A 72089-nucleotide genomic window follows, 5' to 3' on the forward strand; every position below is an offset into this window, starting at 1 on the left:
AATTGGGCCGCATAATCACATACCGCCTATAATGCATTAGTACTGATAAAACATAAAATCCCTGTTTATATCGAGCAAAGAATTCGGATCATTCAAGAAATATTTTTCAATGTATTTTCATGGTACGAAAGTACCAATACCCGAGCAATTAATATCTTACATGGCACACATTTTGGGACGGCATACCTCGGTTATTACAAGTAGTGGATGCAAAGATCTCCATAGTTAGGAGGACGGCATAATCAAAACCTTTTATCTCATGCACTTGCATCCATTTTCATGTGCAGCATGTGCATCACTGAAGTGTACCCTATAAAGGAAAGTGGGTCTTCACTTTATCAAGCCAATGGTTTAATGATCCAACCCATTGATTTGATGGCTTACCATCAATGCTCCATTCAATGCCTATAATGGAAGATCTTGTCATCTAGTTCTTGGTCTCTCCTTGTTTGAATGTGGCTCATGGCATCATGCAATGTTTTTATAGCATGGTTGCTAGCAACTATCATCCTGGGTCAAAAATAAAATTGCTTACTGCACCTTTCACCTTTCAATACACGTGGCACCCTGACAATGGGGCCCACCTTGATGTATGTGACTGCCCATCTGTGTTGAAAAGTTAATTTAGAGAAGCAATCCAAATCTCAATGGACCATAGTAATTGACTATTAAAAACTTCTCGTGGATCAAGATGGTGTTTGTATGGTCTCTCTGTATAGGTCTTTGTGACTTGGATGGCAAATAAGCATTATGGCAGACTCCATGAAGTTTTTAATTGTGGGGATTCAATTACAATTGTTTCTTATGGTGTGGTCCACCTAAGATTTGGCATGCTTCATTTTTTCGGATTATGCCTTAAAATGAACTATGAAAATGATTAGACCGTGTGGATTTAAGGCACATACATCACGGTGAACCCCACAATCAGGGTCCCACCACCCACCTGAGCATATCCCGGGGTCTCACCTAATCCACTCCCTCCTGTAACACATTTAATTATTTAAATGGTTATTTGAATATAATTCCTAAATACTCTCCCTCTCTCTTTCTAATAAGTTTCTAATAAGGATTCTGCCCACAATATTGATCAATACGGTTGATTTTGATGGGCCATCATGTGAATAGGCCAATTCAGGACAATGATAGTCATCCTCTTAGTAAAAACCAATCAGCCCGTTGGGCGGTCAACAACTTGGAATTGGGCTTTTTTTCTGGAATTGAATTCCTAAGTAGAGGCCAAAATCTTTTGTGTTTGGCAGCCTGGAAATTTTGGAATTTGGAATTGGATTCCCGAGCCTTCTTTTCAAATCCTCGAGGGAAGTTCACCTGCAAATGTCAGCTTACCATTTTGCCTTGCAAATTATAGCTTACAAAATTCAAGGTTGCCATGTTTATCATGAGATATGCACTACTCAGCCAATGAATCATGGTGGGTGATGTCAAGTATCTTCAATCTGATTGAGATCAAGGGTTTATTGATGCCTTCGATAGACTACTCGATACCATCGAAAAAATCTGAAAAAATGTCAGTTGACAGTTTTTGAGTTACTATTTGATGCCATTGAAGGTAGCTTCGATGTCATCAACCAGTCTTTAATGGTTGTCGATGCCATCGTAAGTTCCATCGACAGCACCCGCAGAACTGCATAATGTTGCGCAGCACGCCAACAACACAGTGAACCAAGATCCAATCTCCAGTCTCACCCACAAACGATAAACAAGAAGAAATATAAAACTAAAAATAAAATTAAAGCATACCAAGCAAACCACAAGACAACATATATGTGGAAAAACCCCAACAAGGGTAAAAAAAATCACGGTGGAAAACTTTCACTATGAAGAAAACGAAGATTACAAGCAATATACTAACCTTTTCCTTTTAGATGAATAGAGAAAACCCTTTGCCCACACCTTAGAGTACTTTTCAGGACCTTAGAAAAGCCTTAAGAACCCTTATTTATAGTTTAAGCAACTTTCCTTTCGCACCCTTACGAAATCGCCTCAAAATTCCGCAATCTACAGCAAATCTGTAAAACGAATTTGCGTAACCTCAACTGGTCGAGCAATAGCTTCGACCGGTCGAGAACCACGAACCCAGAAAATCAGAGCACACTGAACTTTGAGTCGAGCCAGCCCACTCGACTGGTCGAGTGGTGATGCCCAGATGTGGCTCCACATCTCAACAATCTCTCACTTGGAGACACATCGTCATAATTTATCGTCTTCTACATTCGGAGTGCACCACATCCCTGTCTTCAAGCCTAAAGACCAATGAAAGTTGAACATAACTTCAGCTTCTCCAGTGTGACCACCTTAGTCAGCATATCTGCAGGATTTTCACTCGTATGAATCTTCTCCAAAGTAATCGATTCATCTTCCAGTAACGAACATATGAAGTGATATCTGATGTCAATATGTTTGGTCCTTAAATGAAAGGCTGAATTCTTAGTCAAGTGTATTACACTCTGACTATCACTGTACAGCTTGCAATCTGCTTTCTTTTTACCCAACTCTTACATGAAACCTTGCATCCACACCATCTCCTTACACGCTTCTGTAGCTACAACATATTCTGCTTCTGTTGTACTGATAGATACTATCTTCTATAAGTGAAAGACTCAACTGACTGCAGCACTACCCAGAGTAAAGACATAGCCTGTAGTGCTTCTTATGTTGTCGATATTTCCTACCAAATCTGAATCTACGTAGCCTTATAGCTGGATTTCTGATCCTCCATAGCACAACCCTACATCCTTAGTACCTACCAGGTATCTGAGGATCCACTTCACAGCTTCTCAATGTTCATTCTCAGGGTTATTCATGAACCTACTAACAACTCCCACTGCTTAAGCAATATCTGACATCGTGCTCACCATAATATACATGAGACTCCCAATAGCTGACGCGTATGAGACTTTAGCCATGTAGTCTCATTCCTCCTACGTCTTCGTACCTTGCTCCTTAAAAAGCTTGAAGTGATTAGCTAATGAAGTGCTAACCGGCTTAGCACTTCCCATACTGAATCTATCAAGTACCTTTGCTATGTACTCTGCTTGTGACAAAACTAGTTTCTTGTTTTCACTGTCACACTTTATCCTTATGCCTAGAATTTATTTTGCAGCTCCTAAATCTTTCATGGTAAATTTTCTATACAGTTGTCTTTTGAGATCTGAGATGTCCTTCATGCTTGATCCGGCCACAAGCATATCATCAACGTACAGAAGAAGGATAATGTACGACGTATCAAACTTCTTCAAATAGCAACAATAGTTTGCATGACATCTCCTAAAACCGTTTCCCAATATGAAACTGTCGAACTTCTTGTACCACTGTCTCGAGGCTTGCTTCAGGCCATAAAGACTTTTCTTCAGTCTACACATCTTGTTCTCCTTTCTTAGTGCCACGTATTCTGTCAGCTGATGCATATATATCTCTTTTTCAAGGTTCCCATGAAGAAAGAATGTCTTAACATCTAGCTGCTCTAAATGTAAGTCCTCTGTAACCACTATACTCAAGACCATGCGAATCGTAGAAATTTTCACCACTTGTGAAAATATTTCAGTGAAGTCAATACCTGCCTTTTGTTGGAACCCTTTCATAACCAGTCTAGCCTTGTACCATTTCAAACCATCGTGCTCTTCCTTCAATCTATAAACCCACTTGTTATGAAAAACTTTCTTACCCTTAAGTAGAGTGACTAGCTCACATGTACGATTAGACTCAAGAGAGTCAATCTCATCATCCATGGCCTGCTTCCACTTAACCCGTGTATCTGACTGTAATGCCTCTTTAAAACACTATAGTTCACCATTATCTGTTAGCAGTAGATAATGTAAAGAGGGTGAGTATCAGACTGCGGGTCTCCTCTCTAGAGTAGACCTCCTCACAACTGGTGTCTGCAATTCTGTCTCATAATGTTCCTTTGCATGATCATTCACACTGTAACACCCGTGTCTGGTAACTTTTCCAACTCTACGAATTCTTTCTCCTCAGCCTTATTTTGCTGCATATTATCCTTATGCGTCACTTTTTCATTGAAGACTACGTCTTTGCTTCTGATGATTTTTCGGTTCTCTGCATTCTAAAAACAGTAGCCAAAATCATTATGCCCGTAGCCTATAAACGTGCACTTCCTGGACTTCGTATCTAGCTTATTTTTGTGTTCTACATTAATGTGAACATATGAAGTGCAACCGAACACTCTAAGATGTGCAAGGTTCACTTTTTTCTCAGTCCATGTTTCTTCTGGTAGATCACTATTTAATGGTGCTAAGGGACTTCTTTTGATGAAATATGTATTAGTATTCTCAGCATTTGCCCAAAACGTCATACACAATCCTACATGTAACCTCATGCTCCTGGCGCACTAAAGAATAGTCCTGTTAATGCGCTCAGCTACACCGTTATGCTGTGGTGTCCCTGGAATCGTTTTCTGATGTTTGATTCCATTTGCTGCACAATAATCCTTAAACCTCTTATCACAGTATTCTCCTCCATTATCTGATTTAAGACATTTTACTGTTTTACCTGTCTCGTTTTCTATCATTACTTTCCACTTCTTAGATACATCAAATACATCAGATTTATGCTTTAAGAAATAGACCCACAATTTTCTACTAGCATCATCAATAAAAGAAACAAAATAACGTGAGCCACCAAGAGATGATACCTGTGTCGGTCCCCACATGTCAGTGTATACAAGCTCCAACAGATGCGTCTTTGGAGCGCGTCCTATTTTCTTGAAGCTCACCCTCTCCTGCTTATCATACACGCAGTTCTCGCAGAATTCCAAGTCAATAGACTTTAGCCCTGATAGCTTCCCTTTTGACAATAGAACTTTCATCCATTTCTCACTCATATGTGTCAACCTCTGATATCATAACTACACATTTACTCCAATTGATGCGACTGCGAGTGAACTATACGATCCTGAAGTCACGTACAAAGTACTTTCCTTCTTGCCTCAAGATATCACCAAGGCATTTTTTGTGATCTTCCAGGAATCGCTAGTGAATGTCATCACATATCCGGTATAAGCCAGCTGCCCCACTGAGATCAAGTTCCATTTCAAACTCGGTGCATGTCTGACATCCTTCAATTTCAAAGTCGTTCCGTCTTTTTGACTTATATGAACGTCTCCCTTTCCAACAATATTGCACGGCTCATCATCACCCAGGTATACTCTCTCGAAGTCACCTGACACATAATCACGTAGAACTTCCTTACACGAAGTGACATGAAACGAAGCACCCGAGTCTATGACCCAAGACTCATTCTTCGCATCAAGAGATAAGATTAACACTTCTGTGTCACTCTCCTCGGATAGATTCATTGAATCATTCCCGCCTTGAGAGTTTCTTTCATGTTTCTTAAGTGTCATGCAATCGCGTTTCATGCACCCCTTCTTCCCGCAATGCCAACACCCGTCTTTGTCTTTTGGTCCCTTGGACTTCTTCCTCGACTTAGAATGTCCGTGTTTATTGCTTCATTTGTTCAACGATCTTCCTCTTCCTTCAACATTTAGAGTATTCTCTGAATCTCCTGAAACTCTTGATGCCTTTCTTTTAGATTTTCTGTTGAGAATGAGACCTGCTACATTATCGAATTTCAGCTTTGTCAACTATGAAGAATTGCTCATGGCAATCACTAAACTATCCCAACTGTTTAGCAAACTGGACAAGATCAATAACACCCTGACCTCATCCTCAAAAATAATGCCAACGGATTTCAATTGGCTCGTGACTGTATTGAACTCGTTTAGATGTTCAGCCATGCTCCTACCATCTGACATCTTAATGTTGAATAGTTGTTTCATACGATGAACCTTTTTGGGTGCTGAGGGTATCTCATACATCGTAAATATGGCTTCCATTAATTCTTTTGTGTTTTTCACCTTAGATATATTGAAGGCAATGCTCTTAAACAAAGAGAGTCAGATCATTCCTAAAGCCTTCCGATCCAATAAAGACCATTCATCATCTGTCATCTTCTCTGGTTTCTTCTCTTTTCCTCCTAGAGGAATATAAAGGTCCTTCTGATACAGATAATCCTCCTCTGCATCTTCTAGAAGACAAAGTTTGAATCATTAAACTTCTCAATTCTAGTTTTCCCTTCTTCTGTCATCGCTCCCAATTGAACTAAACCAATATCTTTGATAGCAATTGTTGCGCAGCATGCCAACAACGTAATGAACTGAGATCTAATCTCCGGTCTCACTCACTCACAAATGATAAACAAGAAGAAATATAAACTAAAAATAGAATCAAAGCATACCAAGCAAACCACAAGACAACATATACATGGAAAAGCCCTAACAAGGGTAAAAAACCATGGTGCAAAACTTTCACTATAAAGAAAACGAAGATTATAAGTAATATACAAACCTTTTCCCTTTAGATGAATAGAGAAAACCCTTTACCCACACATTAGAATACTTCTCATGACTCTGGAAAAGCCCTAGGGACCCCTATTTATAGTTTAGGCAACTTCTCTTTTACACCATTGTGAAACCGCCTCAAAATTCCGCAATCCGCAGTAAATCCGCAAAACGAATTTGCATAACCTCGACTGGTCGAGTAGTCTCCTCGACTGGTCGAGTGGACCCTCGACTATTCGAGCAATAGCCTCGACCGGTTGAGAACCACGGACCGAGAAAATCATAACACATTGGAGTTTGAGTCGAGCCAGCCCTCGACCAGTCGAGTGGGCCCCTCGACCGGTCGAGTGGCACTGCCCAAATGTGGCTCCACATCTCAACACATAAGTGCACAATTTGTTTTTAATTCTGATTGCGGTAGTATATATATCAGGCGTAATTGAGATTATGATATTCGAATTAAATGTTAAGATGTTCTTAAGGTGCTCTAGAGCATAGCTAAGGTTTTGAGAAAGAAATTTAGAGTGGTTTGAAATAGAAAGTACATTCATCTCCTATAATATTGTTTCATAGTAAATTACTTGTATCATTGCGCCTCTTTTTTTTTTTTTTTCACAGGTTTTTTCATATAAAATTTATGTGTTCTCTGTGTATTTTGTTTATGTTCAATTTCATCATGTTTGATTGAATTCAAGTTTGCTTTCATGCTATCCTCAGGACTGAAGCCCACATGCACTAATTTTGCATGGTTATGTAAGATTTTGATATGTCATCGTTCAGCCGCATTCATGATGTAACTTAGTCCAAGCCACACATGTAGAATTGAATGGGTGGTGAATCATTTTATATAGTTCATTTCTTATAAAATTTTGAGCTGGTGAAATCATTAGGTGGACCACTTCTAATGCACCAAAAAACTAGACTGTCAACAGGCACGGTTTGGCTAGTGGTCGGTGCTTTGTAGGCCCCACCATGCTATATGTGTTTTAATCTAGGCCGTTGATATATTTTTTTCAGATTATTTGACGGCTTGATCTAAAAACTAGTCAGATCTAAATCTCAGGCGGACCACGTTACTGGAAACAGTAATTACTGAATATCCACCATTAAAAATCTCATTGGGCCCACTGCCATGTTTATTTGACATCTAACTTGATCGTTAGGTCATGCAGACATGGATGAATGGAAAAACAAATATCAGCTTGATCCAAAACTTTTGTCGCCACCAAGCAGTTTTTAATGGTTGGTGTTCAATACACGGCTTCCTGTGATGTGCTCCGCTTGAGATTTGGATCTATTACGTTCATACCGTAAAATGATATGGAAAAATGAATGGTCGGCAAGGATGAAACACATACATCATGGTAGGGCTCACAGAGCACTGGCCACTAGCCAATCGGTATCCCTACCACCGGCACACGTGCCAAGGGGCATGTGAGATTGGGCTGACAGCGCATCATTAGACCTAGCCGGATTACTCAACACAGCCAGCCAGCCAGCCAGCCTGCTAGCTGGTGTCAAAGCTATATGGGCCACCATGATGTATGTGTTTCATCCACACCATCCATCTATTTTTATAGCTCATTTTAAGCAAAGGACCTAAAATACGGAGATCCAAAGCTCAAGTGGACCACACCACATGAAACAATGGGGAGTGGATGCTTACCGTTGAATTTTTTTTCGGGTCCACTGCAATGTTTATTTGCCATCTAACTTATTGGTAAAGTCAAATGACCTTGGACGAAGGGAAAACGAAAATATCAGCTTGATCCAAAACTTTTGTAGCCTCAAGAAGTTTTCAATGGCTGGCGATCAAAATCCTCTGTTTCATGTGGTGTGGTCCACTTGGTGTTTGGATCTACATCTGTTTTTTTAAATATGAGCAACAATGAAGTGGAAAAGTGGATGGACGGCTTAGATGAAACAGATACATCTTCGTGGAGCGCAGGGAGATTTGACACTAGCTCGCTGCTGATGGCAGGGTCGCCTGACAAACCGGGTCGGAAAAGTAAGCAATGGACTGAGTCGTGTGGATTTTGATGGAAACGGATTGGCTACTCCCCCTGCCACCAACCAATGGCTGGTGGACGGTGCTCCGTGGGCCCACCATGATTGAATGTTGACCAATGAAATTTGTATTGAGGCCATAAAAATTTTGGATCAAGCTGATCTTTGGTTTTTTCCCTTCATCTAGGTGTATATGACTTAATCAACTGATTGGATATCAAATAAACAGCACGGTGGACCTTAGGAAGATTTTAATGGTAGATATCTAATCACTATTTTTTTCTTGTGGTGTGATACACATGAGATTTATATCCCTCTAATTTTTGGTTTAAAGCCCTAAAATGATACGTAAAAATGGATGAATGGCATGGATGAAACACATACATTAAGGTGGGGCTCACAGAGTACCGACCATCAGCCACCGGGCTAATGGCAGGGTGCTAGCCAATCCCTCTTCTAAGGATCATTTTAAGGTAAGATAACAAAAGATCCAACGCTCAAGTTTACTCCACCAAATAATAATCTTAGTTGCATTAAATGCATAAATCATTAAAGGCCGGTTGCATTAAACGTAAGGGTCGTCTGTGGCGTCGTCCACTTTAACGTTGGGTCTGACTTATTTTCGTTATTATACCTTAAAATGATCTGAGAGGAGAGATGAACGGCGTGGATAAACCGATACATCACAGTGGGCCCGCCCACGGAACTGCCCGTTCGCGCCACAGACGGGCGAGGGAAGGACGCAATCCGCGTCCAGACACGTGATGCTTCGTACGGACGCGGATTTCCGGCCAAAGCCTTCCGCAGAAGTTCCTGCCAAATGCTGGGTGGGGCCACCTAGATATTTATTAGAAATCTACTCCGTGCATCCGTTTTAATAGCTCATTTTAAATCTTGAAATAGAAAATTATATGGGTGAAAAACTCCAATGGGACACACGAGAGGAAACAGTGGGAATTGTTGAAACAATCTCGTAGCCATAAAAGTTGAGTCAGGCTAAAGTTTTTATATTTTCACTTCATCCCAGTGTTAATGACCTTATAAACATCAAGGTGGATCCCATGAAAGTTTCAACGATAGTAATTTCTTTTCCCAATTTTCACTCTCGTGACCTTGTAACTTTAGGAATTTCTTTCCCCGGCCATTTTCCTTATATCTCTTAAAATGAGCTCGCAAAACGGATGGACGGAATAGATTTCTCAAAAACATCACGGTGGACCCCACCCAGCATCCTTGCGCTGGAACTTTCCGGTAAAGCCTTTTAGCAGGAACTCTGCGTACGCTTCCTATAGTCCACGTGGCATGTACGCTAATCCAAACCGTCCAAACAGTGGGTGGTGCTCTGTGGGCCCCACCATGATGTATGTGTTCCATCCATGCCTTCCATTTATTTTTATAAATTATTTTATGTTATGAGAAAAAAAAATGAGGTATATCAAAATCTCAAGTGGACCACATTATAGGAAACAATGTTGAATGAACATTGACCATTAAAAACATTTTGGAGGCCATAAAAGTTTTTGATCAAGCTGATATTTATTGTTTCCGGTTTTGCTCATCCCACACGTGTATAACCCAGTTCCTTGTGTCCCCATTACAGACATGGCACATGTGAGGAACATCCGATCCATCCATCACACCAAGCCCAATGGCTGTCGCTGCCTAAAAGTAATCCTCTTCAACGGATGGACGGAGTGGATTTCTCAAAAACATCACGGTGGACCCCACCAGCATCCTTGCGCAGGAACTTTCCGGTAAAGCCTTTTAGCAGGAACTCCGCGTCCGCTTCCTACAGTCCACGTGGCATGTGCGCTAATCCAAACCGTCCAAACAGTGGGACCCACCCAGCATCTTTGCGCAGAAACTTTCCGCGAAAGCCTTTTAGCAGGAACTCCGCGTCCGCTTCCTACAGTCCACGTGGCATGAACGCTAATCCAAACCGTCCAAACAGTGAGACCCACACTAGATGGATTTTAACTCTGCAGTAAAGGTGCGAGAAAAAAGACTTCTGTCAAGAGGGCCCACCGTGAATTCTACACGGTCTAAAAGTCAGCCTTCCATTCAGTTCGGTGGGCCTCTAAGGAGCGGACTGTAAACGATGCTCTACATTCCACTGCTCCATATCCTTACTTTCCACCATTTAATGTTGATTATTAACTGCTTTTCTTTTCCACCGTCGAATTAAAGGCCACTGTTTCAGTGCATAGGATCATCCTATCTATACCTATCTTAAGTTAATTTCCATCCCTAACGGGTCCCATTAGATGGGCTGTTCTGATTAAAAGATAACCCTGCCACGTGTAACGCAGCAAATGTGGTCCTACCATACTTGCTTCTTCTGGCCCTACCGTATCATCGCCCACGGCCCACGAGAAAATTACCACTTAGACCCCACCTTTTATCCAGCGTCTTTTATGAGAATTCCAAAACTTATCTTCTCAACTTAGACCTTTCACGTACGGATAAAGCATTGGAGGACGAAAATACACCTGCTTACGCAAACCATGGCTACGGATTATATGTCCACGGAAACGAAAAAATCACTTTGAAAAGCAGGGGGTATTTCAAATGCAGGGTCCGTAGGTGAAAGTCTAATTTGGAAAGATAAGTTTTGAATTCTTCATAAAAGACGCTGGATAAAAGGTAGGGTCTACAACGGTAATCTTCTCCATGGCCCGCTGGACTCGGAAACGGACCCGCCACCCCCGCCTGGCCAATGGCTGATGGTCGGTGATCTGTGGGACCCACCATGATGTATGTATTTCATCCATGCCGTCCATATATTGTTTCAGATCATTTTATGACATGAGGATAGAAATGAGGCATATCCCAATCTGATGTGGACCACATTACAGGAAAAAAGTGTTGAATGAGTGTCACCATTAAAAACCTTTTGGGGGCTATATCTGATGTGGACCACATTACAGGAAAAAAGTGTTGAATGAGTGTCACCATTAAAAACCTTTTGGGGGCTATAAAAGTTTTGGATCAAGCGGATTTTTGTTATTTCCTATCATCTAGGCCTATATGACCTAATCAACAGATTAGATGTCAAATAAACAGTACAGTGGGCCTTAGGAGGATTTTAATGGTGAATATCCAATCAATGTTGTTTTCCTGTGGTGTGGTCACCCTGAGATCTGTATCCGTCTTATTTTTAAGTTGAAGCTTAAAATGATCTGTAAAAATGGATGAACGGAATGGATGAAACACATACATCATGGTAGAGCCTACAGAGCATCGACTATCAGCCACGAGGACGGTGGCAGGGGGAGTAGCCAATCCATTCCCGCTGGACTCGGTCATAAGCAGGGACGGGGCAGTGCCACACCTGTCGGCACACGTGTGGGCTATGCAAACCAAAGAAATCTAGTGAGTATGCTCATTAAGTGGGCCTTACATGTGTCCAAAAATTGCCAGCTGTCCACATTCAACACACCACATGGACCGCTGGTTGGTAGGTCAGTCGACAACCAAAAGGCGAAATCCGGCCCACTAATTGGCCAAGTGTGGTCAGAAAAGCTCAGGAAATTTGAGCCACTCAGCACAACAGGCGGGCCAAACACAAGCCAGCAATGCAGGGGGTCCAAATATGGCCTGCTGCCCACATCCAAATATACTCGATCTTTGCAGGGGGCCATACGTGATGTGTTACGTAGGATCCAAACTGTTGATCTTGTTCGCCTCATCATTTTCAGTAGGGTTACGGAAAACCATCTCGATCCAAAATCCAGGCTGACAACACACGGAGAAACATACAATCATCCCAATACCTTGGTGTGGTCCACCTGAGTTTTATAATGGTCTGATTTTTGTTTTATCCTGTCATGCTACTGGGATTCACGTGATTACTGGGTTGGATGGCATATACAAAAAATGATGGATCACACATTCAATATGAAAGTTTGTATTGCTCCCTTTTGATATGGCCCACCTGCATTTTGTTTGTATTGTGTTCTGTACGGTATATAGAAGGGCTTATCAGACTGAATAGATAGTATTCAGATGCCACGGTGGGCTTCTCACGTGCACGTAATGAGCTCACTCTCTTACAAGTGTGGGATGCAAATTTCCCAACGCACGGGAGAACCCATGTAGTCAAAAGCTACGTTGGAGATCAACGCTATAAAAAAGATGGATTTAAAACTCAAGTGGGCCACATCATAAAGACATATCAGGGCGTGGTTTGGGTGGATCCCCTATGGTGCTATAGGGTCTTACATCCATATAGTTCATCCAATTCAAAAGCTCAGTTTAAGGAGTCGGATCCTCTGTTATCTGGTTAACAGGGATTTCCTGTTACCCTAGTGGTTTGGCGTCCTAAAGCTTTTTTTAATTTTTTTAATTTTTTTTTAAGTGAGTGGTGATGTGGACCAATGAGGTTTAGGATATCAGGAAATCTCTGTTGACGAGATAACAGAGGATCCAGACTCCATTTTAATGTACGATCCAAAAAAAGAAGCCCATCCAAATATTAGGTGAATAATGCCACTGGAAACGGTAGTGATTGAATCCTCACCATTAAAAACTTCACGGATGTCATTGAAATGTTTATTTGTCATACATCTTGTTGGTAAGATTACACATATTTAGATGAGAACACACCAATATTAATTTTATTCAAAACTTTGGTGACACTTGATAAGCTTTTAATAGTCAATTGCCACTGTTCCCTGTATCATAGTCCGTTTGAGATTTGAATCTATTTTATCTGTAAGAGCTTGCTTTAAAATAAATTGTTAAAATGGATGGAGACGTGAGTATAGGACAAATACCTCCATGGTAGTGGGAATGATCTCACCCCAATGCATCCAGGATCTGCCTAAGCTGCCTTTGAAGTAGTGGGAATGATCTCACTAGGGGTGCACACAAAACTGGTACAACCGGCAAACGGGACTAGAATTGACTATGCCATACGATTTTAGTTCGGTTTTGAAGTGCACTCTGGTTTTGGTTTTAAAAATTAAAAATCAATTAGTGTGATTCAGTTCTCAATTTGGAGTTTTTTAGAATTGAACTAGATCATGAATCAATTCGTGAACCAAACCTTAAAAATGAACCTGGAGTGGAACCCTTAGGTCAATATCTATATATATATATAAACATAAAAATGAGGTTTCCACCTCCAAATTCAGTTTTAAGGTCGGGTTCACGAATTGATTCATGATCTAGTTCAATTCAAAAAAAACTCTAAACTGAGAACTGAATCACACTAATTGATTTTTTAATTTTTAAAACCAAAACCAGAGATTAGACAATTCACCAAAAGGATCACAACACGATTAGACATGGGCAACAAAATCATTTTAAAAATACGAAATGATTATAAATAAAAACCATGTTAAAATTATTCTCTATAAAATTTTTTAGCAGAAGAGCTTAGACTAGAATATTAAAAAAAAAATTACAATTGAGCTGGATTATAAAAACAAACCATGTAATTAGGCTCGATTATAAAAAACCCATAACCGTATAACTGAACTGGAACTGACTTGATTTTATACGGTTTAGTTCTAATTTAATTGTAGGGTGCAAACAACCCAATTATAGTTCTAGTTTTCCTGTAACTGATGAGAACATTTCGATTCCCATTTTGCCCTAAGATTAGATTGAACCGGACTATGTGCATCCCTTAATGTCACTATTGAAACTTTCTTGAGCTTCCATGTAATGTTTATATGACATCCAACTCCGTTCATTAAATAATTCCTATTTTAATAAGGAAACTATGCTTCTAACTCCAATGAAAACTCCCCTGACCCAAGAAGGTCTCAATGGGAAAACTTCATAGATCAAGTAGTTAGCCGGAGGCCGCCGGAATCCTCGTGAAAAATTTACCTTTTTCATCTGTTTTTACTTATCATATCAACAATGTATGGTGAGCCCCGAAAGTTTTGAATTAGGCTAATATTTTGTATTTTGAATTCAGACAGATAGGAATAGCTTTACGAAGAGTACGAAAGGTCTACCCTGGACCCAGGGACTTTTCAACGGTGTGCATTTTCCTGCCCACCTTTTCCTGTCATGTGGCCTGCTTGAGTTTTGGATCTGCCTCATTTTTGAAACACAGTATAAGATCATCCGGCAAAATGGATGGACCGGGTGGATTTCTAAAAAACATGATGATGGCCCGTAGGCTGTTGACGGCAATCCGCTCCCCTGGCAAAGAGGGCCGTAGAGAGCTCCCGTACGTCGCGAATTAAGCAGCGGGGCACGTGTCCAGAATAAAAAGTTGACACGTGTGCAAGCACGTGTACTCGTGGGCCCATCAGAACTGGAAGAAAAAAAATCCCCAACCAAGGATCTCCTAGATTTCCAACAGTCGACTGTTCTTTTGCGTCTCTGATTGTCACTCTCGCTCCCCTCTCTCTCAAAAACCCTAAAATCCCGCTCTTTCTCAAAAATCTCCCCAAAACCCTAATCCTAACCCTAACGATCTCTCTCTCTCTCGACAGAGAGAGACGATTGCACTTCAAAGGGTACGCTCAAGCCCCATTCCCCACTGAAGAAACCCGAGAAATCCAATCGATCCAGAGAATCTCCTCCAGAATCAAACCGCTAGATGCAAAAATCTCACTGAATCCGGTCGCTTCTAGGCCGAAATCGATGGATTCCGTGTCTTTGACCATTGATACAATCTCTGCAGCCGCAGAATCAGTCGAGGTCGCGCTGCCCAAAGGAACGGACGGATCGAAGTCGCCGTGGAAGAAACCGGGGGCATCGGGCGGGAGGCGGAGAGTGGAATCACCTAAGGTGATGGGAGCGGATTCTTGGCCTGCACTCGATGAAGTTCGGCCCAGGAGTTCAGACAATGCGGCTATGGTGAGAAAAATTTCTTACATTTTTTTGATATACATATTTGTAATTGACAGTTTTAGATCGGCAGCTTAAAATCATGAAAAAGAAAGAAAAAATTAAAATCTTCGTGGAAACAGTGTTGAGAACTAAAAGCATTACTAGATTGCAATTACTATCTCTTTTAGTAATTTTGATTTTAATATTTTGTATGTTTTTCTTGGTTGTAGATGTGATGCAAAGTCTAGGATTTGGTTGTGAATTAAATGCTGATACATTTTTTTTTTTTAAAAAGCTGACAACTTTTTCTCGTTTATTTTTTATTTCTGGTTATTTCTTTGATTTTCTGTTTAAATTTTTTGCAATCACACTTGTAATGAGAGAAGAAATATTGGGTTTTCTTTTTTCGCAAGCATTAACTGTAAATTCGGAATCTTGAAGCCATTATTAGCGTCGATCCTACTCTATGGCCCTTTCTTTCTGCCCCCATTTATTATTGGAATATGTGCAATCTGGGCCTCCCATTGGGTGGGCCTCACTATGGATGTGCCATGGTCCAAAATTTAGCAGATTGGAGAATGCTGCTGGATTTGAGGAATATAATGGACAATTAGAATTCGGTGATTCACATGTAATGTTAAAAGATCAATTCCAGTGGCTAGGTACTGTATTGAATTATTGAATTTTGGTCAAGTAAACATTCATTGTTGGGCCTGCATGAGGAGCTGCCTGCAACTGTAGTGCAGATTCTATGTGTACATGGGAGTGGCAAGTAGGGATGAGATGCAGAGAGTACAATTTTCTTATTAACAGGACGTGAAATAAATTGCCTTACTTCTTGCATTTGTTGTTACTTCTTTGTATGTCTTCTGATAACTGATAGGTTAAAAAACAGTTGATTTGACATGATGTTAGACCTTTTCTTATATGTAATCTGGGCTCAAACCTGAGACCTCAATATTGAACCACACCCTGTCTACCATTAACATGATGCTAATTCCTAACTATAAGAACTTAAACCCCTGCAACATTAATTTTCACTGTTGTGTTAAGAAGGAATAGGACTGTACATGGACATGAACCCTAGAGACTGAATCTTAAGACAGGTTGGACGTGTTGTTAGGGATTTTCTAGCATCCATCACGTGGGTGAACTGCCAAGATGATTTTCATCCCTTGGCCTTTCAAACTGTAGTTCGCCTCTGGAGGAGCTAGGCCAAAATTCAACCTGAATTGGATGCGCCTAAAATCCTCGCCAATGGGTTCTTGTTGACCCTTGTTGGGGATCCAAAAGACAGCCTATTGATCCTAGAATAGGATAATTGAATTTGTGGATTTTTTTGGGCTGTAGTCCAATCATTAATTGGCCTGTCAATTTGATGGTCCAGATTTGGTATGCATTCAACCTTTGAGGAATAATAGCATGCTGCCAGTGTGTAACACCCCATATTTACCCTCTATCCATGCATGTGTTTGTCGGGCCAGACCATTCAACATATTCCCTACCACTTGGATGGGCCACCTTCTGGAAGGGAATCAATAGGGCAACCGTAATTGGCAAATTTATAGGAAATTTTTTATTGACTGTTAATATTGATAAAAAGAATAGGCAACAAGTCAGGTGTTTAAGATCATCAATTCAACGAGATTCTTGATCTATAGACAATCCAAGAGGTGTCCCATGTTCTGAGTGGCTATGTACGAGCATGGCCCCTTGTGTTCATGGAAGTTTATCAAAGTTCGCCATTCAGTGGATGTTAAAAAAAATCTGTAGTTTCTATGTTTGTTTTCGCTTCCCTGGTTTGACTGATCGGATGATGTTAACTGTCGAAATGGTTGCCTAGAAAATCTGTTGATTTTTTTTTTTGAAAGATAACTTGCATTAAAAAAAGAGAAAACAACACAAAAAGAGAAGGAACTGCTGAGATGGCAGACCCTTAAGACAGTAGAAAAGAAAGATCTACATTGGTCCCTTCCCTATGGGACACCCATTCTGCTATGAAACACATGACATAGGAGGAGACTAAGTGGGAGGGTTTCGCGACATTCTGGAAGCATGTCTTGTTCCTTTCTAACCAGAGAGCCCACCAAACCGCCAAAATACCGATCCTCCAGATCCTGGATTTGAGTTTGCCTAATCTGACGCCATGCCAAGCTTTAAGGAACTGTTGATTGAAGGCCAAGGAATATACAAGCAGGGATGAAGTAAACCGGAAAGAAGATTGGAATTATCTGGTTATTGGTCCGTGTGATTTTTGGTTGTATGCCTCAAGAAGTGGTCCATCAATTGGGCAGTTGGGATTGATGGGAACATGCATAGAGGATGGATGGGATTGTGGTCCATTTCATCTCTAAGGTAATGGTTCGTCCAATAGTTATCGACTGATTGGATGTGGGCCATGATTCATTGGCTTGGATTGATGAGCATATTCACCAGTTGCATTGTGTTAGAGAATCTTGTTGACATATTGGTTGATAAAGAATTTAAAGAAAAGAGCGTGACAACCAAAATGGTGAGGTTTAAGTTTTTTACACTTCTAACTGTTTATATCTGCTTCAAACTTACTACAGTATCAGACCTTTCAGTTTGTACTAAGCTACAGTTAATCTTTCAAATGTTTAATGCATCAACACTGTCCAATCATTGTCTTGGTTCAGATTGGACCCCATAGCTGGTCAGCCAAATCAAGCCCATCCAAGTTTCCAAAGTGACTAGATTTGAACCACCATCAAGGGTCCATATTTAGCTGATTGGTGACCCTGATGAAAGAGTTGGATCAATTCAATTGTTGAATTGGATAGTGGGACACAAACAATCAGAGTAGCCATGATACCAACCAGTTGGACTGTGGGGTTCACAAGTTCAACTACGAAATGCTTTTAGGCCACGTGGAGAAAAGGCTTTTTAGCTCATGTCGTTGGGTGTAGGGAGTGTTTCGCAAGTTTTGGACTCTACATGTGTTTCTTTGTTTGGTTTAGGTCTCTCCTCTATAGATTTCATTATTTTGGAAATATTATGTGGACAATAGGATGTTGGTATTGGTCGATTGTTTGTACAAATTTGTCGAGTTGTAGTAGAACTAGTGTTTTAAATAGCTACACTATGTAGCATGTAGCTTATGCTATGTAGTGTAGCTTAGCCTTAACTCTACGTAGCTCATGAAAATAGCTTAAGTCAGATGTGGCCTACACTATATGTTAATTTACATTCGCTAAATGCCACATACCCTACATTATACGTTATGTAGCTTACACAAGTTATTTTTCACTAAAATGAAAATCAATTTACGTTTTCAATGGTTTATTGCATTTAAAAATTAGTTGATTTTTTCGGTGAGTTTTGTAAAATCAACAAAAGTAACAGTACTAAACCAGTTATGTTGCTCCTTTATCTTTATAGATAATTTTGCCCTATTTTTCCTATTATTGTTTATTATGTTTGGTTGCACTAGATATCATGAATTTCATTATTAGCTAGTTTATTTTGGTGCAAAATATCATGAAAATTTATGATATTTGATGCAACGAGCGCAACCTTAATTAAAAATCTAGAAGTATGCTACTTGCTATGTAGCTTGCACATCACACTTCAGAGGGGTAAACACTGCGCTGTATGCTATTTGCTATTTAAAACACGTGAAATCCAAGGACCCGTTTGGCAGATGCCTATAAATGAGTTCATCTCATTTTTTGTTAACAGTGATCATGTATTAGAGATCTTGATCTCTAATACATAATGATCTTTCCAAAAAAAAAAAGGATCTCTAACACATGATGAATTCATCTTGTTTTAGTTAGCAATGATTATTTATTAGAGATCAATATCTCTAATACATAATCATTGTTTACTAAAATGAGATGAACTCATTTTTAGGGGTCTAAGGCCCTGTTTGGTTGACGCCTAGAAATGAGTTCATCTCATTTTAGTTACTGGTGATTATGTATCAGGGATCTTGATCTCCAATACATATTGAAATCTAAGGCGTCTGTGAAATCGTGTCTTCCTGTGTCTGAACATCTATCAGATCTCTCCATCTCTTTCTCTCCCTCTCTCTCTGTCTATTTATCTATCTGCGCGTGAGCATGTTTCTGTTTTCATCCTGAATGTCTGTTTGTATGCATGTTTATTTAATTATATTGATGCTAGTAAAGTATGTGTAAATAATTAAATATTGTAAATAATTCGCTATTAAACTAATGAACACGTTAGTGTCTTGACTTTTCTTGGATCACTATGTTTGACCAATGCTTTCCATTTCGTTATCACATAATGTATCTCACCCTTGGGATTTGGGATACATGTCGGTTATCACACGGGAAATATCGGTTGTATCGTGTAATTTATTGCAGGTGTCGGGAAGCATTGAGAAATTGGTTGAAATTTTTAAGACACCAAATATACACCTAGAAATAAAAAATCACAAAAAATACAAATGCACACAATAGGTTTCATTGTATAGGGTCCTAATGTATGTACTGTCTAACTGAATTGATGCAGCTATATTCAAGTTCAATTCATAAAATGTATAATTGTAAGAAGACATGCATGGAAACACAAGCATTACACTCAAAAGCAAAAGAAGAAGTAGAAAACTAGAAAAATACCTATGGATTTTGAAAAAAAATTATTTTTTAACATTTTTAATTGAAAATTATTTTTTCGAAAAATCTCTAAATTGCCAATAATGTGTATATCACAATAATGTGTATATCAGGTTACATTCATGATTTCGTGTCTGGACACTAAGATTGCAACCAATTTGGGAAAAATCTTGATTTTTCTCAAATTTTCTGCAACTTGGCTCATCTCACCCAAATTTCAAAATTGAAGCCCTAAATCCATAATTTTTCATGAAAATATGAAGAATCATGGATTTCTTATCATATGACGCTATTTGCAACATATAAAAAAAGAATCAAACCTAAAAAAATACACACATTTTAGAATTCAGCCTCAAGAAGTTATTGATCACGATTTTAGAGAAATTTCGAAAATTTTCTTCCAATGAACTAGACTGGACTGGGTGAAATCAACCTACAATGTATTAGGAAGAAGGTTATTTATTTATTAATTATTATTATTATTTTTAAATTATTATTTTTTTAAACAAAAAAAATTGATTTTTCTAATTTTTTTAAAAGGATTTTCCAAACAAAACAATGCTGGTTTCCTTTTATCCCTTTTGACATCGCAATCCATATCGATATCACAAGATACATTAAGAATTTATAAAAGGGGGAGGGTGGACATATCGCATGGTACTATGAAAAATGGATATTAAAGCTTGGTTTCGTATCGTCCAGTTGGGATAACAAGATAGATTGTGGGATATATCGGTGATATCGCACGATACTGAAAATACTGTCCCTGACATATGCTGTCATGTTTCACAAAGAGTCACATGTTTCTTCCCAAGTTAGAGAACAACATGCAGCAACAGTTGGAAAGCATGAAGGCGTCTTGTTATAATACAAGAGGCATTTGATCAATCTGGTAACAAGTTCTTATTTTGAATCATTGAGGCATTTATCTTTTTAAACTTAAGGTTGTCAACTGTAATCTGTAGCATATCCATATATTTGTGTATTGGGCACAAATCTAGCCCCTCCTAGAGTGGAAGCTTTTGCATGGACAGCCATGGCTAACAAAATCTTGACATTGGACAAATTTATGAAAACAATTTCTGTCTGAGCATCTTCCTCATGTGTTGGAGATGAGTAAATCCATTGACCACCTGTTCTCACATTACCCATTTTGCCAGGGAAGCGTGATGTCATTTCTCCTGTTCTGAATTGAGTGGCTCTGAGTTGGTCATTGACTGACCTAATTCTCAGGAGGTCCTGGTCCTGGGGCTGCTTCTTGGCTAATAGAAATACTGTATGGAGGTTGCTTCCTTGCACCATTTTGTGATATGTGGAAAGAGAAAAAAGGAAAGGATTTTCAACAGCAAGTCTTCTTCTTGTGAGTGAATGGCTTCCTTTTTGGTGGTCTGGGCTTTAGTAAGATACGATTTTAATGGCATATGGGCGTTTAGTTTTGTTTGTGCCATTGATGTTTCCTATTCTTTTGTGTAGCCTCCTTGTGCTAGCTCATCGGGTTTGCCGATTGCGACTGATGAGTGGGTCACTCATTTTTCTTCTGCTTTGTTGCCTCCCAGTGTTTCCCCATGTTTTCTGTTTTCTTGATTTTGTCCCCTTTAATAAATTTGCTGCTATCTCTCTATAAAAGGGCCATAATTCTACAGGCAGAAGATATAATTCATCCATGGGTTGTAATTGGTTTGGTCATATTTTACTATTGCTGCACCACTTTTGTCTGTGCAGAAACCATTTTCACATCCTTATTTAGTAGAACCCTTGACATATGACATACACATGAATGAATGAAACTGTCTGCCCTGATATGGTTGACCCTGTGAGACCATAGGAGAGAGTAAGCTCACATTTTGTGCAGCTTGTTGCTATTTTATGCAATAAATTACTTCTTACTAATGCTCTAAAGTTTTCTCAGTTCAGTGGCATTTTACTGATTACATGGGTCAATCATCTTTTTCCAGGGATCAGTTGGGCTGCATAAATCAGATGGATTTGGAAGCAGCAATCGTCCAAACAGACATCATCAGAAACCAGGTGCCAAGCGTAATGTTCCTCCAAATGGTTTCCCTCCCTTTCCTATTCCCTTGCCCTACCACCAACCACCGATGGCACCTGTCTTTCACCCTCTTATACCAGCACCACGTCTCCCGGTTCATGAGTATGCTTATCGGCCTTATCCTAGGCCTTTTCCAAATCCAGAGCCTCATATGGTAAAATCCGGATGTGATACTCACATGCAACCTTTCATACCTCCTGGTCAAGGTGGTGGTCTTGATGCCAATAGAAGCTTCCATCCACTTGCTCCCCCACGAGGTGACCCCAGTGGCAATTTCGCTAGCAGACAATATAACGTCCAAGAACCTGGCACCCATTTTAATCATGCATGGCGTCATGGAGCATTTAATCCCAGAGATGACTTCAATATGCAACAGCCAAGGGCTTTTGTCAGGCCACCTCCTGCATTTTTTGGTCCAGCTCCAGGGTTCATAAATGGTCCAGGTTTCCCTGGTAATATCCCGAATCAGGTTTCATGATATATTTTTATTTCTTTTTCAATATGTTTTTCATGTTAATATCTTGCTTCGCTTTCTATTGATTTCACTACTTTTACGTGTTTATTTTCTTATCCAGTTGAATTTCCCAACTTTTGATGTCCTTGTTTTTATGATCTTCTGGCTTGTATTATTTGTATCTATGAAGGCCCCACTCCTATGTACTGCGTTCCGGTTGTTCCTCCAGAATCTGTTGGGGCTCCTCGTTATAATTCACATCCTACACATCCCATGCATTCTATGCAAACAACGGATGCACCAAGTTTGAGGGCTAACTTGGTAAAACAGATTGAGTATTATTTCAGGTGAGTCCTTGGGTCATGATGTGGTTAATTGATTAGCTTTTATGCAAGATGGAGTTCCATCTGCTTAATGTTTTCTTATACAAGATACATGCTCAGACATGGACGTGCAACAAAGGGGTATTAAAAACGGGTATGTAACGGCCATTACGTACCGGTAATGGTGAGAATCATTATGCATTGTGGGGCTGGCAAAGTTCCTTTTTTTTTTTTTTTTTTTTGAAATTGGCCATAACGGCCGTTACAGCCCGTATCATAATGGTAATTATGGTGGCCATTACGGCCACCATTACCCTTGCTGAATACCACCATCACATAAATGCAGTTGGACTTTATACATTAATGTATCTGTGCTGTTATTTTCATTCAAATTTTTAGACATGTAAGAAAACTATGAACTAAAAAGTTACTCTATTTTTGACAGTGACGAAAATTTGCAGAAGGACCCCTACTTGATTTCCTTACTGGATGAAGAAGGATGGGTTTCTATATCAAAAATTGCTGATTTTAATAGGGTAAGTTTTGGTGTAATGTTGCAACTTGTGTCACAAGATATAGGGTTTTCATTGCATTCTAATGTTATGCATGCATAGGCACTATTCTGATTCTAGTATTGTGCAGTTAAGGTTTTCGATGCATATGCATGCCATAGTCTTTTTGTTGTGTAGATTAAAGTATTCTTTTGTAAAATTCTTCTGGTATTTGTTGAGTGTCATGCTTCAGGTTAAGAAAATGACAACAAACATACCTTTTATCCTGGAATCTTTGCTGGGCTCAAGCACTGTAGAGGTTCAGGTTAGATATCTTCTGCTTTTGAGTGTTTTGTTTATTTTGTTACCCTAACTCAGTTTTTGTCTATCAGTTCAATTGATATTAATTCCATAAGCTGTCGGTTGTTTTTCAAACATTGGTTTGTTTTTAAACTGGTTGTCATGTCTTTTCCCTTTGACTGTTTTGTATTTTGTAGGGTGACAAGATACGAAGACGCAATGACTGGTCAAAGTGGCTTCCAACTTCAGGACATCGTACATGTTCGTCAAAATCTCAGACTTCACAAAGCCAAGGTGATGAGAATGCCACTGTTGTTGTGACTAATGATGATTTAAATGAAGGAAATACAAGCAGGATCTCCAAAGAAAGCATGGAATCCCCATCATATAGTGAAGGCCAGGACGAACACTTACCTTCAGAGGAAGATGCGCCAGGAATGGCTCCCAGGATGACTTCAGAATGTAATATTGTGAATCTGCTGCTTGCCGATGAACCACATGAATCTCATGGAAAGGCTGGAGATTTAAACAGGAGAGTCGATTCTGTATCATGTCCAGAAACCAACACTAATTGCTGTGTTAGCTCTGTCTATTCACAGGGAATCACCAATCCTTCATATACTACTGATCCTACATCAAAAGAAGAGGCAGTGGTATCAGGCTTGACAACTGCCATGAAGAACCTGGGCAGCATATCAAATGATTTTGTAAACGAACCTTCTGGATTTACAGGAGAACTGAGCACCTTCCTGCTTGATGAGGAGCTGGAATTGGAGCCTTCATCATCAAGAAAAGATCTTTCATCTACAAGAAGGTTTGTTTCTGCCTTCTTGTTGTGCTAGAGATTCGTAATGGATTTGCTGCTTGATTAATGTGCTTAAGGTTGTGTTTGGTTGTAACACTCCCCCCCCCCCCATCTTTTTTCCTTTTTCAAACCATTTCTTGCACGTCCATTCTGTGTGCCTTGCGTGTATTTCATTCCTAGAGATGAGTTAATGTGTCGGAATATTTAGATTATTTTTTTGGACTGGAATGGGAACAGGTTGATTGCAATGGGTAAGAGCATGCACGGCATTAGAAAAGTTGGGGCAAATTTGGATGTATGACTGCTTAAGGATGTTTTGATGTTTTCATACCTTTGGGAGTATTCATTACCCCTACTTTGAGGTTATCAATTCTTATGGTTAATTTGCTTTCTATAGGAATTGAAAGTACAGAGTTTGGAAAAAAAAAAGACGTCCTGGTGCATCATGATATGAATTGATGAGAGCAGTTGGTACAATCGCTGGTGAGGGGAGTGTTGAATTGATGGGCCTCACCATGGGTGAGGGAGTCCCCTGAAATTTCCAATACTGGAAGATGGGATTGGTGGGTACAATCCATGGTTAGTTGATCCAAATGGTTGAATTGATGGGCCTCATGATGGTTAGATTCCCCTAAAGTCTCACATATTGGAGGATCCTAAATTCCTAATCTTACAATATCTGCCTTATTTCTGGCCATTGCTGAATCTCTTTTATACCATTGCGACCTAATCAGGGTTAAGATCTTTGAATTTGGATGTAATCTGGGAACCACTATTCACAATGGACCCATATGATCAACGGTTTCAATCACCTAATCATGAAACCAACCTGCATGGACCGCGCTTTAGGAAACTGTTCACGATCCAATGCATTAGGCCTTATAATTTATGAATAATTTGCTTATTTTAGGTAGGAAAAAGCAATTGGGATGTATTTCATTCCTAGAGATGAGTTAATGTGTCGGAATATTTAGATTATTTTTTTGGACTGGAATGGGAACAGGTTGATTGCAATGGGTAAGAGCATGCACGGCATTAGAAAAGTTGGGGCAAATTTGGATGTATGACAGCTTAAGGATGTTTTGATGTTTTCATACCTTTGGGAGAATTCATTACCCCTACTTTGGGGTTACCAATTCTTATAGTTAATTTGCTTTCTATAGGAATTGAAAGTACAGAGTTTGGGAAAAAAAAAAGACGTCCTGGTGCATCACGATATGAGTTGATGAGAGCAGTGGTACAATCACTGGTGAGGGGAGTGTTGAATTGATGGGCCTCACCATGGGTGAGGGAGTCCCCTGAAATTTCCAATACTGGAAGATGGGATTGGTGGGTACAATCCATGGTTAGTTGATCCAGACGATTGAATTGATGGGCCTCATGATGGTTAGACTCCCCTAAAGTCTCACATATTGGAGGATCCTAAATTCCTAATCTTACAATATCTGCCTTATTTCTGGCCATTGCTGAATCTCTTTTATACCATTGCGACCTAATCAGGGTTAAGATCTTTGAATTTGGATGTAATCTGGGAACCACTATTCACAATGGACCCATATGAACAACGGTTTCAATCACCTAATCATGAAACTAACCTGCATGGACCGCACTTTAGGAAACTGTTCACGATCCAATGCATTAGGCCTTATAATTTATGAATAATTTGCTTATTTTAGGTAGGAAAAAGCGATTGACTTGGCCATTATCATCTTTTTGGCCTATATTAGAGAAGGACTAGTGCAGGGGCATTTTCACACTGGGCTCGAGTGGGATGGCCAGTGGGATGCATGGGTATACTCGAGGTGGCCTACCCATGTGAGGTGAGGCCTATATGTGTGAGGCGAAACCCATGTGATGCGGGGCCCACGATGGGAGTTCGGCCGGGTCCTAACCCACGGGATGTGGGGCTTGGGCTATGAGATAAAGGGATTGATTCGCCATGCTCTATTAGTTCGAGCTTTTAGAGCAAGTGGTTAATTGTCCTGCATCAAAGTGGTATCAGCGCGGGAGGTCTCGTGCTCGAAACTCCTCACTGCGAATGATTAATGCAGGGGCATTTTCACACCGGGCTTGAGTGGAGTGGCCTGTGGGATGCAAGGTGGCTCGTGTGAGGCGGGTCTCACCCGTGTAAGGCGGAACCCATGTGATGTGGGGCCCATGAGGGGGGTCTGGCCGAGGTCCTAACCCGTGGGATGTGGGGCTTGGGCGATGAGAAAAAGAGATTGATTCGCCATGCCCTATCATTTCGAGCTTTTAGAGCATGTGGTTAATTGTCGTACATCAAGGACGCCTGAGGGCAAGAGAAGAAATATACAACCAGCCATGAGGGCAAAACCCAACAACCCCAACAAGGTGCTATTTACAAGCCAAGGGAAAGGCCAAAAATGCAAGAGCATCCCAACAATCAAGATGCCCACTCCAACATACCTGATTTCACCCTCCTAAAAAGTCTTCAAAGCTGACCTGCTTAGATTCTTAAAGTAGCTATTGTTTCTTCCCCTCATAAAGTCCACGGCTGGCTAAGATAGCTAATCTACACCTCTGTCTTCCACTCAATCAACATTAAAGAAAAAAAAAAAATCCTTCCCAAACAATTCTGTCACAGGGCCAATGGATGAGTGAATGATCGGCCATTTCCTCAAGAGAGCCATGTTCATTAACTCCAATACTGTTGTCCTAAACCACCCTTCTCCTTGGGCATACACACTACATACCATTTCAAAAGATGGAATTGCCTCCTCTTCTTCCCCTTACCAAAGGAAATCTCTTCTTATCTTTTTAAGCTTGTTAAGCACATTCTTTGGACACTAGAAGATGGACATGAAATACAAGGGAAGATTTGAAAGGATTGCTTTATCAATATAATTCTTCCTCTGAGAGACAAATATGTCCTCTTCCAAATCAAAAGCTTCTGTATGAATCTTTCAATAACGGGGTCCCTTTATTTTCAGTTTTTCTCTCGTTGTTCCACTTCTTATTCATTTCAACCATGGAGGTTTTGCTTAGAAACTAAGTTTAAACTACATCTAGGCCTATTTTGAGGCTCAAAATGCATAACTTGAGTTGGATTTGATGAATCAAAGTGGAGTGGACCTCTTTGCGACCTATCAGTAGGTGGTGTAAACCATCCATCACTTATTTTTGTTTTTCACTTACCCATTATTCCCCCTTTCTTTTCTTTTTTTTGTATTTATATGTTATGGACCCTAATCCACAAATCATGCTTGATCTTGTTTGATTAGGGCCTATTTGGCCGGCCTTCAGCAGGTGACACTGCTTGACAGACAACAATCTTGTCAATGAACTGGCCCATTACACCGTCAAAGAATTACATATTTGGGATCCTCACATTACGTAGAATTTTACCAAAAATTTTTTTTTCGATTTTTGTTCCTAAAAAGAAAAAACCAAAAAAAAAAGAAGCCTTGATAGGGTCATAAAGGCCAATACAGCCTGTATAATATTGGCCCGATGCCATTATGTGATACCTTGGTTATGGGCATCACAATTACTTAGATGCAGTGGTGCACTGACCTTTTGCCAGAACTACAAAAGTTTAAGTTTCATGGTTATAATGACAATGGTCTCACCGACATATTCGTTGGAACGGCTGGCCGGAGAGGTGGCAACTTTGGTGGAAGCTGTTTGTCCTTCTTGAAGGGTAAGAATTTTTGTGAAAGAGTTTTCCAGATCCTTGCTTGTGAAGGTGGACTCTGGGAATGCAATCTCCTGGGCTTAATTGGTCGGAGCTGTGGAAAATGTCTACCATTGCCGACGTGCAAAACTGGGAAAACTTATCATCCCATCACCTCATTAATATGGCGGGAAGGAATTCTATATTGGTAGGGTGTTCTTTGATTCTAAAACTTAGCTCACAAACTTTTTTTTTTTTTTTTGCTTTCTCATGCTGTAGTAATTGGGTTTAATACTGCTCTTTTTTTTTTGGGGAGGCACTCTGTGGTTGTCTTTCGTTTAGTTGCTTCTCTCAATTGTGGGCCTCATTTTCTGAAACAAATGTGTGCATGTCTGATCCTCTCCTAATGATCATATTTGGCTGTAGTTCATTTGTATGTTTTACTACAATGTCCTCATATGGTTTTGTAATCTCATAATGCTTCCAAACTGCATTGTTTCCTTCAGGATTGATGATGAAGATGATGAAATGGATATGAATGACCAAGATGTGCAGAGACTTGTAATTGTTACCCAGGTAAGGCCCTTGACCAGATTATTGATTGGCTGGAGAGCATTCACCTGTTCAATTTGCTCTTTTCCTTTAGGGTGACAGAAATGCTAGCATTCTCACCATTTAAATGATACATGGGACGACTGATCGTCGATTTGAAGATAGTTGGGGTTGTTTCCGGAAAGCTGGGGGGATTTGTAGCCTTTTCTTTTTCTGTTTAGTTCTGCGCGTCTGCTGCTTGTAATAAAGTTACCACAATTTCATTTTTTTTTATCTGTACAACTAGGGGCATGCAAAAATCATGTTAATCAGGTGAGCCTAAACATCTGATCAATAGCATGGAAAATGGACATTCCAGATTGAGCAGATGAACAAAAAAACATCGTCTCGAAACATCCATTTGATAGGTCCCACTTCGTTTTGTTTATGATTCCAAAGCAGTTTGATATGATGATTCTAACCATGTGATATATGACTCATAAAAAATGGACGGTTGTAACAAATCGGCCCCATTCAAAGGGTTAGGGTCATCCGATTGGCGTGATTCTTGCTTCATGGCTTGCTTCCAATGGTACTATTGAATGAACAGTGCAGATTGATGACCAGGAATCCCATCTGTCATATAAAAACTTTGGGTTCTTTTGATAGTTTGTTTTATGTAAAGCTTGGTTTCTTCATAATTGCGATCAGTGTTTGACCAAATGAGACATTTCAGTCAACAGGGTTCAAGTGGGAATGTTATTTCTTTTATGCGTTAAGTTGTACATTTTCCAGATTTAGTTTCATAATTTGCACTTCATGATTCTAATGCCCAAGTGTTCTTTGGTGATTACTTGAACCCTGTTGAGCCATTAAACTTCTGGGGTACTGCTGTCTTTGATGGGATGCATCATGTATCTTTTCTACAATTGCTGTGCAGAATATCAGGATAGACGATGATGAAAGAACTGGTGCTAGAGAATCTGGGCCTATCTCAAATGAGCTTGCCACTGCAATCAATGATGGCCTTTATTTTTATGAACAGGTTGGTGGGCCTTCTTTCCTTTAATCCTTTTCCTTTGTCCAGTGTGTTCTTTCTTTAGCTGATAGGACAAAAGTTATGTTGAGAGAGGGGCAATTGCTGATTCACTTGCAAAGCAGGGTGGGTGCCGCTTTGTAATGGGAATTTTTGTACCGTTTGTTGAGCCACTGATTTCTTTCCTAATAAAATTTTTATCCATTGACAACAAAAAAGGAAAAGAAGAAGGGAGGAAAAACTCAGGTTATGTTTGCTTGAAGGGTATTAGTTTTTGCATGGCTAACAGGAATTGAGAGCTAAACGATCTAATGGTAGAAGGAACCCCTCTGGTTTAGAAACCAAGGATGGAGATTATAAATATGTTATGCTTGGACCTGGCGTACTAAACTCAGCAACCAATAATATTTCTACTGGAAACTGCAACTCCGAGGAGACTGGGCATTCTAATTCCCGGAGGAGGCAAACTAAAGGTTTTAACAAGCAACAGCCATCCCATAAACAACGGCTATTTCTAAGCAGTTTTAGGAACCATGGGAATGGGCGAAATCGTCATGGCATCATATCTGAAAGCCCACCAAGCAATTCAATTGGCTATTTCTTTGGGTCCACACCACCTGAAAATCATTGGTGAGTTCTCTCTATTGCTCATGTATAGGGAGTTTGAGTTGCTTGAATAGTTAATTCTGTCTCCTCTTCTCTTCCTGCTAACAGATCTAATTTGGTTATCATTCCCCAGCCTTTTGCCTTCAAAGTTGAGTGCTTCTCCTCATAGCATCCTTTCCGGGAGTAGCCCGCCAGTGGGTTCTATGCCAAAACCTTTCCCACCGTTTCAACATCCAAGTCATCAGCTTTTGGAAGAAAATGGTTATCGACAGCAAAAGTGAGTGGACTTTGCTCTGTAACATTGTACTTATCTGCTCAATGCTGACATGTTTGCTCCTTGTGGTAGGTATGTGAAGTACCACAAGCGCTGTCTAAGTCACCGGAAGAAAATGGGAATTGGTTGCAGTGAGGTGAGCTGTATTTCCAAGCATATCCCTAGAAATGTGTTTGGATTCATAGAAAGCATAGGAAAGGAAATAACTTTTCTCAGGAAACCCTCTTTCCAGGAAATTGAGGGAAAGGAAATACTGTTTTCCTTGTTTGTTTTTCAACAAGATTTTCCTAGAAATTTAGGATAGTTTCAAATTTGTTGTTTGGCAAAACAAAAACTTTTCTTGAGCAAAATCTCTAGGTAGTCAATGGCATGTAGCGGATTAGCACATGTGGCACATGTGGGATGCCTGAAGATGGTGCACATGTGGCATACACGGTATATGTGGGCACTTAGAGTTGTGGCTCATGTGAGGTGCTTGAAGTTGTACAGTGGCACATGTGGCACAAGATGCGTGTTGGCACATCTGACAAGTGAGCACTTGAAGCTAGATAGCAGAGCTTTTGCAGATTGACACCATTGGCACATGGCATATTTGGAGTGATTGAAGATGGGTGATTGTGTGGCACATTGCGACATGTGCAGTGCTTTGCGCATGTGTGGCACAAGATGAATGGTGGTACATGTAGCACATTAGCACAGGTTGGGCGCAAGAGAAGATGGATGGTGGCAATGTGGCATGTCAGCACATGTGCAATGCTTTGAACATGTGGGTGCAAGAGAATATGGACGGAAGCACATGTGGCATAGTGGCATGTTTGGGGCATAATTGGAGATGGAAAAGGGCTCATCTGTCACATTGGCATATGTGGCACATCTGAAGCGATCGAAGAAGGATGGTGGCACATATGGGTTTTACTGTTTAACCGTTGAGAAACATATTTTCCTCCCATCATGGGAAAATGCCTTTCTTAGGGTGGAGGTGGGAATATTTTGTTTATTTTTCAACAAACGTAGAAAGTGGGGAATGATGTTTCTCACAAATTCCACAAAGAAAGGCTTGGCAAACAATGGAAAGTTTCATGGGGACAATGTTTCTTTTCCTTCCCATGAATCCAAACAGGCCCTAAATGTTTCATGTGAGCTAATTAGTTGATATTTTTCCTGCAACATTCCAGATCCCATCATTTTTTATTGCCCACCTTTCATCTTGGTAGAATCATCTATGGAAATTGGTTCCTCTTTTTTTAAATAGAAGTTTCATTAGTAACCAAAAAGAAAAAAAAAGAAAAAAGAAAAAAAGAATTATCAAGCACACATACCACTTATACCTGCACCACAGCACAATATCTTCCCCAGCATGGAAAGATTGTTTTGTAGGAAGGTCTCTGCTGTTCCGTAGCTAGATTGTTTTAACCTTACAGCTTTCTTTCCCATTTTAGATATTGCTATTTCTTAAAGGCTGCACTTCGTACTTCTCCAAAAACTTTGGTTCGCAGGGGAAACACTTCAATACCATGCAAATTGAAAAGGCTCAGTATTTGGGAAAGTGGGTTTCTGTCAAATGGCTTGGAAAATGAAATGCCATTCTGTTAGGCTTAGTAAATTGAGGGAATGAGCAGAATGCTGTTCTAAGAAAAGTCAATTCCACCTGAGCAGAACACAGATGCATCCTTGACTCAGTATTGTTCTCATGGCTGAAAAAGAAAACAAGTTTGTCATTTGAAGAAAACAAGTATTTTATTTGTTATCTTTGCCACTCGTGCTTTATGAATGAAAGTCCATCTATTATTCTACACACTGTCACACACACTTTATGAATGAAAGTCAAGTCCATCCATTATTCCACACACACACATATTATGTACTTGAGTTTGCACTCATCTGCCTCGCATTCACAGCATAACCTATTTTTCTAAAGGCTGTCTTGCCAACCTTTATTGGTTCATGTGCCTAGGCTTATATTAAGTAAAGCATATGCTCATTATTGTATATATGCAGGAAATGAACACGCTGTATCGCTTTTGGTCATATTTCCTCAGAGATAGGTTTTATCCTTCCATGTATAACGAGTTCCGGAAGCTAGCGCTAGAAGACGCAGTCGCTAAGTATAATTATGGACTAGAATGCCTTTTCAGGTTTTACAGGTATGGCTCTTTATAGATCGATTTTCATGCACTCAAGATCTCAAGAAGATAACTGCCATTGATCATTTTGGTTCATCCATCTCTTTCTCCCTCCCCATTATCCTTTTCCCCCTCCCCTGTTGCTTGCATTTGCTGGTATTCTCGTCTCCTTTTCCAGCTATGGCTTGGAGAAGCAATTTAGAGAAGACTTGTACGAGGATTTTGAGCAGCTCACCTTAGAATTCTACCACAAGGGCAATCTTTATGGCCTCGAAAAATACTGGTAACTCCTGTTGTGCTGTTGTCTTTATTTCTCTTTTGTCTATTCTTCTGGTGTTGGAGGATGAATCTTCTTCTCTTTCCTATGATTTATGTAGCTAGAAGAAAAAAGGAAAAGAAAAAGAGAAGCAAAAGAACAAATAGTTTCCTGTGTAATTCACAAGCAGCATGTGTTGTTGTCGTTGTCATCATCATCCCAGTCTTATCTGAACTATAATTCGGTGCCAAACAAATCCTATTTCGCCATTCCTTTCAATCAGTGATCATATCCTCAGTTAAACAGCAGGTCATCAAATCCTTTCTAACTTCACCCATGTTCTTTTGGGCCTTGCATTTTTAGAGCCTTCAACTTGAACCAACTCACTCCTAACAGCTAGAGTTTTTGCTTTCCATTTCACATGGCCAAACCCCTTGTTCTCATCTTATTACCTACTTGGGCTACTGCTTAGTTACCTTGATTGCATGCATGTCTAATTCTATCCTCATGTTGCCACTCATCTATCTCAATCATTTCAGCAACAGTCATCATCCTGTGAACATGTTTGTTTTCTGCCCAACATTTCGTCCCACAAGTTAAAAAGCGCATTATTTCCAAATTAATCATGATGTGTCCACCCATTAGGTGGGCCCATTAAGTTGGCTTATTGGGCTTCAGGACCAAGGCCCAGGCTTGACTGAAGGCCTCTATCTAAGCATGAGCCTGACCGATTATCCAGTTAAAATGGGAACCTTGCTGTCCTCTGTGTGTGTGTGTGTTAAACGGCAGTGACACACTACAGTTAGGAAATGACTATCATGATTATCATAACCATTATCTGCTATTCTGACTACTATGCTGCTGTGGCTGACACCACCATCATGATATTGTTGCTGATGCTGCAGGGCGTTTCACCACTATCGGGACAAAATGAAGCCCCTAAAGAAGAACCTGGAACTGGATAGGCTGCTGAGAGAAGAATACCGCAGCTTGGATGACTTCAGGGCCAAGGAAAAGGCGGAGAGAGCAGCAAGGGAGAGCAGCAGCAGCAACATCAGCGGTTCCAGCGACAGAGAGAGAGAGAACCCACCACCGGCTGAGGCCAAAAACAGGTCCAGTTTGGGCAGGGAATTGGAGCTAACTGCACACTAAGCAAAGTGGTGGGAAAGAGGGGGTTGGTTGCGAGAGGTTGAGACGTTTGTCTTCAAGCGGCGTAAAACTCGAAAATATTATAATTTCTCCTGTCGTTCTCAGTCTGGTATTTGGCCCTTGGGGCATTTTTGTGCAGATTTTGGAGTATTCAGAAGAGAGGAAGGAGAAGGCCGCGTTGGATTAGATTTTTCGAATTCAGGGGTGTACATAAGGCAGGAAAAAAAAAACAAAAAAACAAAAAAAAAAAAAAACAAAATAATGGCTGTATCTGGGATTTTGGGGATTGTCATTGACCAATAAGTAACTGGATTTCGGCCAGGTCAGCTTGCTATTATTGTTTTATCGTTGGCCTGAGGGGTGCTTTTAATTATCAGAAATATCAGCAATTATCATGCCGATAATGACATGGTTTTTGCTGATTCACGTGTTCTTGGGCTATATGTAGTGCTGTTATTCAGGTTACTTGCCATCGAGGTCTAAAGTCAGTTTATCGGGTGTTGCATTGTTCACCCTTGTATGGGGCTGTTTTGGGCCGAACCAGCCGCATCATACATGGATGACACTGGTTAATGGGGCTTAGTACTGATAGGTTTGCTGGTTAGGGTTTTCTTGAATGACTTATCGTGGGCGTTGGATTGTCGTGTGTTTGGTACTAGCCAATCTGAAGTGTTAGGCTTCTTAGACCCCACCTTGAAGTTCTTCCTGTCTTCCCATTCTGACAGAGTTTTAAGTCTAGTTAGATCGTTTTGTTGGATACTTGAATTTGAGGGTTGCCTGATAGAATGGAAATGCTACCTTGATGCATGTGAATGAAATTGGACGGCTATAGACATTCCCTCAGCGAGTGTTACCCCGCTGGAAGCATGCACTGGTCTATAAATCATTGGTAGGTGTTGCCTGACAGGGAAACATACACTGGTCTGTAAATCATGACAGTCCGTTTAGGGACGCGGATTTCCTGCGAAAGCCTCTCGCAGGAAGTTCCTGCGCTGGGAACCCAGGTGGGGCCCAATGTGATGATTTTGAGAAATCCTCTCCGTACGTCTTAGGACATGAGGCCAAAAATGAACCGTACCCAATTCTCAAGTCGGCCGAAAATGTGAGAATTGAATTTCGACAGTTGAAATATTAGTGGGTCACAGAAGTTTTGAATCATTCTAATATTTGTTTTTTTAGTTCATCGCAGTAGGAATGACGTTATTAACGGTATGGATGTCATGGAAACATCTCTGTAGAACCCAGGGAGGTTTCAACGGTAGGAATTTCCTTAACCCTTTTTCCTTTAGTACGGCCCACTTGAGTCGTGGATCCTGCTCAATTTTGGTCTCATAGCCTCAAATGAGCTCACAAAACGGATGGAGAGGGTGGATTCCATAAAAACATCACGGTGGGCCCCACCTGGGTTCCCAGCGCAGGAACTTCGTATGAAAGGCTTTCGCAGGAAATCCGCGTCCTCAGTTCAGCAGGCAAGCTGCACTTCTTTTTATTTTATTTTATTTTATCGTAGCAGGCAAGCTGCACTTAGCCTGATAGTCTGTCATCCAATTAAATACTATACCCACTCTGATACTGCACCCATACCAACGTTCTGAAAGAATATTCTAAAATAAGGATGGTTAGGATCATCCAACTAGTGCAATTTAGCATCCGTATATAGGTCGGATGGACATTTCAGATCGGCAATATGAACTGTCTATGTGCCCCCAATACATAGGAAGTGCACTACAATACGGTGCACGTGAGTTGTGGCAAATCATCCCACAGAAGAAATGCATAAAAATCTACTATAACTAAGGAGCCTTCCTCGTAATGACCGGTCACTGCACAAAATCCAAACGTTAAAAAACAGATAAAAATACAAAATTGTAGTCACCAATGACAAGCTGGGACCGGAATCTCCAAGAATGGCAATCTTCCCTGATTTCATCACAAAACCAATCACAAGCTCTCATCACCCCCTCCCTCTCTCTCTCTGAATTGAATCCAAGAGCTACGAGTTTTGTGAGTCATGGCCATTTCAACACCTGAAGCAATGAATTCCAATCTGTGGAAGTTCTTAAGCGAGGAAGCATCCAAACAGGCTGGCACATACAAAATTGAAGTAGCCCAAAAGCCGACGATCATTCGAAAGATCACGTACCAACATGGCCCAAACATGTCCATTGATGTCGTCATTTGGGTGACGTCATTGAACCATCCGATCAAGAATCAGGTCCATGGAATCTTCTTTACCAGATCGGACCGTCGTGATGGGACCAAATTCTGCATTTTGCACTGCAAACTATTTGCCGACGAGCAGCCTCTGAATGCAAAAAGCTTGATCAGTGGCCTGCTAGTTGATGCGGATTCAAACGGTTTCCTCAAAAGATCGTTGGAAGAAGGATTTTCAGCTCTGGAAGTGCTGGTCAATTCAGCTGTGATCGAAGGTGCTGAAGAGGACCGTGAGAAGGCAGACAGCGTTATTCAAGAAATGGTAATACCGGACAGCTTCTTTCAAAACATGAAGGCTGCTCAAATCATCAGTCTCTCCCATGCAGGTATTTCATCACTTCCATCGTCTTTATTTAATTTAAGCGATCTTCGTGTGCTGATTTTAAGAGGCTGCCGGGAGCTATCAGAGCTGCCGCCCTCAATGGGGAAGTTCAAGAAACTTGAAGAGCTAGATGTATCGTATACTGGAATTCGTAATTTGCCGATGGAGGTGGGTGAGTTGGGCAGTTTAAGGAAACTAGGACTAAGGGAAACACGGCTCAAAACAATCCAATTTGAAATCTCCAAGTTACATGCTTTGGACGATCTGGACATGTTTAAATGCTCCATCACATGGGTCGGTCACCACGATAATATCGACAAAGGGTCTAGATTGTTGGATGTGACTTGTGGGGTGAGTTTGAAGGACATCATCAATCTTGCAAGCTTGACTAGTCTGCAAATAATGGTTGAGAAATTTGAATCCATTGATGTGGAGATCATCGGACGGTTGAGGAGATTGAGAAGATTCCATTTGGTGATTGGCCCGGCTTCCAGGGTCTGTCACTGCGATGATTTTCTTGAAGAAAATTATGACAAGGTGTTGGTTATTTCATTCTGCAAATGCGAATCTGTTGATGAGTTCGGCGCTTTGAGTGATTTGGAGTGTCTGATTATGGAGACATGCTGTCGGTTGACCACGATTTCTTCGTTGGTGGGGCCGCAGAGTAGGTTGAGAGATCTTAGAATCGAAAACTGCGATAATGTAACAGAGATGATTGGAGGCCGAGATGATGGTCAACTGAAGAAGTTAGAGAATTTAAGCCTGGTTTCATTGCCGCTTCTAGAAGAAGAGCTAGAACTCGGAGAAAATCTGCGGAGCATTCGAATCACTAGATGCTCAAAACTTAAAAATCTTTGGAATTCGCTTAACAGAAATCAAAGAGTGAAAGATCTCTTTGTAGGAGAGTGTGAAGGAACAGAGGCATTGGGGGACAATCAGTTTGCAGAGTTGGAGAAGCTGAGCATCTATTGCCTACCACTATTGAACAGCATCGGTGTTTTCCGCAGTCTAAAATCTCTACATGTTTGGAGATGCGCAGAATTGAAAAGCTTCCCATTTGGATTTCAAAGGCTCGAGAACTTGCAAGTACTTGATGTGAGCGACGTGTGCAATGTAGAGCAACTAATAGATTGTGAATTCGAAGAAGGCATTACAGTTCTACCAAGACTAGGAGACTTGCAGCTTAGGAGATTACAGAGTTTCAGAAGTATATGGGAAGGGAAATTGAGAGGTGGGTCTCTTGGGAATTTAGGAAAGATGACGGTCTCCAGCTGCCCAAAGCTGAAGGCTCTTTTCTCATCTGGCTTTGGGATGCTTGGAAAACTGAAGAAAGTTCGTGTTGATGACTGCGACGAGCTAGAGAAGATAGTTGAAGAGGCAGCAATGGAAGATGAAGGAATTACATTACAGAGCTTGGAGAGATTGGAGTTGGCAAACATTCCAAGACTTTCAAGTATTTTTGCAGTGAAATCGGGAGTCGGGGCTCTTGAAAATCTTGTGGTTTTGTACTTGAGTCATTGCTCGGAATTGAAGGTTGTCATTCCACCTTCTTCACACGGGCTGCTTCCAAAACTGAACCACATCTATGTAGGAGACTGTGAGAGGGTCGAGCAGATAATTGGAGGTGAAGGGGTTTTAGAGAATGCACTGCCGAGCTTGGAGAATATCCTGATTGTTAATCTATCAAGGCTACAAGCGCTTTGGAAAGGTGAATTGCAAGATGGGTCTCTCAAGAGCTTGAAATTGATCGATGTGGCGAAGTGCCCGGAATTGAAGAACCTACTTTCATTGGGTTTAGATAGGCTTGAGAAGCTTCGCCTGATTCGAGTGAATGACTGCGATGGGTTGGAAACTATAGCGGCGAAAAACCCAATTGATGCATTTGCATTGCCAGCTCTTGAGTCACTATGTCTTTCGAATTTGGGAGCATTGAAGATGCTTTGGAGGAATGGGATGGAAATGGGTGCTTTACGAAGCTTGCAGACATTAAAGTTGGGCAATTGTACAAGACTGGAAGCTCTTTGGGATGGAGAATTGGAAGACGGAGTGCTATCGAGCTTGAAAAGCGTTAGTGTTTGGAAATGCCCGGAACTAAAGATCCTGATCCCTAGTAATCTTCGGAAACTAGAGAAATTAGAAGACATTCATGTAAATGATTCTGGAATTGAAATGATCACGAGAGAAACCTTGCAAGAGAGTGCTCTACAGAGTTTGAAGGAGATCGAACTTCAAAGTCTACCAAGATTAGAAGTCCTGTGGGTGGAAGGAGAGCTTGGATCTGATTCTTTGAAAGATCTAAAAAAGGTGTTCTTGAAAGACTGCGAATTGTTGAAATCTCTCCCATTTGGTTTGATTAAGTGCCGGAATTTGGACGCGTTAGTAGTAGAAAATTGTGTGAGTATAGGTACAGTAGTAAGCCAGACACATGTAAATGTATTCCCAATGCTGGCCAGTATGCGTCTTCGAACACTGCCGAAATTGAAGGCGATTTCAGAGAAGAAAATGGGAGTTGGGTGTCTTGAAAACTTGGAATACTTAACACTAACACGAATTCAAGGCCTGAAGTCACTTCCACCTGATTTGCGCATGTTACAAAAGTTGAAGCAGCTAAATGTGACAGAATGCAATGAAATGGAGGCCTTGATCACAGGCGGGCCGTGGGAAGAAGACCTGCTACCTAGCTTAATGCACTTAGATATCAGAGATCTGCCAAAATTGAAGATCATTTGGGAGGCAATGCCAGGGACGGTTTCGATGAAAAATCTAAAAGGGTTCTATGTGAAAGGATGCAAAGTGCTGGATACTCTTCCGTACGGGCTGATGAAACTCGATAAGCTAGAACAACTCCATGTAAAGAACTGTGATGAAATGGAGACGGTATTCCGAATGGAAGGAGAAGAGACTGCAATGCTGCCGAGCGTGATTGAAGTGAAGCTGGAAAAGATGCTGAGGTTAAGGAGAGTTTGGGAAGGAAGGGCTGATTTGCCAAAATTGAATTATGTGACTGTGATTGACTGTCCTAAGCTAAAGAATCTATGTTTCGCAATGAATTCATCGGTTTTAGAAAGTATCAGCGGAAGTAAAGATTGGTGGGACACTCTAGAGTTCGAGGCTGATGTGAGGTTGGATCTACAGAAATGTTTCAAACCATGGCCGATGGAGCAACCCGAAGTGCTAGACCAATGTTTCATCCGCAGGCGCCCATACCGTAGACTCTCTTCCTGAGCAATGCTACTTGTGAACTCCTCCGCAAACACAAAATTCAAGTGGACCTCATGTTCCAATATGGCATCCATGTGAACTGTCTGGATCATTCATCAGGACTGCTGAACAATAAATGATACTTAGCCAAGAGTCAGGCTAGTTCACTCATCTGGTGGGCCATATCTCCATGCAAATATAGATGGTTGGAAGAGGATGACCATTGTTGGACAGTCGACATACAAGCATGGCCCATGTAATGAGTGGACCAATCTGGTTTTTTGGGCCAATGCACATTTCCTTTCGGCGCCCCCGCATGATGAGCGCTTCATATATCACATGAGGATGCTGTATTGGTACATTTGGGTTCCTTGTTCAGGCTTGACCCCGAGGTTCTTGATTGACAACGGAGCGGACTTATCACTCAGCTATAGTTGGTGGGTCCATGAAGAGAAAAGAAGGGTGTTTTGTTCTGTAATTGGGAATAGAAACAGATTAAAGTAGTTAGGATTAGGTAAAGGGGATACAAATCATGTTTTGAAATTGTTGTAATTTGTTTTTGGACATAATAGAAATTCTCTGGATCATCTTCTCCCGTGGATGTAGTCACTCACCGTGGCGAACCACGTAAATCTGTCTCTCTTGTTGTTATGTACCTTGCTTTCTATTTTCTTTTTTCTGTCCTGGTTTCATATGATGGTTTCATTGTAAGGGAATGTTTGGTACCCTACTGAATTGAATTGTGAAGACAACATAGAGAGTGAAATGATGCTTGCTAGTAATTCATAAAATGGCGAGTGTATCCCTCAAATCACAATTACATTAGGGGCTTGTTTGGTTTTCCAGTTACAACGGTGAATGGCCATAAATGGGTAATGATTATTTATTCTTGTAATTGTATGATGACGTCACTTAATTTGATTGCAATGATGATTTTGTTACATTGTTTGTTTCCCCTGGAAACCATGGTAAAAATGATTGTTTCGTAGTGTAAAAAAAATAAAATGTAATGATTATAAGTTACTTTACCTACTTCCTTTACAAGTGTGTTTGAGTCTTGATTTACAAGCCATAATTCCTGTTTAAACAAATGATAATGATAGATCATTTACATTGCATTTAATAGGAAATTGGAAAACCAAAAGGTCTTAGGGCTTATTCGGATGTCTGTTGCATTTGGCTTTAAGTTATAAAGTGATTACAGGAAGTTGCAATCTGCAAGGCGCAGGTTGCTGGCCCGAGAGAGAGAGAGAGAGAGAGAGAGAGAGAGATGTGATACCAAAATTAAGCATCTTTGAAGCTAAACTATCAGAAGGGAAATGAGGCTAAAATCCTCTGATTTTCTTATAAGCTCACAATGAGGCTCAAATCTACATATTTACTTATAAGGCTTACTATTGAGACTAAAATCATCTGATTTAGCTATAAAGCTCATATAGACCTTCTAAGGTTACCTATTCCTTTTCACAATCCATTTGGGTGTGAATTTCTTAGCTCCCGGACTAATGCGTTTCATGATGATGCCTGGATAAAAAGTTATGATTGTTTTACAGTCAATACTTCAAATGGTAATTTTTCCTTATCTAGAATGAATTTCTTCAAATTGAATGTCCCTGGGGATCAATTACATTATGTTGTATATAGGATTGGCCCAGTTCTAACAGACTACTTTCGCTTTTGTTCGAGCTTCTTTTGGTCTAGCTGTGCTAAGAATGCCTCCACTGCTTGCTCTACATCACTCATGTAGAGAGAGAGAGAGAGAGAGAGAGAGAGAGAGTCTCGTAAGTAAACGTGTCCTGGTGAGACACTCTCATCGCCACAACAGAGACAACCTATTAAAGTTTGATTTGAACCATTTTACCATTCAAAGTAGGGAAAGCTATTTGGATGGTAATCAATTGATACATCATCAATCCACACGTTTTGTGAAGATTTCTCTAGCATACTTGGATTCCATGGGCTGTATCACATCATCTCAGGACAAAATTAAGCCGACTGATCTTGAAAGGTAAATTAATGGGGTGGAGATAGGGCATGGCTTCTATATCGTGAACTTACTTTTCAAGGTCGAGGAATATGGCATAGCTTTTGTCCCTGACTTATTGAGAAGATAGGACATCACTTTCTCGGTAGACCTGACAGTTCTTTCCAACGTTGGATGAAGACAGATAATTAGATCAAGACCATTATTTTCTACTGCCATCTTTGCCGTCAGATCTGGGAGTGAAGAGGCTCATCCTCTAGAATGTACCGTTGATTTGAATGTGCACTTCTGCATGCGGTCTGTTATTTAGTTGCATCAGTCTATTGGTGAGGATGTTGATCTGGTCATCCAATTCTACAATTCATGGCCTAATAATTAAGTTGAAAAAGATTAATGAAACAAAATTTCTTGAATGTTTTTGTTAACAAAATCAAGATGTTATTGTTGAATCTATGGGATGAATGACCCAGGCCAGACAAAATCAATATTTGGAATAGGAAAAATCTATTGTTGTTGCTGCAATTAGAGCTGGGCATCTAGTCTAGTCGGACTGAGTTAGGGTTGACCCAACTCGATCTAGTTTTGAAATATGCCTGACTCGAACTCGACCTGACTCGGTAGTGAGTCCAGCATGACTGATCTGATCCGAGTCCGTGTTTGGCCTGGACTAATCCAGACTGCGTCCGACCTGGTCACAATACTGAGTTGGGTTGAGTCGGCACCGAGTTGAGTCGGGTGCAGAGAGTATCAACGGGCTGAAATCATAACTCAAAACCAGATTCACTTGCCAGAATTGCAACATCTCCATCAGCTACATGGCATCTCAGATTTGAAATGTCAGATCTGACACACACACACACACACACACACACACGAGTTGAGTTTTGTATCGAGTCAAGTCAGTATCAAGTTGGATTTTGGGTTGAGTCGAGTTACTGGGTGACTCGAACTCGACTCGGTTTGAGTTCAGATTGGATGAAGTCAACTCGATTTGGATTGAATCACCCCACTCGGTTCAGATCGAGTCAGATCTGAACGAGTTCGACAAGTCAAGTTCGCCGAGTCGTGCCCAGCTCTAGCTGCAATGGAGGTTTTAATGTGCGGGAGGTGGCTGATCGATTGGATACTTGTGAGTTTTGGGCTCGCTGGTGTGATATTAGATTATTAGATCGACCTTCTAAGGGGCGCAGGGTCCAAAGCAACTGGTGGGCACGGATTGGGTACTACATGCAAGGATGTGGCTAGAGATCTGGGGCTTTGTGGGGCCATCGTGGTATATGTGTTTTATCCACATTGTCCATCTATTTTGACAGATAATTTTAAGGCATGAACCCAAAAATTAAGCAGATTGAAGGTTCAAGTGGACCACACCACATGAAGCAGTGGGAAGTGAACTCTTATTGATGAAAACATCCTAGGGCGCACTAGATATTCGATCTAACATATTTTAACCATCAACATCATACATATTAGATAGACCCATCCACCAATTTTCTTCAATTTCCCATGTTAATCAAACAGCTGTGACTATCCCATCAAAGTTTGATTTGGACCATTGTACGGTGAAAAATATTGAAAACTATTTGCATGGTAATCAATTGATGTATTATCATTTCATGCTTGGGTTCCATGGGTCCTCACTCTTGCCCTGATGGGAGACTCAGAAGAGTTTCAACACCTGGTTAAGGGTTCCAGTATCAATTGATGAAATTCCACTACGGTGTGTCCATCTATTTTTTAAGATCATCTTAGAATATGAACCCAAAAATGAGATAGATCCAAGCCTTAGGTGGACCACACAATGGGGATTGAATTCCTACCATTAAAAACTTCTAGTAAGTGGCAAAAGTTTTGGAGCAAAATAATATTTGTGTTTCCTTTCATCTGGTTATAAATCAGTTAGATGGCAAATAAACATCATGGTGTGCGTGTTTGGGCCGTGGGATTAGAAGGGATTAGGTGGGATGGGATTCAAAAAACATAATTATTACCCATGGCAGGGATTGTCGCCAGTGCCATGGGATAAGATTAATGCCATGCTTTGTTGGTAATACGGTGGTACCTTGAATGGATATACCCACCATCATTTGAAATTATTGAGAATAACACATATGTGCTATATCTAAACTGTTCATTTGTATTGTAACCTCATTTTATAGCATGGGCCTAAAAAAGAGGTAGATCCAAAACTTATGTGGCCCCAAAGAAGTTTTCAATGGTAAGTATTCAATCCCCGTTGCTTTCTATGGTGGGGTCCACTGCAACTTTAGATTTACCTGATTTTTTTGGCCCATGCTCTAAAATAATCTCGAAAAATGGGTGGCCGGTGTGGATATAGCCCACACATCATGGTGGGACCTACACAACTTGCTAACATTGAGTGAAATTGGCATGGAACCAATGCAATTCTATCTAATCTAATTCCAAGCTTTTCCATTCTTCCCAAACATGGGGAGGAATTGGCACAGGACCAGATGAATCCCATCCCGCCTAATCCCTTCTAATCCCACTGCCCAAACACGCCCTAGATCTTGCACTAATCCACTGACGCAGCTATTATTACTTTGAAATCCGTGTAATCCACTCTAATCCCATCCAATCTGCCCGGCCAAACAGGCCCCGGCATCTCTCCCCATTGGATGAAGACAGGACGCGACTATGAATTACCCGAGTAACACCTCAATGGGTGTTAACCTGACCATATGGGGCCCACCGTGATGTATTTGTTGTATATCCATGCTTTCTATCTGTTTTTCCATCTCATTTTAGGACACAATCCCAGACCTTAAACCTTAAGAAGATCCAAATCTAAGATGGAGCACACCACTAGAAAGCGTGACAAATGACTATTAAAAGCTTTTTGTTGGCCACAAAAGTTATGGATCAAGCGGATCTTTGTATTTGTCCATCATCCTGATTTTCTTGACATTATTAACAGGTTGGATGAAAAACAAATATTATAAAAACCTTACGATGGGCCCTCTGGAATTTTTAATGGTGAGCTACTAAAAAACCACTTTTTTCCTGTGGTGTAGTTCACCTGCTTGATTTTTGTGACCAGTCACTAAAATGGGCTGGAGAAAGAGATGGATGGAGTGTATATACAACACATCGTTAAGGTAGGCCCCACAATAAGGGTGACACCCGCAAAGATTACCCTAATCTTAGTGGAAACCGAAGTCTAGCCAAGAGTCAACATTCAATAATGAAATTCTTCTCCAATGGGCCCTCGGTGGAAGAAAATTGTTGAAGCGGATTGGGTGGTGTGCCACACACCACCGACTTTGGTAGTGGGTTTACATCACAAAGTTCTGTGAGCCCCACGATGATGTGTGTTATATCCTTACCGTTTATCTATTTTGTGAGATCATTTTAAATAATGGGCCCCCAAATAGAGTAGATACAAAGGTCAGGCAAACCACACCACAAAAAGCAGTGTGGGCAATAATTTTCACTGTTGAAACCTTCCCAAGGCCCACTATAATGTTTATTTTCCATATAACCTGTTTATAAGGCTACACAATACTGGATGAGGAGAAAAAAAAAAACAAATATCAAATTTCAATGACCCCAAAAAGTTTTAAATTATATATATATATATATATATATATATATATATATATATATGGGAAATGGTACTATGAGGTCGACCTCATGGGAAGTTCCCCTGAGGTCGAGCTGTATGGACCCCACTATGATGTGTGTCGAACATCAACAAAGTGCATTTGATGTGTCCCCTTTAGTTTATGGGTATCCTAAAAATCAGCATTATATGGAACTTAGGTGGGCCAAACCATTTAAAATCATGTGAAGACATGCCTAAAACATATAAAAGTACTTGGTGGGCCTACCTAAGTTTTTGATGCAGTTGAAACTTGGTTTGACTGCTCATCCAAGTGGGACACACACAATGGATGGTCTTGAATTTTGAACCACATCTCGGTGGGCCCAATAAACAATTATAAAGGTTTTAATGGATGAGTAACTCCTCTCAATTGTTATATGTGGTGTGGCCCACCTAAGTCATGGATTGAATTGATTTTTAATACTGTCCCACTATGGAATGGTGCATCTGGCTGATGGGGTTGATATTCGACACACATCAGCCCACACAGCTCGACCTCACGGGAAGTTCCAATGATGTCGACCTCACAAGACCATTTCCACACACACACACACACACACACACACACACACACACACTATATATATATATATATATATATATATATATATATATATATAGGTTGGAAGGTAAATAAAGATTAGGGAAACATTAAGGTGGGCTCTAGGAAGTTTTGGATGGTAGAGTGCTCATCACCGCTATATATCATAGTATAGCCCATTTGTGAAACAGATGGACAGAGTGGATATATAATAAATACATCAAGGTAGACCCACGGTAAGGGCCGCACCTAATCCGCTCTCATCAATCTACCGTCAATGGAGGAAATGTCTAATGGAGACCTATCTAAATCGGGAGAGCGATTAGATGCGACACCAGGCTCACAGTTGCGGCACTTACCGTGGGGCCCACCTTGATGCATATATTTTTTATCCACACTGTCTATTGTTTTTGCAAGATTATTTTAGAGCAAGAGATGAAAAATAAAGCAGATCCAATTCTCAAGTGGACTATAACTAGAAGTGGGCATCGAGTCAAGTCGGACTGGATTGGGTCCAACTCGACCCAATCCAATTTTTCCAAGACCCTGACCCGAACTCGATTCAATCCGAATCCTTGCTAGCCTGACCCGAATTGAGTCCGATTCGGTGAGGGAAACCAAACCAAGTCGGATTCAGTTGAGTCTATCCAGTCGATTTGGACCGAGCTGAATCAAGATTGGGAGAGAGAGGGAGAAAAAGGAGGAAAGAAAAAAGGAGAGGTGGGAAAGAAGGAGAGAAAGGAGGAGAGAAAGAAGGGGAGAGAAAGAGGGAGAGATAGGAGGAGAGATGAGTGGGTGCGGCACTGTTCGGGTAGAGAAAGAGAAGGGAGGGATTAGGGCTTCGTTAGGGTGAGGCGGGTAGTAAAAAAATAAAAATAAAAAGTATTACTTATATAGTACCTGACTGAATCGGATCGGATTCATTTGGATCGGATAGGTCCGGATTGACCACGATCCGAACTTGATCCGATGTACTATCGGATCTGAGTGGTCCTACTCAAACTGCACTGATCTAGGCCTTCGGTTCGGTTCGGATCGAGTCGAATACGCCGAATCGAGTTGGATTCTGCCCAGCTCTAACTATAACATAAAAAATAGTGGTGATTGAAACCCTACCATTAAAAGCTTTTTAGGTCCACTGTAATAATGTTTGTTTGCCATCCAACCCCCTGTGGATGAATTAGCGGGATACAGATTTCCCGTGAGAGCCTCTGGCAAGAAGTTTCTTGCCGGGTGGGGCCATTGTTAGAAATCTACCCCATCTATCCATTTTGGGAGCTTTATTTTAGGACATGTGAACAAAAATAAAGTGGATCCAAAACTTAAGTGAGTCACACAAGAGGAAAAATTGGAGAAAGAAATTCTTACCGTTGAAACCTTCATGGGCTCCGCCTTGATGTTTCTATGCCATCCAAACTGTTTATAAGGTCGATCCCATTTGGATGATGTGAAAATAAAAAAACAAAAAAAAAAAAAAAAGAAGCTTAATACGAAACTTTTGTGGCCATAAGATTTTTCCAACTGTGCTCACTGAATCCCCATTGCTTCCTCTCGTGTGGTCCACTTGAGTTTTGGATCCACCTTATTTTTGGTCGCATGTCTCAAAATGAGCTCGAAAAAGGGATTGACAGGTGGATTTCTCACAAACATATTAGTGGGCCCCACCCCGATCACTGCGCAAGAACTTACTACCAAAGGCTCTAGGCAGAAATCCGCGTCCAAATTAGCAATATTATTGTGGACAACACCTATCTTCATTTAAATACGTTCACATGTACTCCACCAATTCTCGTGTGTTCTTATGCAATGATGTTCATTGAACGGGTTAGAACGGGGACAGAAAGGGAGGCAGTACTATCATTCAAGGATATGCTTGGATTTTGGGCTTAACCCCTTAAATTAGATGGAAAAACGGATGGATAGCTGGATAAACCACATACATTCAAGGTGGGGCCCAACTGAGTTTACTCAGTACGATAAGATCGTACTAAGTAACTCAATACGCAATCTAATTTCTACTATCATTTGGCAAAGGTCAAACTAGAAGGGGTCAAATTATAATATCTGTGGTGAAGCAAGGGTAAAGTTGACTTTTTAATAGCTAACCACTTCATAGTTAATCATCTTTCACCCTAATTGACTGCAAGATGTATATAAAATAAGCAGACAAGTTTTTAAAAATAGTGTAAAAGCCCAAGGTTTTCAATCTATAGCCTAAAAGTCAGGCGACTTAATGGAAAAATCCATTTTTTTCAATTTACAACATACTATACCATTGTAGTACACATTCACATTATGCTTCCAAGTGGAATAGGTAGACCCATGTACATTAATCAACTATATGTACCTTGAATATCAACATTAGTCATATAGCTCTAAGTTTTCAATTTTTTCTTATACTAATGGCTTAATTGATGGAACTTCTTGGTAGTGGGTCCTAGTTATTGAATGACTTATGTTTATGCACTCCACATATGACAGAGGCCTATTCTTTAGGTGGGCTCTAGTTGGTATATTGTTTCAGTGATCTGGTAGGTCACGTGTGCATGTTGAACGTGGATCATTGGTAAATCCTGTAACCGTACCTTTTTTTCTAATACAACTTTGGCACACGGTTTATGGTAAATTCTTTAATTGTCATTTTTCTTTACTTAGTGTTTTAAATAGCTACGTTATGTAATGTGTAACTTATATATGTTATGTAATGTGGCTTAGCCTTAATGTCACATAACTCATGAAAATACCTTAAGTAGTATATAAATATCACTACATAATAATTTGTATACGTTACGCATTATGTAAACTATACTACACACTACGTAAGTTACATTACAAGTTATTTTTCACTATAATATTAAAATCAATTATTGTTTTCAATGATTTATTATATTTTTCTCTTTTCAATCAAAATTATTTAATCTTTATATAATTTTAGTAAAAATAATATAAATAACGATATTAAATCTATTTCGTTGCTCTTTCTTTACTTTTATATTTAATTAGTGATTACCCTTTCCTATTACTTAATGTTGCGTTGCACCAAATATCATAAAAAATTGTTAAATTTTATTATTAATCGATGTACTTTGGTAAATATCATGATATTAGTTTAATGAAGTGTAAACTTGATTAAAAATTTAAAAGTAGTATGTAGCTTATACCTCACATTATGTAGCTTATATCTCACGCTTCATAGGGGTGAACGTTGCGCTATATGCTATTCGTTATTCAAAACACTGTCTATACAACTCTTACATACGTAATTTAGATAAGACTATCTAAATTCTAAGCCATAACATATTCTTAGATGTAAGTGAGAGTAGGATTTCAATAGATACTCAAGTAATTAAAAATAGTAGTAATAATAAGATCAGAAATTAGTATTGACTTTCCAACAAAACTTCATAGCATATCAATTGATGTTAGAAATTTTAAACTTTAGAAAAAATATAATTGTTATTTACTTGTTTAAATGGAATATTCTCTCTCCCTTTTTCAAAATTCAACCTCTACTTTTATTTATATCTAAATAGTAGCTTACGGTCAACTGTAATGTGTACAAATTACAGAGTATGTAATGGGCGGTAAAGCATCTACACAAGGTGATGTTTACAGTTATGGAATCCTTCTATTGGAGATGATAATTGGAAAGAGGCCAACTGATGACATGTTTGAAGACAATCTAAGACTTCATAATTTTACAAAGTTAGCATTGTCTGAACGAGTCATGGAGATTACAGATCTAATTCTCTTAGAAGAAGACGAAGTTGTTCAAGACAATGAAAACCATATCAGTACAAAAAATAGAATGAGTGAGTGCTTGATTTCAATAGTCAAAATCGGTGTGTTGTGCTCTGCAGAATCTCTAAGAGAACGAATGGAGACAAAAGATATTATCACAAAAATGCATGCAATCAAGGACATGTATCTTGGGGTCAAGATTCACCGAAATAATCAATTTAGGCCATAGATGCTCAGTGAAGGCCCGTTTTACCTTACCAATTACTGAGATATTATTGATAGTTATGTTGAGAAAGATTTTAGAATAAAATAAGTTTATTGGAACAAGCTTTAGATATATTTAGTCTTGGCTTAGGAGTGTGCTTGTACTAATGGTTTATGCAAGGGAAGATGTTTTTCTTTTTCTTTAATTTGTATCATGAATGTTATAGGATAATGATATCATCATATTATAATAAGAAGACTATTGGGTTACTAAGATGTTTAATTATGGAATCATTTTATAGATTTTTTTTCGAAATACCATGACAATCTAGCAGAAGTATGTTAGCAATTGAACCATATCCACTGGACGGTACTCTCAGGAAGTATTCATCCAACAAGTCCTGACATGAATTAATTTATTTTCTTGATGAATATGAATTATTATTGTTCTTGTTTCAAATCCTTGTGCACCGTCAAAAGTTACACATGCCTAGGTGGTAGACTCACGAGAGTTTCAATAAAAGGTCATGAGTTTGAGTACCCATGGTGGTGAAATCTCACTGTGGTGTGAGTGCGTGTGTATTAAAAAAGTGCTCGTATACACCTCCAATAAGAGTATCAGAATCATGCAAACATTGTAACGTCTTTTCTCATCTCAATAATATGTAATATGTATTTTATTTACATGTATATTCTCATGTATAATTGTTTAGATTTATACAACCAATCATATTTTAATCTCAGTTAGGTATCTTTAAATACAGGTAGTAATCTTCTCCATATGTAGTTTTCTAATATCCTCAATATACACAAGTGAAATTCATCATTCTTTATCGAGTATTAGGGATGATTTTGGGACCTGATTGTTTTGGCCAAAATTTGTGATAAATTAAAGAAATTGTGTCATTATTATGATTTTACCGTAGTCAAATCAAATAGAGAAATAGTTCATCAAATGCATATGTATTTATGAGATGAGTGAAAGAATTTGTAATGATATTATTTTGGTGATATTTGACATTGAGTAACTTAAAATATCATTATTATAAATTTTATTGTGAAATAAATCAAAATACGATGACCAGTAGGCTCGCTGACATGTGTCCCACTACGTGAAAATGGGCAACAAACGATGAAAAATTTTGACAAAAGTTGCCATCAAATGTGGTTTTAGTTATTCAACGACAAATGACGTTGAGTTTTTGAAATTATGTATAAAAAGAAAAATTGGACAAGAGAGCTACCACCCTTCCCCCCCCCCCCTCCCCCCCCCCATATATATATATATATCCCCGTTCAGCATTGCTTTCCCTTTCTCTCTCCCTCTCTCCCCTTCGGCGTTGCCCCTCGGCTCTCTCTCTTTCTCTGCTGTCTCTTTTGGTGATTTACTAGTGATCTTTCAGCACGCTCTCTCTCTCTCTCGCTAAGCTCTAAACCTAGCTCGTTAGCTCTTTTATACTATCGATTAGTGGTCCAAAAAAGGACCGGCAAGTGGACCCACTAGATGGTGATGCTCCCTATTCCATACATATGGGACCCATTATTCAAAGATCATGACCATTAATTTGCGAAGCCATGCATGGCAGCATACTCCCATATGTTGACTTCCAGCGTAGGTAACAGACACTCTATGCCACATCTAGCTGAAGTGACATATACAACATGTATGGGCTAATAGAAAATCATGTTATTAAATTCCAGTAAAATTATCCAGGGATGATTTCGTCGATTATTTTAGCTTAACAACAAATGCAAAAAAGATTTCTTTTAATATATTACTTTATTGTTATATGAACGTTTTTTACATTTCTAGATTAGTTTATAACAATATATTTTTAGATAGAACACAATACATCCGACATTTTGAATGTTGGCAAAAAATGCTTGCTTTGGTAAGTAATGGCATTTTGTATATACATTGGTTAAATAAATAAATTTTAATGTTCTTTTTTATATTACTTGATTATGACTCTTTTTTTCGCAGATCTTTTGTAGTCTGCCTTATATAACTTGGACATCTTGTTTATGTGGACTCAAGAAATCTCACAAGCTGACTCTAATATTACAATTATAGGATGATATCAAAGCACTTTTTTTGCTACTACAACTGTGTATTGTTATCTTATACCATAGATGGGCCCACTCTTGCCTTTTAAGCTAGATGCATGTATTTCTTTTCCTTAATTGTCTATTTGTATGCGACTAATCGAAATGTATGCTTATTTCAGTCTAAAAGAATTTTAGTATATCATCCACAATTAGTTGGGGCTATTAGACCTATGGTCTAGATCACAATGTCATAATTAGTGGTTGGAACCATGTCCTTATATGTATGGAATTCTGGATTTGAGAAAATAGTTTATTTGATTTCTCTCTTAAAGAATCCGGAGAAATCATAATTATTGATTTTGTATGCATATTTTATGCAAGTCTATAATATAAGCAGTCTCCAGTCCACATTTTAATTATAGATTTTAATAACTTAATTACATTTTCTCACATCCAGGCCGTTCATCTAAATCCTTGACACAATGGATGTACTATATGACAAGAATCCCACCAATCAAATATATCTACCATCCACACAAAGGCTATTTAGAAACAATTGTCCACAATGCAACACCATTGTTTAGACGGTGACAATCTTTGATCAATGAGATTTGTTCAACATGGCTTATCAATGTTGGGGCCTACTTGATGAATTGTCTAGATCATAATATGGTGGGATACGAAAAAGCGATCTAGTTTTAAGCCAGCTTTTTTACTACGATCGCCTTTATCTTCAAGCATATGATGAATGGATGGATTTGAGATTTTTTTAATGTCCTAAAAATGAGCTATTAGATGTAGGGATGTACCCGAGCAGAGTTAGCTCGATAGCTCGCTCAACTCGACTTGAAAAAGATCAATTCGACTCTGTTTGAAATTGAGTTCGAGCCGAGTCGAGCTGATTTTTTGAGCTCGAAAAAATTACGAACCGAGCTCGACTCAACTTGACTTGGATCGAACCCAACTAGAATTGAGCTCGAATCGATTCAATTCGGTGACTCAGTTACTTTGATATTGTTGTTACTCACCAAGTGTTTGATGAAATGACTCAGTGACCTGTGGTTGGTGTCAAGCAAGGTACGTATATGAAACAAATACCCTTTTTTCCTTGATTTTTGTGTTGCTTACAGGGTGTTTAATAAAATACTCGTAAAACCATTATTGCTGTTTTATATACAGCGAGATTTTGAAGGTGCAGACCATGTGTTTGTGAAAATGCCGCACAAGCGAACTCAGCTCTTACTAGCCCAAGCTACTGACCGAACCGAGCTGAGTTAGCCAGTCAGGCTCGAGGATCGAGCCGAGCAGAGTTCAAGCTAGGGTCAGCAAGTGGCCGAGCTGATCAAGCTGTGCTAAGCTCGACTTGGTTCGACTCGTGTACACCTCTAATTGAATGACCCATTATTAAGATAAGCTACTTATGCCTTAAGTAACTTATCTTGATATCTACTTATTAAACTGAAGTGATTAAATAACTTTAAATTAAAAAAAGTTACTTATAATTGATCATAAACCAAAACTTATCTCAAATAAGTTACTTATTTATTACTATAAGTAGAAAAACTAACTTATTATAATGATATATGATTACAATTTAGGGTTAAAGGATATAGGATTTACGTATAATATTTGGGGTTTAAGGTTTAGTGTATACAATTTTGGGTTTATGGCTTAGAGTTTAGGGTTTAGGGTTTATAGTTTAAGATTTTGGAAGGGTTTAGGATTATATACTAGTATTTAGGGTTTAAGGTTTATGGATAGGGCTTAAGGTTTTAGTTTTGGAGTTAGGGTTTAACTTTTCGGGTGTGTTTAAAGTTTAGGATTTTAGGTTTATGATTTATGGTTCGAGATTTAGGCAGGTTTTAGGATAAGACTAAGAGTTTTGGATTAAAAATTATTATTTGGGGTTTAAGGTTCTGTTCTTAAACATTATATTTTACTTGACATATTTATATTTGAAATGGTGATGTATGGAATAATCAAATAATTATATATATATATATATATAATTATATTAATATAATATAATATAATATTATAAATATATTATAATATTATGTTATATTATATTATATTACATAAGATTCATTTTATAAGGGAAAATAATATTCTTATAGCCTATGGTATGACATCACAATATTACTTGTATGCCACTATCATATACTAGATATCATTAGCTTATTGCATTTATACTTGTGAGGAATTAAGTAATGTGTATGTTTAAGTTATGCACATCTTATTATGAGTTGGTTGGATGATAAATTGTACTCGTCTTTATGTATGAATTTATTTAGATATAGCCCAATTAGTTCCCCATTTAAAGATTTTTATGTCGTTAGGCATATGTATAATGTGCTTTTAGAGGCATAAAAATTCTTAAATTATCTCACGTTGGGACAGTTCAAGATTGAAAAGATTATAATACTTTCGATTCTCTAATTTAAATGCACATGTTTGTTCTATGTTATCTCTCCATTTCTCTCACATTTTGTTTTCTACATTTATTTCCAATATCAAATATTTTCACTTGGTGTGGATACTTAACATGAAAATCAAATGCAATATCAACGTATCTAAAGAGACATGGGGATATGCTGTCGAAATTTCGATATAGGCATTTAAATGAGAACATAAAAGCATTATAATCTATTGAGTTTTTGATGGGTGATACCATTAATCGATTTTACAGATAGAGATAACTAGTTTTAGGGCAAGTGTTAGGAATACCAATCTAGTGGATGGAAAAGACAAGTATGAATGTGGGTCATTTAACATCAACACTACGAAATAATGTCACATAAGATAATAATAAAATTTAATGTATTGCATCAAAAGAATTACTTGATTTAGACATTAAAAGATGTATACGGAAATAGAGATGAACTATAGTGACATGATCTTATCACAATGATAAGTATGTAGGCAGTTAATTCATTCACGTAACTTGTATAATAATTCATTCTGATTTCTTCCTACTATAGTGTAGAATTCAACTGATAGATATGTGACTGTATGGTGTAGGTATTCTGTTAATGGGTTGCATAGGAAGCAATCCACCGACAGAAGATTTATGACATGCGGTTAGAGGTCTATTAGTTAGCTTTACATTAAAATAGGAAGAAAACAAAATCAATTGGAATCCAAGTTATATGACGATGAACTATAGTGACCTGATCTTATCATGAGGATAAGTATGCAGCCATCTTTCTTGTTAGTTATGGAGAGTTCGGTAAAAAAAAAACTTGTAATGTAACTTCCTTTAACGCTTGTGTTGATCCTCCAATTGAGAGAAAATGGTGAATTTTTTTCACTACCTGATTCTAATGATGGGTTATAACATGCTTGGAAGTAGTGATTAAGTTATTCCTCTATATCATATTTTGCATGCAAACATTATGTCTTAGGAAGGTTCGTTGTATTCCCTTTCTACTACTTTAGGTCTGGAGGGCATCTATGTGTCATCTCCGCGCCTATCGACGTCACCTACGACATCTACTCCGAGGTCGGCAAGTACTGCCGCTTTTACCCAATCGGAACCCGCACCCTCTTGCAATACTGCATCCACTTAAAGGTGTCGCCATGTTAATTTTAACACGGTTAGGCAATCTATTGGAGAGAACGTAGAGGAGTTTGCTATGTAAATTGGTCGGTGTGCAATGGGCTATGTCTCTCTATTATACCTTTCATAGAAATAAGTTCCCGCTAAGGAGCTTAATTTATTTTGACGCATTATTTAGGTAACGTTCAAAGACTCCATTATTTACTTGAAAGCATTTGTTTCTACTCAATAATTTCACTTTTTACTTAACAAATGTGAATGGTGTTTAATTTGACTTCTTTTCTCATATTCTTCACAGTCTTGCTATAATGTGTTAGATGAACATTGAGATTACTACTTAAACAAAGCTGGTAAGTCTAGAAAGATTGAAAATTCAGATTGGACAAGGATTACTAGAAATCTAATGATACTTGCGTGGAGTAGAAAGCGAATAAAAAAAATAAGTAGGTGAAGCAAGAATACTGAGAGAAGTTCGCCGACTTGATATCGACACAAGATTCCTAAGAGGAGTGCCTGATTGAAAATCAACGGTTATATATATATGCATTTTATTATACCGAAAAAAATACAAGACATATAGTAGTCCGGGCACCAGTACTGAACTATACATTGATAGCCATACTAGGCTAAACGATCACACTTTGACACTTGAGGGAGACAACCATTGTGAGTGGTCACAAATAAATTTATCTAACTTAAATCCTGGTTTATGGGCCTACAATCATTCAACCTCATGAAAAATCTAGGTGGGGTGTTAAATAATGATTGAACTCATTTTTTGGACCTAGGTCTAATTTTGTGTAGCGGCCCGATTTTCGAGACCCGAGTATATTACTCATCTCTTGAAAATCCAGGTGTTAACTGATAAGTATAAGGATAATCAAATCTAAATCAAAGTGCGATTAACGGAACCAAGCGTAGTATAGATAAAAACCCAAGCAATAATAATATCATGGGCCACTCAACTGGGGCCCATATACAAACCTTAACTCTCAAAATGAACTGAAATGTTAATAAACAAATAGGCTACTGATTCAATCCAAAATAAGCAGCTGCCTCCCAGTACGGTTCCTCATTGTAAGCCTCCTCCTCGGCCTCCATCGCCTCCGGCTCCTCCACAACTTCCTCTGTCCATATGTCCTCTGTACGGTTGAATATTGATGAATGAGTGGCCAACTCAGTGTGATTTTTCGCTAAGATTACACACCGCCACCCTAAACAAGGAATAGCATAAAAGCATACAGATAATCCAAAACACAGTAGATGCAGTCTTTTTAAATACATAAATGTATGAATGCAATCGTCGGCCCGGGTAAATCATCCAGACAGCCTATGTCCAGGGAACAACATCCTGACGAACATCGGGGTCATCACCCAGGGATAAGACTGGTTATTAGCGCAATATTCAGCGTAATCACAGGGCATGATAATCCAAGTCAATATCATCATCGAATGACTGGTCATAAGCGCAACATTCAGCGTAATCGCAGGGTAGAGTGATCCAAGTCATCAAAATATGTCATGTATGCATGACTTGTCAGCCCATTATTAGTCTATTTGCAAACAACCAATTTAAATAAGCTCACGGTCATTACGGGGAGCACATGGCCCAGCGTAGGCCGACAGCTCGGGCATAGTGTTCCATTACCACCATCCTCGGCCCATGAGACTACCGTCTTAGGGTGTGTATAGCACCTACTAACATGTGGTCAATTAATTCAACATAAGGGGGATACCACTAATACCGACTAGGGGTGAATTGTTGAAATTACCAAAAGTGGCGATTTAAACATGTCGGCATGAATAATTCAAAACAACGAGTAAACAACGGTATTTGGAAGGGTTATGGAGTCCATCCCAAGTCAGTTAGGTGAAACCACACATGAATGGTAAACCTTGTGGTTAAACACCACAACCAAAACCTCCATGTCAGGGGCCTACTCATGTGACAACCAATCTAGTTACACCCCAACCACGAACTCTCCTTTACTAGGACTTCCCATGGAGAGATTTTAACAGTATGTGTGTCTTAGCAACATATATTAAAATAAGGAATGACACATGTATTCTTATCAATATAAAACAACTGAATTTACATGACATAAAAGGACTAGATTATTCACTTAAGCAATTTAGAGAAAATCAAGAATCTAAACAATAGTAAGCATGAGAATTATCATGTTTAAACAGATAAATCAAGTGAATACAGTTTATTTTCACATACAGTTATCATTAGTCTAGCTAGCCATTTACTCTAATAAAGGTACTATTTCTGGTCTAGTTAAGGGTGGAAAGCTTAAGGGGAAAGAATCATCACCTGAAGGGGTTGCAGCTCCTTGGTTCAATTTCCTGCTGCTAATTAGTGGTCCAGTGCCAAGCGAGGGGCTTCCTGAATTAATTTCGAGATACAAGTTGCATTTATAAGTTTGACAGTTTTGATGACAAACCTTCCTATACGTAGCTTAGGGCCAGACCTGGCCTAATTAGTTAAGGTCTGGATTGAACCTTACCCTAGTCTAGCCTGGTAGTCCCTTGTGCATGATTACACATGAATATGGGAGATCGGCCAGCGCCCATCCGTATTCGAGCAACCATGACCATACCGAACATGTATGGGGTGCTTTGACGTAGCCTGCCTGATCAGTAGACCAGCCCCACATCTCTGTTCAAGCCCCTAGGAGGAGCTCGCCTACTAGGTGGATGGTTTGGATAACCCATAGGCATCAAGGTGGGGTCGACAGAATTCCTGATGTTTAGACATATGGTGGACTCTCACTGTACTTCACTGGCGAGTCCAGCAACTGCTAGTGGTGTGAGGTGTTCCAACCACCTAGCCTCCATCGTCAATCCCTTGGACGGTGGCCACATGATACCTTTATCATGGTAGGCCCCACACCTTATATGTGTGCAATGTGCAGGGTGGGTCCCACCCTACTGACAAACAGGTGGACGGAGTGGATGTGTGTCCAGGCACACTACATTCAGACCCTAGACAGTCTATATCCAGCGTGCACAGAAGTGGGTCCCACACATGTAGGACTCACCATGCAAATATGAATACACGTGCACTCCTTCACACTTGTGACATGGGTTCTGAATCCGAACGGTCCATAAGATGTGGAATCCCAAGAAACCTTAGGGGATGAATTTTCACCCTGATCTAAAATTCTGGTGGGCCATAGCAAAGATAAATTCAATTCAAGGGAAGAAACCGTTTCCATTAATCATGGCCCACCGAAGCTTTGGTTCAAAGTAAAGATTGGAACCAGGGGGTTTCCTGAGGTTCTGCTCCATGTGGACGATTCGGATTTTCCAGACTCATCAGGTATGATGAGATCTCAAAATTTTGCATGAAGTTACGTGGACTGATTGGCAGGAGAGCGTTCAGTTGTAAATATAAAAGTGCTCTCTGCTCCAACGTCCTGGTGCATACATGCACCGTTATTTCACTTCATAGGTGGATCCCAGGGCCCACCACGTATCTGTGTAATGTGTATTCATACTATACGTAGCATTTTTATTTATACATTTTTTTTCTATATAAAACAAAAGAAAAGAAAAGGAAACAAAAGAAAGGAAAGGGAAGGAAAACGTCCCAGTCCTGGACATCACTAAAGGACGTCCAGCCCAGGATTCTCATTCGGACGCAAAGTCCCTGATGGACGGTCCAACATAGGTAGCCCACAGTCAGTGTAACCCACCAGTACGTTGGTGGGGCCTACGGTCAACATACGGCCCCTGGTCGATGCAACCCACTGACGTGTGGGTGAGGCTCACCTGCATTTATGTAGGGGCCATGAGCAGTCCACCTGCATTTATGCAGGGCCCGGCGCCAGACAGTCCATGGTCCATCAGTTTTAGACGTGAAAACAGCCCTCATGCATGCACTGGTGGAACTTGTTTCCAGGACTTGTTGCAGCTGGATTCTTGGGACCCATTCATGTCCCAACCGTTCATACGGTGTGGCCCACTGAGACTATCTGATGGTGCGCCCATCTGCTGCGTACAGTTTCACCGAAAAAGGAGCCTACGTGACTCCATGCACTGCCTTCAGCAAGGCCGACTGAGGCATGTTTCCAGCCGCATGAAGGTCTGTTTGCGGCCTAGTTCAGGGTCATCTTCCCAGCCATGGATTGGCATGGTGTCGACCCATCTTCTTGCCGTCGGAGCTGAGTCAGGTAGCCTTCATGTAGGGCCATGTTTGGCCATCGTTTTAACTCAGAACAGAGCTAGGTAAAAACTCGAGTCTCGGTTCTAACCATGGCTTATTAAAAGAAACTAGTGCAGGTGTTCTTAGGCCTAGTTTTAGCTCAGAACACTGGCCATTGTTTGACCCATATTCAGCTTAAAACAGAGCTTTAGTTGGGTTGGTTTTCAGTCCAAATCCCGGCCATTGTTTGGCCGTTTATTCTGGCTCAAAATAGAGCTTCGTTTCTCTTGATTTTTGGACCGACGCTCGGCCATTGTTTGGCCGGGTCTTAGCCCGAATCAGGTGCTGCAAATGGGTCGGTTTCTAGCTTGGAACAGAGCCACTGATCGACTCAGTTTTAGACCGAAAACAAGGCCATGGGTTGGATCCGTTCTGGCCTAAAAACAGGGACCTAGTTTCTCCTTTCTCGGTTTGCCTCACAAGCATTTATCGGCTTGTTTTTCTCTGAGTTGGTTCGAAGCTCTACAGAGAGCTCAAAACAACATTAAACGGGGCCTGTAATGTGGTCTAAAACGACCATTGTTTGGCTCATCCCGATGTTATTGGGGCTGGACCGAACCCAACCATTTGCTTGGCGTGGTTCCAGTTCAGATATGTATGACATGAAGCTATAATGAAGAAGAAGAAGAAACAAAAGAATGAAAGAGAAGACGGTTCTCCCGGGGCAGTTGTTGCCCGTCTTACCTATGTTTAAAACAGGGCGGTAAGTTTCCTCTCCGCACTCTTTCCTTCTCACTTGGTGTAGATTTTAAGGGCTACAGTGCCCTCCTTTTATAGTCAGTGAGAGAGGGATGGACGGTTGTGATCGTCCTCACCATGGACGGCCGAGCTTTGCCCTTCCCAAAGAGGAAGGGCGGTTCTCTTTCTCCACCGGCTCGGGTCAGGTGGTTTTTGGTACGGATTGGACGGTGGCATTCAATCTCCTTCGTCCGTTTACAAGTGATCAAACGGCTATACCGTTTTGATGGTGTGGGTCCCATGAAGGATTTGAACGGTTTAGAATGCTCGGAAAGCGATCGTGGTGGCCCACTTATAGGTTTGAAGCGAGTCGGTTTGAAACAGAGAGAGAAAGGGCGGGAAGATATTTGCGAAATGCTCGGTCAGAGCTAGTTTGACCGAGCATTGGGTTTAGTACACCTTGTGCCCAAGCACTCTTTGTGTACATGCATTGTGTAGGGGCCCACCGAAATGTGATTACCATGATCTACTCCGTTCATTTGCATTGGGGGACAGTACCCAGGGATCCTGGTTTACTTTGGGTTGATAGTGAGTCCTGGGTGGCCCGATACATACATCCTTGGGCCATCATTGGCCCATAGGTCATGATCCACTGATCAGGTGGGCCTGACAAACTTTTTCAACGGCTAGTATAGGGTATTAGTTACGATGAAAACATGATTTCCTATTAACTAATTCTAACGTGGTGGTGACAAGTGTGTTGCAGTAATATAAGGGCTTTAATTTAGAGTGCTTGGTTTGTCATACCTTCTTGACTATCACAGGGCATGTTCTAGCTCTTAGAGACCCTGATGGATGGCTTTGATGTTGCCCAGAATCCCCATCCTGTGCATGTCGAGACAAATTCGATTAACTCAATCTGCTTTAGGTTAATGTGAGTTTAAAAAGTAACACTCGTGTATTGAAGATACGGGGTGTTACATTTTGGGTGGTGCATTTTACGGTCATCTTAGATGAGGGAAACACATAGTGGTGGAGTACCAAAAGCCACATCATGGTGGTATGGTTCTACTATAGAGTGACATATGTTCACACATCGAGCATGATGGGCCTCATAAAAATTCATGGTGGCTGACCTTCCCAACATTTTTTTTCCATACGGACCAATTGAACAATGGTCGTGTTGATTTTTGGGAACTAGGCCTAATTTAAGGTGATGCATTTGACAGTCATCTTTGATGAGAGAATACGTCGTGGGGGGCTTCAACTGTTTCCCTTTGTGTGGCTCACTTAAATTCATAGGGCTCCAACTGGTTTGTGGGTCATGAACCTACAATGAGGTGACACATTTATTGATCGTTCACATACAGAGCATGATGGCCACATGGGTAGATGCTTTCAAATATTTTAGGAAGCATATCACACAATATTTTTGTCGGCTCATGTCTTTGGAACGTGGATGGTCCACTAATGCTCCAGATCATACACCATATTTTCATGGGCCAATAGGCTAATGTCATTTTCTCGAACAATCATAACCATCCAATGGTGGGTCTACAAAATAGACAACATATATAGATTCACAAGAAAAAGGCCCGATTCGGCGATTTGGACTGTCCACCTGTCTAGTGGGTCCAACTTGAATTGCCTGAGCTTCTCACCTAGATTACTTTGAAAATGATCCTAAATGCTAAACATCCGACTAGTGGACTGAGACAACAAACAACCAAGACAAAATGGGAAAAAAATAATAATTCTGAAGCACCGATGGTTAAGATCGTCCAATCAGCATGATTTATCCTGCACGTATAGAGCTAGATGAACATTTCAGATCGACAATCTAAACCATCCACGTACCCCCAATACAAAGAAAGTGCACTATAGTATGGTGCACGTAAGTTGGACCAAATCCCATAGTAACTTAATATGAAGAAAAGCATACAACATAAGGAACCTTCCTCGTATTGACTGATCACTGCACAAAATCCAATTTGTTAAAAAACATATCAAAAATACAAAATTGTAGTCACCAATGACAAGTTTGAATTACAATTTCCAAGAATCACATGTTGGCGTGAGTTGTCAAATCAATCAATGAGTTGTCGCTAAATCAATCAATGAGTTGTCAATTAAGAGAAAATCAGAAAGATTATATTTGTGATTGTACAACTCATTGATTAATTGTACAATATCTATGTATAGCCAAAAATAGCTTGCTAATCTGTACAATATCTCTGTAAAGAAAGTATGAAAGAAATACGATAATAGAAATTCTGACATGGTATTAGAGCTAGTCATTTTCTGGCTCTTGGTTTACGTCTAACCCTTGTTCACATCCTTCTTCCACCGCCACCTTCACATATGGGAGACACCGAAACCCCGATGAAGTTCGGTGACTCCTCCATCAACCATAATACGCTCCTCTCTGAAATATTCATCATAAAAATGACCAAAGCTCTGTCTAAAGCTAAGGCCCCGACCATGCTTTCTGAACTTGCGGCTGTCCCGATCGGCATCAAGTTGGATGGTTCCAATTAGCTTTATGGTCTCAAGTTGTCGAGATGTACATCTCCGGTAAAGACAAGTTGGGCTACATCGATGGCGAGTTACCTCAGCCATCTTCGGCCGATCTGTCCTTCCGCAAATGGCGTACTGACAACGCCATTGTCAGTACGCCATGGATACGGTGTTAATAAGTAATTTCATTCGATTTTGCATGGCTAAAATGGTTTGGGATTCAGTTGCTACCACCTATTTTGATGGTGGCGATACCTCTCAAGTTTATGATCTCCGGCGGCACGTCGCATGTCTCCGCCAAGCGGGTGACTCCCTGAAAAAATACTACACGAATTTGCAAGGCCTTTGGCGTGAGATTGATTTTTGACATCCCAATCCGATGGAGTGCTCTGCCAATATTGAACGTTATAATAATCTTCTCCAAGAAGATCGTGTCTATGTATTCTTGGATGGTCTTAATGACAGGTTGGACAATATTCGCAGCGACGTGTTGTAGATGCACCCATTTCCCACCGTGGAGCAAGCGTATACCCATATCCGCAGGGAGGCTCTTCGCCAGGTGGTGATGAACACCGGCAACCACGAACCACCTCCAGGGGCGGTGCTTGCTTCAAAAGGCCTAAAGCTTAGACTGTCTGGATCAACTTATCAGCATACTGAGAAATCTTCCTCTAAAGCCCGTACCTCATTCGATAGTCTCAAATGCTCTCATTGTGGCAATACGAAGCATACACATGAAAACTGTTTCCAATTACATAGGTACCTCGATTGGTGGTATGAGCTTCAAGCGAGGAAAAAATAAGACGGTACGGTTGAAGGCGCAGAAAAGGCTGCTGCCACGAACCTTATCTCTCTCTTATCTCACCCACTGCCTCACCTAAATCGGACTTCTCTCCTGCGGATCTAGGTAACATTTGTCATGCATTGCTTAGTCGTCGTCATGATATGAACAGTAGTGATTGGCTCATCGACTCTGGGGCTACGGATCATATGACGTTTGATCCCACAGATTTCTCTCATTACTCACCTCTAAGGCGTACCAGCATTGCGAATGCTAATGGAGTGACCTCACCTGTCACAGGAGCCGGATCTGTAACCCTATCACCCTCTTTTTATTTACCCAACACTCTACTTGTTCCCTCTTTATCTCACGAGTTATTATCTGTTAGCCAAGTTACTACAGATTTAAATTATGTGGTGCTAATGTTTTTCAATTTTTGTCTTATTCACGATATTCTCACTAAGGAGATAATTGGTTGTGGTATTAAGAGGGGGGATTATACTACATGAAAGATTTCAGTTTGGGTCGTGCGCATCACATGTCTTCTACACTTGGTTTTGAGGCTCGACAGATTTGGCTGTGGCATCGTCGTTTGGGACATCCGTCATTTAGGTATTTACGACATTTATTTCCTGATTTATTTTATAATGTGGAGACTTCTGAATTTCACTGTGATATTTGTATTTTAGCTAAAGTCATCGTGCTATTTATCTATTAAGTATGAATAAAAGTGATACACCTTTTGCTTTAATTCATTCTGATGTACGGGGACCATCTCTTTTATCTACTATATCTGGTGTACGGTAGTTTGTGATATTTGTTAATGATTGCACCTGGATGACCTGGCTATATTTGATGAAACATAAGGATGAAGTGTTTCATATCTTTCAGTCATTTCATGTTATGGTTTAGACCCAGTTTTCCACTCATATTCGGATTCTCTGCTCTGACAATGGTGGTGAATATGTTAATTACCACTTTCATTCCTATTTTCAACAATATGATCTTATTTACGAGACCTCATGTCCTCAGACTCCTCACTAAAATGGAGTCGCTGAACGGAAGAATCGGCATATTCTTGAGACTGTCCGGGCTCTCGTTCTAGGCACTCATGTTCCCATACGACATTGACCCGATGCTATTACCACTGCCGTACATTTAATCAATTGCCTTCCTTCCAAAATATTAAATTTTAAGACCCCATTACAGTCTCTGTCAGCCTTGGTCTCTCTACCTACGGCTCTAATGCTCCCTCCTCACATATTTATATCTGTGGCGTATGTGCACCTCCCTAAGAACCAGCGCACCAAACTTGACCCATGTGCCATTCGGTGCCTCTTCTTGGGCTATGCTACGCATCAAAAAGGCTACCGCTACTATGACCCTGCTACCAAGTGTACCTATATGACTATAGATGTCACCTTTCTGGAATCCGAACCGTTTTATCCTTCTTCGGCATCCACTTCTTCTCTTCAGGGGGAGACACTAGATGAAGAGTTGAATTGGCTGAGTTTTGACTGGCTTGAAGATCAGAATGACACACCAATGATTGACAAGGAATCGAAAAATACATCTTCAGGGCCTGACATATCCTTTGAATCTACAGGGCCTTCGGCAACTGAGCTCACATCATCAGGAGAAGAACCCGAATCCCCCCATCTCTCAGTGCCTGCAGAGCCATCTCCTGAGAATATTCATGAGGTAAGCAATTTCACTACACCTTCATTTATGAATAACATAGATACGTCTGCTAGGTATACCTTACCTTTCAAGCATAACCGTGGCAAGCCATTAAACAGATTCTCTCCAGACATTAAAGAAAAAAGGTCGAGGTATCCAATTGCCAACTATGTTTCCACCGAAAAGCTACCTGAACCTCTCAAGACATTCTCACACGAGCTGTCCGCATGTCATATTCTCATTACAGTTCAGGAAGCTTTAGCTGATCCCAAGTGGACATAGACAATAGAGGAAGAAATGGGAGCACTACTAAAGAATCAAACATGGACCTTGGTTCCATTGGCCAAAGGAAAAAAAATAGTCGAGTGCAAATGGGTCTTCTCTTTTAAACACAAGGCAGATGGATCTATAGAACAATACAAGGCAAGGCTAGTCGCAAAGGGATACACTTAAACATATGGCGTAGATTATCAAGAAATTTTTTCGCCGGTAGCTATTTAAATATAGTCAAGGTTCTGCTATCTGTCGCAGCCAACTTGGACTGGCCATTGTACCAATTTGATGTAAAGAACGCATTTTTCCATGGTAATCTTAAAGAGGAAGTCTATATGGATACTCCTCCAAGCTACACAACATCTTCAAAAGTTAAAGTTGTGTGCAAATTGCTGCGAGCACTGTATGGATTAAAACAATCTCCTCATGCATGGTTTGGGAGGTTCAGTCTAGCAATGAAGAAATATGGCTTCCACCAAAGTAATTCAGACCATACATTATTTCTGAAGCACCAACAGGGCAAGGTAACAGCTTTAATTGTATATGTCGATGATATGATTATCACAGGGGATGATAAGGAGGAAATCACTAAGCTTCAGAAACAATTAGTGGCCAAGTTCAAGATGAAAATTTTAGGAGGACTTAAATATTTTCTGGGAATAGAGGTTGCTAGATCAAGGCGAGGTATATTTCTTTCTCAGTGAAAATATATATTAGACTTACTATGTGAGGTTAGAATGTTGGATCATAAGCCAGCAGACACTCCAATCATTCAGAACCACAAGCTCGGAGAATATCCAAGCCAAATGCCAACGGATAAAGGAAGGTACCAAAGATTAGTTGGTAAACTTATTTACTTCTCCCGTACTCGTCCAGATATTTCCTACGCAGTGAGTGTAGTAAGTCAATTCATGTATCAACCTAGTAAGGATCATATGGAGGCGGTGATTCAGATTTTACGATACTTAAAATCCTCTCCGGGAAAAGGGCTTATGTTTTCGAAAAATAACCATCTTAGAGTTAATGGTTATACAGACGCAAATTGGGCGGGGAATACCACAGACAGAAGATCCACCTCAGGATACTTCATGTTTGTTTAAGGGAATCTTGTTACATGGAGAAGTAAGAAGTAAAAAGTGGTGGCATTATTAAGTGCTGAAGCAGAGTTCCGTGGAATGGCTAAAGGACTTTGTGAACTTCTGTGGCTCAAAAGACTTCAACTTAAATTGGGTTTGCTCCTACATCCGAGATGGACCTCTTTTGTGATAACAAGGCAGCTATTGCCATTGCTTACAATCTGATCTAGCATGATCGTACCAAACACGTGGAGGTTGACAGACACTTTATCAAAGAGAATCTCGAAGCTAAAATAATTCGGTTTCCATTCGTGAAGTCCGAAGACCAACTGGCGGATATTCTTACAAAGGCCGTATCAAGCAAGGATTTCTACAACTCACTAAACAAGTTACGCATTGAAGATTTGAATGCTTTCACTTGGGGGGAGTGTTGGCGTGAGTTGTCAAATCAATCAATGAGTTGTCGTCAAATCAATCAATGAGTTGTCAATTAAGAGAAAATCAGAAAGATTATATTTGTGATTGTACAACTCATTGATTGATTGTACAATATCTATGTATAGCCAAGAATAGGGTTGCTAATCTCCCTATATATTTGTACAATATCTCTGTAAAGAAAGTATGAAAGAAATACGATAATAGAAATTCTGACATCACAATCTTCCCATATTACATTACAAAACAAATAAAGATCTCTCTCTCTCTCTCTCTCTCTCTCTCTCTCTCAACGGAACTGAACTGAAACCAAGGATAACAGAGTATTTCGCTTCATGGCCATTTCAACAACTGAGACAGTGAATTTCAATCTATAAAAGTTCTTAATTGAGGAACCACCCAAACAGGCCAGCACATACGAAATTGAAGTAGCCCAAAAGCCAATGATCATTCAAAAGCATTCAAAAGATCACATACCAACATGGTTAAAAACATGTTCATCGATGTGGTCATTTGGGTGACGGCATTGAATGGTCTGATTGAGAATTAGGTCCATGGAATCTTCTTTACCAGATTAGACCATCATAAGAGGACCAAAGTCTGCATTCTGCACTGCAAAGTATTTGTCGACGATCAACCTTTAAATGCAAAAAAGCTTGATCAGAGGCCTACTAGCAGATGTCGTTTCAAATCGTAACCTGAAAAGATCATTGGAAGAAGGATTTTTAGCTCTGGAGGTGTAAGTGAATTTAGCAGTGATCGATAATGATGATTGTGATTGTGAGAAGGCTGACAACATTATTCAAGAAATGACAATACTGGACAAATTCTTCTGGAATACGAAGGCCGCTTGAATCACTAGTCTTTCCCATGTAGGTATTTCATCACCTCCATCCTCTTTATTTGGGTTAAGCTGTTGAGGGTCAAATACTGCATATTAGACCCCAATTATTTCCTAGATTTACAAGCATGATGCCGGTTAATGACCTAATTTAATCGTATTTGTGATGCAGAGTATGTTTACGAGCATGGGCTGGAAAGGATGTTAAAAGCATAGATTTAAAGCTCAGGCATTACCAAGGGCAAGGGACGGACTCCAGGGGACAAAGATCGAAGAAATTATACGCCAGGGGTTCGAGAAAATTGAGAAACTGAAGCTCAAGTGGCCTGAAAGTCAGCCAGAATGCAAGATCATAGGATTCCCACCATCTGATCAGTTCGAAACTTCATACGTGGCCTGAGGACCATAAAGTAACCGTACACGTCAAATTTTAGCCATTGGATTCCTCTAGAAGTGGCCCAATGGATAGATCAGCCCCTTTAATCATTATGTGGGGCCCGCCTGATATCTGGATATGCTTCAAAACTGGTCTAGGCGGTCTAAATGATATAACAGAATGGATGGACGGAACGGATTTTTCACGAACATCATGATGAACCCACATGTACACTGCATGTACATGGGGTACATGTGCGTGAGAAGTGCAACGGACGGAGAGTCCGGTCAAACCATGGGCTGACCCGAGTCCGTCTTCTTCTAAGAAACAGCGTCCGACGGGAGATCGTTGTGGGCCCCACTCGATCCTCAATTCGATGATCCAAACCGTCCATTTGATCCGTAGGATGGACAAGACCCTCGCCTAGGTGTTTTTTCTCCACCATGCAACCTATCGCACGTTCCTAGCCGTTTAATGCAGAATGGGCGGTGAAATTTAAAATTCAGTGGACCGCATCAACGAACAACCAAAACCGTCCATCTTCAACCAGAATTCCGAGGCGAATCCAACTGACGGAGTGGATTTCCTCTCCAGCATCGTTCATGGCCTCCACCAACATCCCAGCGCAAGAACCGCGCAAGCCCTGTTGCGTGCAGCCGGGACTTCCGGGCTGTTCCCTGATCAAGACAATGATCGGATCAGCAATCCAAACCGTTCATTCTCATCAACAGGGAGCCGTGACCACCACCAAGAAGTCCGATTTTGATTTTGGATGATCAGTCGTCCAAAATCTCAAGCCAAACGCGGGTTGATCGCGGGTCCTCCGCCTGTCGCTGTGAAAACTGCTTCATTCCGACTCTAACACAGTCTCTGGTGCGTAAGACTTCCGCATGGAGGACGGAAATTGGGCTCCGACGAGAGTGCTATAAAAAAAAGAGAGGGAGAAAGAGTAAAGGGGAGAAAACGGAGGTGAAGGAGACAGGGAGCAGCAGGGGGCTTTTTCTGCGGCTGGAGAGGTTTTGAGACGGTGGGGCTTGGACGGTTGCACGATTTGAGCGGTTTTGGCAGGGACCCATGTCAGGAGGCCGTGGGAGAGAAGCTGGAACGTGGAGGCTGAAAAGACAATAAGTTCTTTCTTCTTCTCTTCTTCTCTTTTTCGTTTTCTTTTTCTTTCTATTTGTTTTGGGTTTAGGCCAATCATGTGTGGCTAAACCTCTTAGCTAGGGCTAAGAGGTGAAGCCTATAGCGAGATGGGAGATACTATTTCATGCGTTTAAGTTCAAATTTCTGAACTAAACTTGGTTTTAAGGTTGATTATTAAAAGAATATTCTTTTCAGTCTTTAATGGTTTGTTGTGACTAAAATTACAATGGGTTTGCAATGGCTTTTGAATATTTCTTTTTTCTTTTTTTTTCGTGTTTATGAAGTCAGGAAGCCCTGTTGTTCATCATTGTTCCATGAGCATGGTAGGATGACAGTACCCTTCCTGATCTTCATACATTGTTGGTTGGTTGGTAATTAGTTTAATTCTGTTGTTTACTTTGTCTCCTGGGCATGGTTTGGTGATGGAATCCATTCTAATTCATATACCTTTCATCTCTTGAAAACCAGACCAAGTAAGTTTAGTTTGAATCCCATAATCCTTGATGCAGGCATAAGATCTCCCTGATCCCTACAAGTGGATCCTCTGAAACCCTAGTTTCCTTCCTCTGAATTCCTTAAAATTTTAGATAATTGTTCCACAATTATTTCTTAAATTCTATTTGGTTTAGATTACATCTTAGTCTAGTTCTAGTTCCACTTGGTTTCAGATAACGTACAGGTATCAGTCACTGTGGATTCGACCTCGGTCTTACCGAGTTTATTACTACATCACAACCCTGCACTTGGGGTGTGAATAAGTTTTTGGCGCCGTTGCCGGGGACTGACGGTTACGATTCTCTGAAATTAATTGGTTTTAGGATTAGTTTAAGATTAGGATTTTACTAACCTTAGTTTTTTTTTAATTTTTATTTGAGTTCAAAACTAACTTGTTTCCTGTTTTATAGGATCTTGACATAAGTTCTCAATTGGTAATTCCTTCCTAATCTCTCCACTTTTTCCTATTTTTAGAATTAGGGTTTAGGTTTTAGAAATTTTCTAATTCGAGTATCCTCCCTTCTGTAGGAAATAGTTTATTTTTAGAAATTAACTTTCTATTTTAGTAACTTTCTAATTTTAACTCTTTTAAAATCTAATTTGTTTCCTAATTTATTTTTAGAATTTTTGTTTAGAAACTAACCTTCCTATTTTGTAGGCCTTTAAGATAGAAATCTCTAATTCGGTACACTCCTTCCTTACTTTCTATTTTTCAATTCTCTTTTAGTAATTTACTTTCTAGTTTAGGACTCTCCTAATTTATTTTAGAAGTTTCCACTTTCTTTTAGAAATCAGTTTACTGCTACCTTTCTTTTAAAGGATTGTTCCTCTTCTTTTAGAATCTAACTTATTTTGTTTTTATTTTTCAGGTCCTTAACTTAGGAGCTTCAATTTGGTAATCCCTTTCCAACTCTCCCTCTCTTTCTTTTTAGATTTTCTTTTCCTTTCTTAGGATTAGATTTTGAATTTGATTGAGGGCTGTGAGTGTTTCATGCCCAAGTGGGCCCGTGACAACACTCGACGTCTCTTGACTGAAGGAGGATTGGTTGAGGGGTTGACTATCCATCGCAGGACTAGACACCGCTCGAAATCCCCTGAGTTAACTAAAGTTATGGCTGAAGACCAACCTCCTCTACTTTCACCCAGGGTGGAGGATACCCAAGATGAAAATGAGGTGCAACAGGCACCCCCGCCTCGTACTTTACGAGATTATCTACAACCGGCAGGAGTGAGTACGCCCTCATGCATGATTTTTCCTGAAAACACAGGACAAATGGACATCAAGCCAGGAGTTATCCAACTCCTTCCCAAATTCCATGGACTTGAATCTGAAAGTCCTTTACATTTGAAAGAGTTCGATGAGATAATAGCTACATTATGTTTTCCTAATGTATCTGAGGATACAATTAGGCTGAAACTCTTTCCCTTTTCCTTAAAAGAGAAAGCTAAGACGTGGTTACATTCATTGCGTCCTAGATCTATTGGCACATGGAACGACATGCAGAGGGAATTCATAAAAAAATTCTTCCCACATCATAAAACGATTACCCTCAGAAAAGCGATCATGAACTTTGCCCAAAAGGAAGATGAAACATTCTTCCAATGTTGGGAAAGGTTCAAAGATTTGGTCAGTTCATGCCCACAACACGGATTTGAAACGTGGCGCATTACAAATTTTTTCTACGATGGACTGACATCTTCCATGCGCCAAATGGTCGAGACAATGTGTAATGGAGAGTTCATCAACAAAGTTGTTGACGAGGTATGGGATTACCTCGATAGTCTTGCTGAAAAAACACAATCATGGGACTATTACCCAATGGCGAACACCACGTCTAGGCCGACTCAATTAAAGGAGAAAGGTAGATTATATCTCTTGAAAGAAGAAGATGATCTCAAGTGTAAAGTGACTACGCTCATAAGGAAAGTTGAAGCCATGGAAGGAAAGAAGGATAAGGTCAATGAAATTGTTCGCGGCATCTGTGATTGCAACATTCACACAACTGAAAACTGTCCTACAATACCTGCCTTTCGAGGAGTGTTGAATGAACAAGCCAATGCCGTAAATAACTATTAAAGACCTTTTACTGGACCTAACTCCAATACATACAATCCTGGCTGGAAAAATCATCCAAACTTTAGTTGGAGGAATGGACAAACGGCTACCCCTCCAGGTTTCTTCAATCAAAATCCAAATCAAGTGAAACCTCAAGAGGAACCGGTTTAAAATTCCATACAAGAGCTGGCTCAGGCAATGCGGGGAATCACAGATTTTATGTAAAAGATAGATTCTCGTATAACGGTTATAGAAAAGGGGATGCTTCCTGCACAAC

General features: G+C 40.1%; 2 protein-coding genes and 1 non-coding gene across 5 annotated transcripts; 2 read left to right on the forward strand and 1 right to left on the reverse strand.

Moving 5' to 3' along the window:
• Window positions 1-14689: 14689 nt before the first annotated feature.
• LOC131227986 (la-related protein 1A) lies at window positions 14690-34238 on the forward strand. 3 transcript variants are annotated; one of them, XM_058223800.1, is made up of 15 exons: window positions 14690-15205; window positions 21735-22281; window positions 22474-22630; window positions 23052-23142; window positions 23351-23422; window positions 23595-23652; window positions 23740-24211; window positions 28343-28412; window positions 29308-29412; window positions 29693-30033; window positions 30143-30286; window positions 30356-30419; window positions 32282-32427; window positions 32585-32689; window positions 33568-34238. In XM_058223800.1, exons 1-15 carry the CDS (start codon window positions 14990-14992, stop codon window positions 33812-33814), a joined length of 2835 nt encoding a protein of 944 aa, XP_058079783.1. In that variant the 5' UTR covers window positions 14690-14989; the 3' UTR covers window positions 33815-34238. The 3 variants fall into 3 exon arrangements, with proteins under 3 accessions (XP_058079783.1, XP_058079782.1, XP_058079784.1); XM_058223799.1 differs by having other exon boundaries at window positions 23595-24211; XM_058223801.1 differs by lacking the exon at window positions 32585-32689 and having other exon boundaries at window positions 23595-24211.
• Window positions 34239-35822: 1584 nt separating this feature from the next.
• Window positions 35823-39572, forward strand: LOC131228090 (uncharacterized). The gene has a single exon (XM_058223920.1). It carries the CDS (start codon window positions 35823-35825, stop codon window positions 39570-39572), a length of 3750 nt encoding a protein of 1249 aa, XP_058079903.1.
• A 31730-nt stretch (window positions 39573-71302) lies between these two features.
• LOC131228454 (small nucleolar RNA R71) lies at window positions 71303-71409 on the reverse strand. Its single transcript, XR_009162957.1, has one exon. It is a non-coding gene; the product is annotated as a small nucleolar RNA R71 (small nucleolar RNA).
• Between the last annotated feature and the right edge of the window lie 680 nt (window positions 71410-72089).

This window comes from Magnolia sinica, chromosome 15 (assembly GCF_029962835.1).
Source record: "Magnolia sinica isolate HGM2019 chromosome 15, MsV1, whole genome shotgun sequence".
In the NCBI taxonomy this organism is placed as follows: domain Eukaryota; kingdom Viridiplantae; phylum Streptophyta; class Magnoliopsida; order Magnoliales; family Magnoliaceae; genus Magnolia; species Magnolia sinica.

What these genes read in the sequence shown, in the direction of transcription:
- LOC131227986 (XM_058223799.1), top strand. Translation starts at nt 14,990, where the DNA reads ATGGATTCCGTGTCTTTGACCATTGATACAATCTCTGCAGCCGCAGAA. An exon ending in CAAGCACTGTAGAGGTTCAG is followed by an intron (nt 23,423 to 23,594) that starts GTTAGATATCTT and finishes TGTATTTTGTAG; the next exon opens with GGTGACAAGATACGAAGACG. An exon ending in ACACCACCTGAAAATCATTG is followed by an intron (nt 30,034 to 30,142) that starts GTGAGTTCTCTC and finishes ATCATTCCCCAG; the next exon opens with CCTTTTGCCTTCAAAGTTGA.
- LOC131228090 (XM_058223920.1), top strand. Translation starts at nt 35,823, where the DNA reads ATGGCCATTTCAACACCTGAAGCAATGAATTCCAATCTGTGGAAGTTC.